The sequence below is a fragment of the Dermacentor silvarum genome, chromosome 3, assembly GCF_013339745.2.
Source record: "Dermacentor silvarum isolate Dsil-2018 chromosome 3, BIME_Dsil_1.4, whole genome shotgun sequence".
NCBI lineage: Eukaryota > Metazoa > Arthropoda > Arachnida > Ixodida > Ixodidae > Dermacentor > Dermacentor silvarum.
The window spans coordinates 112,192,073-112,264,161 of NC_051156.1; the positions used below are offsets into that span (position 1 = coordinate 112,192,073).

Here is a 72,089-nt window from a genome sequence, read left to right on the forward strand (position 1 = left end):
GCGGCCCCCAAGAAACTTCCGGTCCTTATCAGTCTACTGTGCCGGATCTTTCTTCCAATCTATATCACCGTCACTGCCTTTCTTGATAGCGATATTTAGCGGACTACGTCAGTGTGCCACACCGCAAGGCGTCCAGAGTGTATGTTTGTAAACAGCGAAATCGTCTAAGGTCAAGCCGATGTACCGCCGCTGACGGCTTTAAGATATGCAATCTTTTTTGAGTGTCACGGTGAGGTGGCAACTATAGTGATTATTTAAGAGCGTGCCCGTTGGTTTCACTGGCTACAAATTCTATGGTCAGCGTTAAAGATTGCAAAATTATTTCCTTGTGTGAAACTCACACCTCGTGGGAAGGACAAGAAGCCGTCGTCCGCTGTCCTGTAATTTTCATTGCGCGCACAGTCCTGCAACACCAAATTCACCTCTCGGTTGAAACAAAGTTTTGACTTGAAGAAGGCGGGCTTAGCCGGAGAGGGTATTGTCGCAAGTGTTTTCAGCAAACTATTCGCTCGCTTAGGTGAAACCCCCAAGTAAACATTGACGGAGTTTTCCTATTTGTTTGTTTGGTATTTTGCAGTGTCTACGCCAGCCAAGCCATATCGCTTAGAATCTTGCATTGCCGCAAGCATAAAATTAGCCGCACAGTCGCGTGGAGGTCATCGAAGTTTTGTAAGAACGTTAACCCATCTAAAGAAAACAACATAACGCTATCCCTAATTAATCAAAAGCCGCATGTGAGTGATTCTCCGAAAAATAATTTCAAAGAGCGAGACAGGGCGGGAACTATCGAAGGCAACATGTCAAGCGTGACCAGGCTGGATGCAACGGAGTGCGCGGTTTTCGGCGTGTTGACTGCTCTTGGTTATCTCGTGGGCCTTTACTTCTCATTTGCTCGTCGACGGAAAGAGGTAAGTGGAATATTAAATTTACTGAATGCCGATGCGTTTTTTTTAATGCTGGTGACGCATATACAGTCCTTCGTGTTACCAGACTACATGTTTTGTTTGAGATATCTGAACGGTGCACAGGCTGCAGCGGTATATTTCATTGCTTCCTGCAAAAGTGAGGCAAATTTTGGGCAGTGGAGTTTAAATGGGTTCGAACTCATTTTCTTTTTAGGTTTGCAAAGAAATTTCAAACCAAAGTACATTTGGCGTGCGGAGTGGTGAAAGATTCTTGCCTGTATGTTTTTATCATACCTTGCAGCTTTTAATTGAACTTAATATACATTGCAATTCTGGAAAAAATGATATTCTGAAGATCAGGATGCTCGCTGCGAGGTCGAAATGTAGGTGGCAGTACTATCGCCACTTTAGTGTATGTATGCGGTTGGCGGCGCGCATTGAAATGTGGACTTCGATGATTCGCGGCTGGTGACTTGAGCCGACGAAAGCATGCGGCTAAGAAAATGCTCTGACGGTGGTGAATTGATAATTTATTGCCCTCCAGTTCCACATTCTAGCTCTAAATGAGCAGAATGTTTTTTCTCCACGCGAGGGAAGCACAAGCTACCATTTAACAATGGACATACACGCAGACACGGAGTTTCTTTCGACACTTCCTTCGTGCTTTTTGATCGTGTTCCGCTTGCATTTTACCTACTCTTTGGTGCACTGATGTTGCATAACTAAAATAAAGACGCATTTACTGCTGATGTGGCACTGACGAAAAAGTCTAGCTGGAAATGTAACTAACTATTTAAGTGTGGTCAACTTCACCACTTACGCGCGTAACATTTTTTTTTTCGTAAAATCAAAGACATAATTTCTGTAAACAAGGCACGTGCCAATGCGGATGTCACACGCTATCATATTCGCTGTTACTTCAAACCCTATCAATTTTGCTGTAGCTGCCATAATATCATCGCATGTCAGAGAAAATGTGTTTTCTTATGGTTACGTACACGATAGCGATGCGAAGAAGTTAAAGTTATTTAAAAGAGCTTCTTGTTTGGCCACTTGGTTTCGATGTTGAGGCACCGCCTTTAACGCCACGAGTGAAAGGGAAAAAAGTTAAAAAAATGTACACAGAAGAAAAGAAAGATTCAGTCAAGGTTGAGCTAATTTAGCAAATGTCCGCCAGATGGTGACACCGCTAGATCTCGCGGCAAACAGGAACATAACAATAAGCATGTAATCGCACGCCGTTTTTATTCATTCATTCCTTCGTGTCATAAAAATGGGATGAGTATAGCGAAGCTAGTGTAATAATGAGCACAAAATGCAATAGTGATCTGCTAGAGAAATATAATTTGCCAGAATTGAAAGGAACTTGCCGTCGAAACGTGCAGAGAATTGGATGGAGTGACGTAAAATTTCAAAGCGGCAGGTGAGTAGTGTCAACGCGATGCGGTTGGGCTACGCTCTATATTTTGCCCAAATATGTCACTCAAATGTTGATAATATTGGACATATAAAAAGGAGTCGCTGTTCTTTATGATATGTTCTGTTCGCTGGGAGAACGCCTTATGTAGACAATGCGCTAAAGCGCCCAAGTAGTAGTTTTCATCTAGCATTCGATTCAGAGTGGGTGTATGCGACAAAACGTGAAACGATTACGCAGGTTCAGTTCTGCAAATGTCGACCTTTAATGCCGGCGGACACTTTGTAGTTGCAAATCCGTTCTTACCTTGACGCTCGAAAGGAATATTCTTTGAGCTAAATCAGTAAATTACCCTTCAGTACCAAATACAGGCTTAAGGAAGCCTAGTAAGGCAGAATAGGCGCAAACACTAAAGGCCACATTGAAATGACATCAAGGAATTTGACCATGTCTGCTCAGGCCTAATTTTAGTTTATCAGCTATGATTGACTACATTGTATTCCAAAACAAATTTACTGGGTTACAGTGGCCAACTTAGGAAGTAATGCTTTAAAACTTGTGACCTCACACCAATGTACTGGCGATTGTAATTAGGCGCGATTCCTTAACCAAATGGAAGTTTGACCGTTATTATCTCCTCTAATATTTCACCGATTACCGTGAAATTACCGAAAATAAACTTTTGAGTAAACAATTTACCAGTCTTGCTTGACCGTTTATATTATTATTATTTACCCTTATTTGACCATATTTCAGACCGTTTTTCTCGGCTGCAACTACGATAATTTCCTGAGGATTGTTACATTTAAAAGAAGATTTAGGAAATGTAAGAAGCGGACTTTTCATTTAGGTTCCCAACTTCTTGATAAGAAATCAGTTTTGCCAGAAGCGCGAAGCTGTGAATACGAGAGCAACATGTCAGAATATTACACGAAGTATATAAGGCTCGTAGCCTGTAGTGGAAGTATGATTTGCTGTAAACTTTACATGGCCATTTAAACACGTGTGGCATAACAAGTGTAGACACATGAACAGAGAAAACTTGATGACTGTGAGTAGAGTCGGTTAGAACTACACGGTCTTGTCGGCGTTTCCGCATTGTGTTAACCTCGCATTCCCGTACGGCGGCACGATGTGTGTGTCCACTTCGCGCTTTTGAATTGCAGGTTTTCATCGACGTGGTCGCTTAGCCACGCCCTCCTGTTCCTACAGCGCCACGTCTGCGTGCTTCTGGCGTTGGTCTGCAGCGTGCGCCACACACGCAACTTTGTTACTGTGTCTGAACTAACGTATGAGTACGCGGGCCCGCCTTGATTCGTTGCGATCAGGGTTCCGCTGTAGCTTTTCAGCCGGCGTTCTGAAAACACGAGACGCTTCAGGACATCGCCCCCGAATATCGACCTCACAGTGGAAGGGCACTCCATACCCCAGGTAGACAGGATAAGGGTGCTAGGTCTTCACCTTCAAAGCAACCGAGCAAATCAGCGTACCTTGCAAGCACTACAAACAACAGTAGATAACACGCTACGCCTTATAGGAAGAACGCAGTGTGAACGCGTTTTAATCGCGTTCACACTGTCTCGATTGTCTTGTTTACATCTTCGTTCCCACGCGCAGTACTTGTTCAATATGTGCTTGCATTCGGATCTCGGATTTCGTTGCTCTAACGACTAATGGAATATTCATATCCACAAAAATAATAATTCATAGCGACGCGCCACTATTAAACCACAGATACTGCTGTGCTTCTGCGTGTCTTGTACTGTGTACTTGCATTTCTCTGCGCTCGTATGCTTTTTCCGTAAAATCGGCTGTCATATGTGTCGACGACAGGTGGCATCCGGCGAGAGCGGCCTAGTGGCGGCGGAGCTGGAGGCATTCTTAGGAGGTCGCAGCCTTCCCCCTACAGCACTGGCCGTGTCCATTATGGCTTCAGCAGTGAACGGCATGAACGTGGTGGCTATCGTGGGACACTACTACGCTTACGGCTTACACCTTCTCTGGACAGTGGCTTGGGTCCCTATTAGCGCCACTCTCGCGGCGGTGACTGTGGTCCCGCTACTCTACAGCCTGCGGGTTTCGACCATATTTCAGGTAACGTCTCTGTACACCCTCTGGTAGAATATACGAGAAGCCGAAATTTCAAGGATAAGACACTGATATGGCAGCCAAATGCACTAGTGGCGGTAAATGGATTGCATATATCTCAAAAATGCACAAAAATGTTAGTTATTACTGCTGTTTTCAAGTGGTGTCATTTCGCACTCTTTTTTGTCGTTATTATGCGGATAGAGAACAATCAATAATTATTATTTGTATCTTCAATTTATTTTAAATGCGAATCATTTGCTACTTTGACAGTATCTACCTATCCATCTATATATCATCTATCTAGCCACGTACGTCTTTGTGCTCTCATGGTCGTTTCGTTAACTTGGTGGTACCAAAACTGCCATAATATGAAAAGAGTATATGAAGAAATGATATGTCATGGCATGAGTGTCATGACATGCGTGTCATGTCACGCCTATCATGATGGACTAAGTGACATGCGTGTCATGTCACGCATGTGATGATAGACTAAGTGAAGGAAACACTAAAGGATGATGGTAGAAGTCATAGTCATGACCATGACCATGACTGAGCAAAAGTGACCATCACTCAGCGATAAAAGATTAACGCTCAAAGACCACTGGAATGGGTTCGTACGTGCGCACTAAGCGAAAAAAAAAACACTAAAGGATGATGGCCGAAATCAGTCATGAGCATGACTCAATAAAAATGACAATGAATCAGCAAAAAAAGATTAGCACTCAAGCGCCACTAAAATGGGCACTGACGTGGGTACTGAGCGAAGTATACACTAAAGGATGATTGTAGAAGCCATAGTCGTGACCATGACTAAGGCTTCCGCCTTAGGGTTTCTTAGGTGTAGCTTGAGGGACTCCTGAGGACTCATGACATGAATGTCATGACATGCATGTCATGTAGGTCATGAAAGAGCCGCGTACCTCTTGGTGACCCTGACCCAGTTGACCCTGAGTATTCAGCAATCCTGAACTACCACAGAGGGAGTCGCTTGCGATATCCCCCACCCCATCGAATACTAAAGACGGAGGATGCCGCTGCCTGGCGTAGGCTCCAGACAGGCACTTACACGAACCTACACATATTACATCGCCTGCACCCCACAGCCTACAGGGACGAATGCCCGTGGTGTGGGGCCACACCAACCCTATACCACATTACGTGGGAGTGCACGCTACACAACATAGAACACCATGACACGAACACCACGAGGGAGCAATGGGAGGCACTGCTGTCCAGCTCGGCCCTCGACGACCAGCTCAAGCTGGTCCAGAGGCCAGAGAAGATGGCAAGACCCAGCTGAGCCCTGGACTAGGGGCCCCAACCATTAGCGATGCCCTATTGGGGCAAGACAAAACTATTTTTGAATTAAAGTTTATCTCTCTATCTATCGTCTTGGTGCTCTCATGGTGGTTTTGTTAACTTTGTAGGCTACCCGCACACTGCTTCGCATAACTTCGATTCCCACAGGGCGTGGCATCTGCCGGCTTTTTTTTTTTTTGACTGATGGTTTACGACCTCGCAGTCCAGCATTGGCTGAACAAAGTGTCTCATTGCTGTCTAACACAAAATAAGTAATATGCTGGTAATCCAAAATATCAAAAATGAGGATTTATTTGTCGCGTATATATCCTAATGTTTACAATGTGATTTATTTCCAGTATCTACGAATGCGCTTCGACAACAAGGTCGGCATCACTGCTTGTATCATCTACTTCGTACTCAGTGTAAGGAAGCTTCATATCATTTTTTCGGCTTCCGGAAGACACTTTATGCAGGAAGAACCTTCCGCATGCGCGGCATGATCGCACTCACAATTACGAATGTGTTTGGATATGCACAGTACTGGAAAACGTCAGAGAAATGCTCAATAGAATCACTCAAGAGCATGATTCCTTTCGCACTCTTGCTAAACTCGAGCTTTCTTCCGTAGGTGATTACATGCTCTCTAGGCTGCGCTGTAATTCGCAAACATGTCAAGTAGCACAACTCATACTTTTCTTGCCGTCTTCGCCAATGTTGTGTTCGGAATCATCGTTTCCTGGTGCCTGTCCTTGTAAGCCTGTGTGCTGTGTGGTACCGTCCTTGGCGCATCAGTGCTCTTTTCGTTATTACCACAGTCAGCCTCCTCCAGGACCAAATATGACAGGACTTCACAATTACAGCGCAAAATTTGTTGTGAAAATGGTCCCAGGGCCACTACGCCGAATAGAATGTGCTAGCCGCAGCAGTTAATGTGAATATCCACAGGCCACCGCTGATGACGATTAAAGCATCAGTGAAGGCAGCTTGCTGGTAATGAATAGTTACTATTCAATAAACAGTTGGGAGTAACGTCCCTTGGTCCCCGCGAACTAAGTGAATGTCCGTACAGCAATATATTTATATACGGGGTGTCCCAGCTATAATGCAGCACGATTTAAAAAAAAAGAGGAACGGCGTTACGCGAAGCAAACCTAGTGCGCATTGTTCCAGTACAGTGGAGTAGCCGCCATTAATTTTTTGTTACTGAAATTTAATTAGGTAATTGTAATTAATTATATAACTCGAGAAGTACTGTCCTAATTATCAAAGTGTCAATAAGAAAGTTGTAGAGCAACATGAAAAACTCCCAATACAGCTTTCTGTTGCTCAATACATGCTGCATAAATGTGTTTTTTTCTGAGCGTGAAAGAAGCCCGCGAATACACGTAGAATTGCCGCGCGGCTGGCCGCTCGAGGCACTTTGCGTGTATTCGTGATCGCCGCTGGCCGGCCATCACGTAGACGGATAGCACCCCCCACCCCCGCTGCAGCAGGGGTGGCGTGTGCCGGAGTGCGGCGCTTGTTGCGCTGCTCTTCGGCCCTCAGCAGCCGCAGAGCCACGGCGGCTGGGCCCGTGTCAATGGGGTCACAGTACTGCACATCATCCGCGTCGTCGCCGCACGCTTCTGCTGCCGACACTGCTGCTGATGCAGCTTCATCCACTGTCTTGGAAGCTTTGCTGCGGGTTACGCTATCAATCGCGGAGGGCACCGATGTGGAGATCAAATGGGAGACCTGCGACTGATCTGATGGCGGCTGAGGGCTCGACTGGCTGCCCTGGTTGCTCAACCGTTGGTTCTCGGCAGCGATCTTCAACGACGACGTGCCGCAGAAGATGCTAAGGGATGTAGTGCCCGCGCAGGCATAAGGAAGCTGGCCCAAAAGAAGCATTTAGAGCTGCACTCCATTCAAGGCAGCACCCCTAATTGATGCCTTCGTAGTTGTCCCAAGCCTTGGTGGCAGCGCAAAGTCGTCGTGCTGCATCCAGCCATCTTTTTTAGGTCTGGCCAAGCATGACGATCACCCTAGGCATTGATAGCGTGAATCCAAAAAATGACTTCATCTTGAAAGCCGCGAAACTGCGGTAATTGTATGAAAGTTGGCTGCTGGAAATCTCAGCGCCTCATCTCCGCCAGGCACCCGAACAACGGTCGGTGTCCATGACAGTGTGGTCGTTGTGGTAGTCGTGGCAGCCGGTTCTACCATCAAGGAGGCAACGACGGCATACCTTGGTGGCTAGGGGGGGGGGGGTGTCGAAGTAGTGCCTCGGATGATATTCTCGCCAAGGGAAGCATGGACGGTGTTCGCATGCAGGACGGGTCCAAGAGGGAGGGGTAAGGGGCAAGGAGTGTAAGGTGCAATAGCGCAACCGCTAACGGATGCCACGGCGTTTGTCAGGACATCGAACTGTTATGTCAGCTTGGCAATGGCTCGGACGAGATAACTGATAGAGTCCTGCCCTACAACCGCCTAGGAGGCTTGGACGCCGTCCCCGGATAGTTTGGAGGGTGCTTGGGACGGTGGTGGGGTGGCCGGCTTCTTAACCGAAGAAGCGTGACGGCGTTCCTGGGCAGGAGGTACCCGGCACGCCGAAGAACCGCGAGGACACACCTAAGCCTGCAACGCCTCAAGGCAGGTTCGTTGTCAACTGCGCCATTTCTAAAGGAGAGAACAGAGACAACACCCGTTCAGTGGGCCGACTGTGCTGTGCTCTGCCTCATCGTTCTTTCCCCCAGCGCCTGCCTTGCGCGCACCCGAGGCGCAGTACACTTCAATCTTCACAGTATATATATATTATCCGGCAAGAAAGGGCAGCTTTTAAAAAACATTTTTACTTGTTAATTTCTCGGTCATTGCATGGTCATCTTCAGAGTACCTCGGTTTACTCTATCGACTTACCCAAAGATTAAAACGTTACTGGACAACGTGCGTACTAGATCCACAGATCATGTGGTAAAATTTAAGTGTATATACAGGATGTATCAATTTAAGTCGCCATACATTAAAACATCCATGTGGGAGTTACGAGAATACAACTTACAGCCAAGTCAGGTGGGCAAATTTAGAGGCACTTCGACCGAGCGCATTTGCCCTCTAGCACCACGCCGCCAAAGTTGCGCTTTGGCGGCGTGGTGCTAGAGGGCAAAACAAAGTATCATTAGAGATCGATGACAATGCGGATTTGTAATGGTAGAGCTTGATATTATTCTGAGCAATTTTAAGTTTTACCAACGGTTACTTTTTTATTACAAAGGGAAATGCTTATTTAGAGCAAGTTTTGCAATAAAACATAGAAGTATCATAATCTCGTTAGCACATAGATTTGCTTTGAGTCGAATAGAAGCACGGATCGTACCCAAAACGCGGAACCAGATAGGCGGAATCCGCTGAATATGAGCATTTGAAGCGCATTTTGGCTTCACTGATGTCGTAAAAACGCTCATAACATCTGAAATTCCGAAAAGCATGGTCTATGTTTAGGGAGATAGTGTGCGCATTTATTATATTTATAGTTCAAACTTTTCTATCCAGGGTACATATGCACTTCCTCACAGCGAAGTGAGTTTGTAGAATACACACGCAGGCAAGTGCTATTCAGAGCAAGGGTCACTTGACCTACCCTTGTGACACTAAATGCGATGTGCACTCGCTCGAAAGTGTCACTAAATATGCCGGTCTAATACCCCTGACACACGGGCACTCTAAAGTCATTTAGGTAAGGGGATACCTACCGGAAAGGCGTTCAAGCGCAGTGACGCACGACAAAGGAGTATCTCAATCCCGGCAAAGTTCCCTTGCGGGAAAGAAGATCGGTCATCTACTTTTCGAGCGGAAAGGTGTACTCTCGCATGCAGTGTGCACAACTAATCAGTAGAAGAAACATGTTACATAACTACGGCGCCTCGTAAATATTTTTTTACCTTGGAAAATGTTTAAATTTTAGTGGTATTGCGATTTGTCGAACAGTGAAGATTTACTCTAGTTATACTCTCAAACGCACGCACCACGTCACTAGCGCCGCCATGTTGAATTCCGAAGATGCGCATTAAGATCAAAAATGCGAAAAAATGTTTTTAGGTTCTACAATCACTAAATGTAATCTACGTGTGCAGCTTTTTGTAAATGTTTTCTCTCTTGCTACTTTAACAAAACACGCTTTTACGCTTTTTTCCGCGTACATTTGAGGAACCACCTAAAGAAGTTAGGGCGATGCCGTGTGTCAGCGGCGCAACTCCTTCCTGCAAAAGGTCCTTCGGAGTAACAAAAGGGTTAGCTGCAAAGGGATTTACATTTTCATGTGTTTCAGGGGTATTAATCGGGTATAACTTAGTATTGTTCGCTCTCTTCTTTATCCAATGAAAGTATTTTTATTATGAGCTCAGACAAGTCACAATCCCTAATTATTCATCTTTTAAAGCATTGATTTAAATGTAAAATCTTCAAATCAAAAGTTGCAAAGCCTATTGAGGAATCTCCAAATTATTTCTTTTGCTGGTAATAGGTGCTGTGTCTTTAATTTTTCCTGGTGCAAAGAAGCGCGTGAGATTTGACTAAGGTATCTATGCGCATTGACATAAGTGCCCTCGAACTTGCTTCCAAAGAAAGATCGACACCACACGTAGACTGAAAGCATGAAGAGGCCGCCAGAAAAACTGATAGGCGATATCCGCACCCGTCATACCCGATGCATCTGCTCGTCCATAACGACACCTCTCAGCGGCAAAACATTGACAGAGCTTCAAGCACGTCTATGTCAGCTGGCGTGCCCCCCAGGTAAACGCGAATTGCATCACGAGCGCCAGTTTCTCCCCTGGTGCTTGGAAGGTCATGGTTCTGAGAAAAAAATGAAGCCTGCTGTTATGGCAACGGTTTTGCTGATACGCGAGGAGGAGACAGCGATCGCGCTTATCTGCAATGCGCTCGACGAGTGTGCGATTTTCTCGGCAGACGCAAGAGGAAACTAGCACGAGTTCCGTTTGGCTGCTGCAGTCTGCATTATTATAACGGCTGTCATTTTCAGCTTCCTTTTTTGTGATGACAATTTACTTTTCCGTGTGTGGTTCATGTATTGAATAAATGCCAGCAGCACATCTGTGTTTGCTAAAATTTTACGCTATTCCGTTATGATACGTGAGCTAGCATGCCATAGCGCGTGGCTACTGTGTTTTGGCAGGAGAATAACAGACGGTGAAATGTACGTTATTTTTCAATCTTATTAGCAACTTTTTTACAGCAAGAGATACAATACACACCAGAATATTGCAGACCTGAGTATCTCGCATCTACAGTACAAGTACAAACTGCACATTCTATAGGCGCATATAAATAAAGCTTCTTACAATTTCTGAATAGCAAAAGTCACTTTTTTATTTCGCATGAGGCAATCTTACCAACGCAAATCGTTTGTCGCAGCAGTTATCTGTGATTACTCATGCTAAAATATATCATTAAGCGAGACCGGTTGAAAGACTGAAGGCAGTACATTTCGCATACCCAAACACAGACGAGGTGGAGTTGTCCGTGCTGAAGCTGTGGTCTGGAAAAAACTGGAAGTAATACAAGTTTTATGCTTGCACACAACGCAATTGCAGGAACCAATTTCTGCACTCTTTCCACAAAACAGTGCTTTCAATTCATGCACGCCAACTCTTACTATATTTTGTTGTAGGATTTATGCTAAACATATCGCAAAAAAATTAACAATACAAATTCTTGTTTTAGCTGCTAATAATTGAAGTGACAGGATTGGTAATGCTGCTTTCTCAACAGCTGTCTGAAAACACTGGTGAGTTTCTTACAGCTAAATTATATTGATCACGGTATTTCTTATTCACTTGTCAATAAGGCACTGACGGATTAATTTGCTCAACCTTTTTGTATACTCCTTGTCTTCCTAGTTCTGCAGAATGCCTCTTACTGGAAGATGATCTTCCAAAAGTTGTAAGCCAGTGGTCAACGGTCTATGTGCATTTACTACTATAGAAGAACTTGCTTTCCCCACTTTACGGGATCACCGGAGCGCGTGGCTCGCTCAGCGCCGACGTAAGCACCTTCGTACGCTATGTGCGCCAGCGCGACTTGACCCGAAGGTAAATTCGGTCCTTCTGAACAAAATCTGCTCGTCTGCTTAATTCTCAGTTAACAACCACGAACATGGTATATCGCAGATGAACATTGGATAAAGAAGAAGAGAAAAGGCACTTTCTTTCTTTCTTTTTCGCGACACATTTCGCTGCGCAACGTAAAATGCACCAGGGGACGTAGCAAACACGCGAAGAAAACAACGCTTGCAGTGCTTTCTGCATTGGCGCAGCGCTCCTTCAATTGGTTTCCGCAGCTTGTGAAGCTCTAGATGACTTGCAATGTCTAACCAAGAACAGGCAAGTCTCTAACCTGACTCCGTCCATGCAGAGAGCATTCAAGGATCTTCCCCAAAGTTATCAGCTTATTCCATAAAGTAAACATCAATTGCCGAGATATACGGAAACGCAAGTTCCGTCAGCGGGTCAGCTAGCACTCAGTCGTCTCAGAAGCTGCTGTCGATAGGTAACTTCAATGTACTTACACACCAAAGATAAATATACCGCGTACGGAATACCCTTCCCTTCGTCTTACAGCCGTTATGGTAAAGTTAGCGGCTATTCGCTACATAACAACTGCATAAAATGCGCGCTTGCTTTTCAACTTCGGAAGCGGAAAAAAGTGACCCTGCTGTCTCTTCCCACCCTACCCTACGCCTTCTTAAACGCATCTCCAATCGACGAGGGGGACTCAAAAAGAAAGTCTCCTCCGCCTCGAGCAGTCCTTTCTCATATGCCACATCACTTACGTTGCTGCGTACCTCAACTGGTACCTGGCTGAGCAAAACAAGCTCGATACCCTCATACGAGGGGTCTACAAGCAAGCACTTGGCCTCCCGCATTACGCCAGTATTGAACTCTTCAACCAACTAGGAGTGCACAACAACCTTGCCGAACTCATTGATGCACAACAACGCTCTCAGCTTGAAAGGCTCACCCTTACTGAAACGGGACGCCTTATTCTATCTACGCTTGGCTTTACTTACCATCAGCAACAGGGCCCCAAAACAATCGATCCCGACTGACATCCGTAGCTGGATCCACACAGACCCTATTCTTAGAAATATGCACCCTAAATATAACAGGGCCCGGCGCCAAGCTCGGGCCGGAGCTATCATAAAAGCCTTTGCTCATGTACCTGGCGTTACATTTGTTGATGCAGCCCAATATTCCCATGGCACACGATTTGTGGCCGTCGCCACACGCGATGGACTCCTACACCACGCCTCCAGCGTCACTACCCCCAGTGCCGAAACGGCTGAAGAAATGGCCATCGCCCTGGCCACTCTAGATCCCACCTGTCACACCATCGTGTGTGACTCTCGCTCAGCCCTCACTAACTTCAGCAAAGGCCGTATTTCTCCTCAAGCTCTTCATTACCTCCGCCAGGCACCACACTCTAAAGAAAGCATGATCTCCCTGACATGGATCCCGGCCCACGCGGGCACTGTCCACCCACACCTCCCCAACCTCAACGAGGTCACCCACTCCATTGCGCGAGGCCTAGTCAGCCGCGCCGGAGACACTGGAGACGAGTTGGACACCAGGGACAATCTGACTACTTATAACGATCTCGTTAAGGCATTTCACCTTAGTCGCCGTACATTCCCCCCACCTCACCCCAAGTTCAGCCGTGCGCAGGCTACCACCCTGCGTCTGCTACAAACAAACACGTACCCGTCACCCATCCGCCTCCACCTTATATTCCCTGGAGTTCACAATACCCCCAACTGCCGGTGCTGTGGCACTTACCCGGCTACGCTTCATATGCTGTGGGAGTGCCCAGCACAGTACACACAAATTAACACCACGACCCTCTCGTCGAGGTTGCGTGAGGCTCTGCGGATCTCCGCCCTCGACGACCAAACCTGGGCGACCCAGCACGCCCGTGAGGCGGCGGCGAGGCAAGCCCTCGACGTCCCCTCATGGGAGGCCTAGGCCCGGCCATCTTAAAGTGCTGGTTCCACAATAAAAGTTTATTCCTCCTCCTGCTGTCTCTTCCCGTGCTTATCAACGACGTAGCCACGCGGAACATTTTGTGGCCTTTCTTCTGTTTTTAGTACATCGCTGCAGCCACTGACCGATACAGAAACAAAATGTTGCAGCGCACAGCAGAAGGCGAAGGCGAGTACGTGTGCAGAGGAGCGGAGAGCGGCAGGAGCAGACGAACGGAATGGAAGAGCGAAGGCGCCGCCCGTTGGTGCAACAAGTGAAGCCACTAAATAAAGATGTAGCACGCTAAAAAAGAAAATAGCCAAAAACAAATTTTATTTGTTCACATATTTGTAACAATTTACTTTATTGCTATGTGGGTTGAAAAGATACAGCCACACATGCAAAAGTTAAAGAATTTTCCTTCAGCTACCCGTGTTATGCCGACGCGTTATTGCCAATACTGAAACTAGCCCCACTGTCCACCTCCTGCGTTTTTATCGCATATCCCATCGGTTCAACCGAGAATATATCTTAGCAAAAGTTGAAGCCAAGAAAAATCTATTCGATTCAAGTGCATTGCTCAAGGCCTATTCAGGCCTTGAGCAACAGCATTCACCAAGGATCTTGCTCATGAGAGCAAATTGACCAGCCGCATCAAATGTCTAAGACATTAAATGATGTGACATAGCCTCACATGTGCCCCGCACGTAGTTACGAAACCACCCTTAGTCTTCAGACTCAGAAATAATTAGGAACTGGCACGTTGTGGTGATCGTTAGAATGCCTTGAGCTCTCTAACTATCCACCTCCATCATTGGAATGAGGACGCCTCTCCAAAGCTGCATTTACATATTAAAGATGTTTATTCTCTCTCTCTCTCTCTGGTGATAGTTAGAAAAAGCACCGGCTAAATTTATACCGTGCAAATTTTCATCAAATGCAGCTGGCCAGTGAGACACAATCTCTTGGAGCCGTTGTGAAATTGGCTGGTATATAGGCACGTATCTATATACAATGACACATCATGTACCCTCCGCATTGGTTATTCCTCTTATGCATCCACATTGCGTGCCACATGAGATCGCCATTGGCCGCCAGGATAGTGTAGATAACAAACGACACGACCGTCACAGTGATAGTAACTCACTAACAACAGTTAAATAAGGTGTGTAAAGCTGATTTTTACTGAAAGTTATTTTCTTTACATATATTTCATTCCGTGAGACCTCCCGTTTTTATAACCTTTAATCGTAACCCTGGGATGACATTCATAATGAATATATTGACCATGTAGGTTTTGTTTACAATAATATTTGAATCTCTAACTTTCCTTTCAACGGATCAGGTTGCAATCATTAGATTTAGGTTATCTGTAAATTTAGGTCCAATTGTCCTTGAATGTATTCGTTTCATATGTGCCTCCTGTTTTTGCATGTAACCTGCATCAGCAAACTCTTGGCGCCATCGGAATCTACAGCGCTGCCATTGCAATCTCGACAAGTATGTATGTACTAGTAAACTTTTCGTTTGAGATTAAAAAGCAATGGGATAAGAAGTATCCTATACTATACTCTTAGAAAAATTGCATCAGGTTTACTAGCTAAGACATTGCACCGAATACACAACATCCGCATACGCGTGCGTTTCACTACCATTTGCGCTACGACGATGTATATCAATCCGTTCATGAACTTGTATTTACTACATCTAGCCCTGGGAGTGTTAGCCAGCACCAATCAGAGCCCTGGTGGGCGGATGCGAAACATCCTTTCTTTTTGTCCGATGGCGTTAAGTAGCACGTGAACTTAGGAGAGAAGGCAAGTGGCTTTAACAATTGTCACTATAAGAAAGGCGTCCACTGGACAAACACTATATGCTGTAAAAAACGTGATACGCCTAGTTTCCTTTTTTTTTCTGAAATTTTAGATGCATATATATGTACAGCACGTACGAACTATCATACACCAAGATTTAAAAATATTCAAATACCACATAGCTAGACAGAAGCAAGGTAATGTTGTTTGCCGTCACATGGAAATACCCAGATTATTTGTTGCATTCCACCGAATTCGATAATTAGTCTTACAGTGAAAACGCGCGAATGCGGGAGATCAAAATTCGAGACGATGAGCAACACGAGACCAAGGTGAGAGCAGGAGCCAACGTGTCGAGAACAAGGAGGTTTAAAAAAATGGTCGAGAAGTGAACTTGTCTTTTTCAAGGCGACATATGCTTTGCTTGGTACAGTATATATAGGTGCGGTTCTTCTAAAGGGGAGAGATGCTAAGGTGTGTGGGCGAGATAACGAGTGAGGATGTGTTAGCGGCGAGGGTGTAGAACTGAAAAGAAAGATAATGCGCTACTGATAGTCGGTCACGGTGTAAGATATATACTCTTTAGGTGGGGACACTTCTCGGCTTGCTTGCTAGACACGATCGACCAGATAAAGTAGCAAGGGCGCGTGTCTATTGGGGCGGTGACGGCAGCGGATACCTATCGGCGGAACGACGCAACTTCAGTAAGAACACAGGCGAGAGCGTGCGCCGACAAGGAACGCGCGCATGCCCTCTCCCCGGTGACCTACTTTCGTGCGTCACTCAAGCATTTCAGATTTCCCGAGAACCGCCGGTTGCTATAACAACAGGAGATTAAACCAATAAAACGCTTTCTGTGTTGAAGTTGCGTCGTACTGCCGATAGGTATCCGCTGCCGTCACCGGGTCGATCGGCGCGCGCCTTTGCTACTTTATCTGGTCGATCGAGTCTGGCGAGTGTCCTCACCTAAAGAGTATATATTTTATATATTTTACACCGTGTAGTCGGTGGAGCAATTTGAGACAGCGCGTTGTGTTAGCCGGTTGACGTGTCAAGGCCGTTTCACATGGCGCGATTTTCACACAGTGACACAGCGAATTATGTCGCTCAGCGACCGCCGCGACGTCGCGGGATAGCTCTCCGCGACGGGATTCCAACATGTTTGTATTTCCGTCGCTGAGTCGCAGCGATCGGCCCGATGTGGGCGGAGCAACGTAACGTAACAGCAAGCGCCGTCAAAATAGGCGCTTTCCTGTTTTGCCGCGTGTTGGGAGCTCAGCGGAGCAATGTCGCGCACCAGTTTCAATGATGGTTTAACAGAGCGTACCCACCAGCCCCAGTGGCTCAGGAGCTTCATGAACAATTTTTGTTTTCTCGAGCTCACACAATTCGTTTAAAATGAGAAGCTGCACGCTATCCAGGTCAGGAGAAGACGCCGCCTTCAACATACGGCACCTAACCACTTGATCGTCACCGTCGTGAACCTCTTTATCGCTACAAATTGGGCCAGGTGCTTGGACACTGAATGGTCGCTTCTTCTGCAGAAGCATATACTCCTCCAGTAGAAGAGTTGTGGCTTCAATATATTTCCGCAACAACGGGGTACTAAACGAAACCACCCCACCGACGCCGCACTAGCCGCACGCTCATACTTGCGGTGTTGTGCACCGTTTCACTCGCCGCGGTTGCAGACTAAGCGACCGTTAAGTCTCAACGCGTTTAAACAATAAAAAATAGTGTACTCATTCTATTTTCAAAAAATAATACGAAAATTTTATTACATGGCTAGTTTCCACGTTGTTTTTATTTAGCGAAGCTGGCTTCGATGCTTCGTGAGCAGGGGGTGACCTTCGGTGTCGCTGCGACGGAAATTGCGCTGTCGCAGACGCATGTGAAAGCCCTTAGCGAAAATCGATATGCGACGTGCGCGGCAGAACGATTTTTTTCCGCCCCAATCGCTCCATGTGAAACAGCCTTCAGTGTAGGTTGCTCTTTTCGTGGAAGGGGGCTGGAGGGGGGCCGACCTCCAGCGGAACAGATACACCCCCCCCCCTCTCCGTCGTCCAGCCCTCTTTCATGACACGAGGACCCTAAAACGACACGATTTAGCGTGGAAGATTGGGCGTGTTGGTGATTCACTGGAAAAAAAACACAGCGCAAAACAGACAGGGACACGAGAGAGCGACACGCACACAGCGCTGACTTGCAACAGTTTATTCATGAGCACATGAAGGAATAAATATATATGGCACTACCATGCGCCCCACATGTGAATACTAAGCAAAACACCGGAGAATCATTTCCAATGATAATAATGATACCCACGTGCTGACAATGCACACTGGCTGTTTTTCATTCAAATGTTGTTTAGATATGCGATTTCCCGAGATGAAAGTGCAATCGAAGGTGAACAGACGCACGAGCTTATCAAATTTCCTTATGAAATCTGCCTCAATGATTTCACGTGTCAGCTATGAATTATGTCTAGTCAGCACTTCGCTTTTGTCAAAGTAGGGCTTACACCCGTGGCCACGGCAACGAATGCCCAGATATCCTTGTACCGTGTTGTACACATTGTTATGGTGCTCCCTGAGACGATCATTTATGCACCTGCCGGTCTGTCCCACGTACTTTTTTTTTCCACAGGAGAAAGTAATCATATACACCACGCCAGTGGTGCACGACACTAAACCATTCCTGTGTTTCACAGTACAACGACCACGCCTGGTTTGCGAACCAAACTTGCAAAGTTTCGATAGTTTTTCCGGAGCGGAAAAAACCACCGCCACACCAGTGCGTCGCCCTACCGTCTTCAGTTTGTAGGACACATCATGTATATACGGAAGTACTGCAAGTTTTTTTCTTTTCCACTGGCGGATGTGTTGCTCGATTGTTTTCATCCCGCTTGATTTGCTTAAAAAGCTTTTCCGCGACAGCGGATATTAAAGCCTTCATGTACCCGGCAAATAACAAGCGGTCAACCTGCGCATCAAAACTTAGTTGCATTGAATGCGGAGATGACCGTCTGAGGGCATTGACGAGGCACACATTAACGATTACTCTTTTGACTAATTTCAAATCTGCTGACTTGAAAGAGAGAAGCGGTTTCCCGCCCCTTGGTTCGAAGGACCAGCACAAGTGTCTACTGGACAAGCACAGCCAATTGACGTCCAAAAACGTCAGTTATTTTCAGGTAGCTCATGTGTCAGCTCTAACGGGTGCAGGTTTTGCCTGCGTACATCTATCACTTTACCTGCAGCCTGCTCAAAAACCTCCTCTAGACATTCGATAACAACTAAAAAAGCATCTACATATCTGCAGACTTTAGCAATTGAGGAGATATCAAGACAATTAAGTCTGCATAGAGCGGTCTTTCTTTGCGAGGTAAATATCAGTGAGGACAGGCGCAAGGCACGAACCTATGCAAATTCCACTTTTTTTTAATGTACTGGCTCTCTTCCCAAGATACAAAGGTTTATTTAAGGTAAAATGTCAGTAATTACAAAAGACCACTGACCGCAATTCCTGTCTCGTTCTGGAATGCTATCGATCCAAAGTTGTCGATGGTTTCGACAAGTCGACTTGTCCAAACGTTGGCTCCTGCTCTCACCTTGCTCTCGTATTGCTCTTAATTAGTCTTATTTATCAACTTCTCCAATATTATTGAAAAGCGTCAATGCGGAAATTGTAGAGCAACATGAATAACTCCCGATACAGCTTTCTGGTGCTCAATACGGGCTACATAAGAGTGTTTTATAGAGCGTGAATGAAGCCCGCGAATACACGCAAAATACCTGGAGCGGCCAGTCGCGCAGCAATTTTTGCAATTTCTACTACAATAATTCTTCACTTGGCTGGATTCGTTCGGCTGCGCTGACCGACCGACTTGTCGTCCAATACTGCGGCCAGCACTTTCCCCCCAAAGCCTTCTTGGGCCGCGAAGAAACGATGTTCTTCGTGTGGGTGTGATTGCGACAGCGGCAGGACTGCCCGTGTTGCTACATCGCATTCCGTGCAAAAAGCTAGAAATGGCCATCGCGTCGAATTGCGAAGGTATGAAAATACTGCTACAAAGGCAGGCCGTCCACCTATATAAATTTCGCGCCTTTGACAGCAAAAATGACGTTACTTCTATTTATAACAGACAGGACAGTGCTTTAGTTTTGGTTACGCTGGAACTGTTCCCTCGAGTGTATGTGTGTGTATTTCACAACTTGACCAAGAAAACTTGATACAGCACACAAAGTTAGTGTGTGACCGTCGTTTCTTTGTTCTCGTCTGTTTGACAAGTAAGTGATTCACTTATTAGACATAAACAGTTGGGGCATAAAATAATTGTTCGAATGGGTAAGTTTATAGATACAAATAGGGAACATGAAAAATGCTTAGGACTGGTAGAGACAAACTACCGCAATAGAAATTAGGTGCCATTCGCATAAACACTTCCATTCTGTTCCTCGCGGGGACAATCGTTGAGAGATCTGATATGTATATGCATTCGTATATAGGGTATGAAGCCATTTATTCATTAAGAATAGTGTTATGCATTGAAAATGCTAAATAATTTAAATACGATATGCTAATCAACACCACCAGTTACTGTAAGTTGACATGTAAAATTTCCTTTGGGAGATTGCACACCGCGTTTTCTTTAAATTTCGTTTATCCTAAATTACAACTTCTGCATTGTGGTGCTCTTCCCTCACTAGGACCGTTGGCCATTTAGTTTTGATTCGTTGATTTCGATATAAAAAATAAAAACCAATAAAATTTTCTTGTTTGTACACTTTGGCTATCAATGCACACCGAACACTTCCATTCACCAGAACACGCCTTCGAGCTCTGCATTATATTAAAAAATCTGAAATATTTACTGAAATGCGCTCAACATAACTATACCAATATGCGCTTCATGCACTATTGCTTTTTTTGCATTTCCAGTGCTTTCTCTCCCCCTGATCTACACGGATATTGCCATCGGCTTAGCAGGAACAACGTACACCGCCTTGGTAAGAGCACATGGATATTTACCAAACACACAATGGTGTCACATATTATCTTCACGGCTATTCGATTTAATATTCACGACCTTGATTAAAGAAGTACGTTCTATAAATATATATGCAACAAGACAAGGTGGTTACCTGGGCTAGTTAGTAATTTATGCTGACAGTAAATAGCACGAAAAGAACACGGGGATGAAAAGCAATCAGACGGGACAAGCATAAACATCCAGCTCATGATATTTGTTGACAGGAATGCGAATATACACACATGTGCGACAAGATTTACTGGTTGCGTTTCATCCCCATGTGTGTGTTTTTTGTGCTGTTTACTGTCTCTGTGCAACAACATCCTAGCTACAATTTTTATGCAATAGGATTATTAGCCTACTTTAATCAATTTGCGTCTGTCTAGCCTCTTTACGCCGGTGTTCAATTAAGAAAAAAAAACACATTTTTGAAGAACCAGCCCCGGTTTCTATTCAAGATTTCATTTAGCATGCTCTGGCAGGTGGTTATTTGTGGCACTATGACGCACTACATGTTATGCGTCTCGCTCTCCTTACCACCGTGCCTTACCTGTACGCGGGAGCGGACCGCCGCATCGAGTTTTGCTTCTTCAAGGATCAGTTCGTTACCCCGTACCGCGACTGCGGCCGCCTTTGCGCGCTTCAACCAGAGGACCAGTCTCTGAAAAGGCCAGCTTTCACGAGGAAGAATGCGACAATGCTTCCCTTACCACTGTGCTACTGGCGCTGAGCCGAGCTCTCTGCAGGGAAGAGGAAATCATGGCTCTGTCCTGTATGCAACCTCTGTATTACTCGTACGGTACAACTGGGGGTACCAGCGCACGCTGGTACCACATCACCGTGCGTTTCTTACCGGTGTCTTAGACTATGCTATAATCGGCATCGGCCCAAGGAAACGGTTAGCTAGTCGCAAGAAATTCGCGGTTATCGAATCGAAACCACCTCACACGGGTTTCTTAAGCAAAGCAGCCCGATGCTTTACCACTTAGGCGCGAATGCTTTTTTTTTCTTATTGTCTTGTCTGCAAGTTCAGTCATTATCAACACACAGTTTCCGAAAGCTACTTGAAAAGACATACAGAACACATTCCAACTAGCACGATTGTAACCATGTACAAATTCTCGTAGTGTTGTCAAGAGTTCTAACCTCGACAACCATTGCCGAGGGAACTTGTGCTCTTCTTCACCTCCAGATGCATTTGTATGGCACGTGCCTCCAAAGCCTTGCACACAACGTTCCTGATGAGGTAGCAGTGCCACTGGCACTTAGAAATTTTAGAAAATCATGATTGCAAAACATGTTTTACGTCTCACTGGACACTTTAAAGCCATAGCCACAATTTTAATACATTCATGTTTTACGCACTGTACAGCGACTTACTTTTAGGCCCATATACAGCCGTGTTCAATCCTTTCCACTTCACGGTTCTATTAAATATTCATAATCACTTGCATACCGCTCTTTGGTCAGACATGGCCCTTGCGCCACTAAACATCACATATCATCGTTCACATCCAGATAACCGTTTATACTTTTTCGGACGTACATTCGCACAGTACATTCGCAATGGTGCATCTCGGTGACAGCAATAGACCAGCGATTCTTGAGCGCCATTGGCCGTGAAGGCTAACGAGCATTGCTAGATCAAGAGGAAACCTATCTTTATTTTCGATTGCTAGATACCTGCTGCCATGGGTATCTAGCGAGACATCTTTTTTACCCATTTTTGTAAACTGTCCATAAAATATATGCCCCTTCCTAACAATGCAAGAAAACTTGATTTATTGGCTCAAGTTGTTTACAGATTAAAGAACGTGGTCCTCGTGGCACAGAAGAACCATTTTTCGCTGTCTTCAGTGAAATTGTTTTTGTGTGAACGTAAACAGAAATTTTACCCCCGGTGAAATTTGCATACTCTTTAGCCTATTTAATACATTCTGGCCTTGGCTACCACTGTAAAGGGATCAGTAAAATTATCAAGGCACCCGCAATTCTGTATCGCACACATCCCTATACAGATTTTTTTCTTTTTGATTTTCGTTTTTGGTAAACGTACGCTTAGTAAAACATTTTCTTGGGCGAGTTGATTCATAATTGATAAGGAAGTTGGAAGCGCGAAAGAAACAAGGACGAGATGACTACATAGGACTGGCGATTACTTCCAACTGAGCCAGAACAGAAAACATGAAAGCAAAAACAACCGAGGATCCTAGACTAAAAAGTATATAAAACTTGGAGTATAAAAATAACAGTGCTTAAAAAACGAGTCGCTGAGTTACTCAACAGGGACACACAACAGGTATGAACACAATGCTATTGTGATGATGTGGAATTTTACCGTGACATGACAAAGTGCCGGAAATAGCAGCTTGGAGTGATGATTGTGTCGCGGCAGCAACAAGAGGAAAATTAGTGATGATGATAATGGAAAAAGAAGACCATGCACCATTGTCAAGGAAGCGGAGCGTGCAGAGCGAGAGAAAGAGCGAGTGGAAGTCTCGAACAGCGGCTCGTAGAACGGCGGTTCAAGGCTCGGGTACTGGGGACCGGTGTCCTGCTACCTGCGGACCTGGGTGAGATGCCGCTCGTGGCTGCGCTCTCCTGTACACCAGCCGCCTGCTGTTATAGCGGCCAGGTGCAGTGCTTCGTGCCGGGGACCGGGATGCCTGAGCTACCTGCCTGCCTACGAGCCCCACCGGTGACCGAGTGTCCTGCTACATTGAGGACCTGGTCTTAGATCCCGCTCGTGACTCTGCTCTCCTGTGCACCACCGGCCTGCTGTCATAGCGGCCTGGTGCAGTGCTTCCTGCTGGGAACCGCGGCGCTTGAGCTACCTGTCTGTCGACCTAGCCGACGTTCTAGCATCCGAGGCGTTACAGATCAGGCGTTACTGGCCAGTTACAGCAGTTCCCTGGTGCCATGCTGGCCTGCTGTTTCCCCTGCTTCCACGTCGCGACCGAGTACGGCATGATGGTGACGGCGTAAGACGTGGTCGTCACAAGCAACACGCCAGCTGTCCTCAAGTGTCAGTCGACGCAGTGACGCGCTATGCAACGACAACTGTCATGGGCACCGCAACGACGACGCACACCGGCTGTTCCTGATGAATGAGTGCTAGACTAATCCTTATATAGAAGGACAAACGTCTTCAGAACTCTAGTCCGCGTGCATGTAAACCATCTGTATCATGTTAGCGTGTCTGTGTATAGTCTGTGTTGCCTGTAAAAGTCTCCCGTCTGCCGCGTCGTTATTAAAATAATCCTGGGCCCAAAGCAAACGAAGTTTTTTCCATCACAGCATTGATATTACTTAGGTGCTGCGTCAATAAAATGTGACACTACACACGTCCTTCCAGGAAAGCGACTTTTTTGTCATTAAGTGCTAAAGAAGGCATGATAAAGCACTTGTCACTTGAATCGAGAATGTGAAGTACCTCAACAATTTACCTCTCTAATTGGTATCGTGACCGCTTTGGTAACAGGGTGTAGGTGACTTCCGGCATGTACCGGTACGTGTTGCAATAATGATAATTATAAAAATAATAATTTTATTGCCATCTTGAGTTGATACATTCAAGTATCAGGCCTTTCAAAGTCAAAGAAAGGCTTGCGCGACAAGACTCCGCAACATCGGCAAACAGAAAAATTGTAAGAGACATCCCAACGTGGGAGCGGCCCGCTGCGCGCTGAGTCGCGTACCTCAGGACGTTCATTAAAGTTTTCCATCCATCCATCCATTCAACAGGATTGAAATCACTCGTCACTACCTAGTGAACGAGATGAAAACCGAAAACCACATGACATTCTCAGAGAAATTAGTTAACAGTCGATAAACAAAAATGCAACATTACACGAGTCAACGGTGATCTAACATATTCGATAGGTTGCACTTTGAAGTATAGGTGAGTATATCGTCCGGGAGCTCATTGAAAATTTGGAGAATATAAACGCACCTTCTAGCTTTGACATATCTTGTAGCGCCTGGGCGCAAAATAAAACAAGGAACTTTTCGGAGTAATCGAGGCGCTGTGCAGGCATGTCTGAAATTGTAGTTTCAAAAGTGGTACGAGAGAACTGTTTGCACAAACAGTGAATTAAAGGAAGGCAAGCAAAGATACGAGAACAGATCTGCACTCTTTGCCACAAGAGAAGTGCAAGCGATAATGTTCAGAATAGTCTTTAACCCCTTAATTGGCAAGATAAGAAAGACTTGACCTAGAATGGTTTTATTGCTTTAGTTCTTTACTTTGGTCATATACATACCAATTGAAATATTAAACGGTTTCTATCAAAACTAAATGAGGTACAGTAGGTCAAATTTGTTGTGGACCAGGTGGTGAACGGTAAATGTGTGTTCTTGAGACGTATCTTTATGGAGTTAAGAAATAATAGCTTGCTTAAAAAGAAAAAAATCACATAGGCAAGAATATGACCCCCACGTGTGCTGAAAAGCCTTCACGTTGTGTGACCAATGCATCTGCTGCTGCTCACGCTCGACATAATGGCACAAAGTAATATTTGAATTTTTCTAGTTTTTGCAGATGCTTTTGTTAGGTCAACAATAGTCTTTAGCTTCCTGTTAAAGGGTTAAATGGCATCTATTCAGCACTGCCAATGAACAGAAGAAAATAAAAACATGGTTGTAACGTACCCCAAAACACTGTACGCGCGCGATATCATTACCATTAATTTAACAGACATCGGCAGAAAAGATTTTATATTAAACAATAAACATGCACCTCTCTTGAGTCTAGTACAGATGTATGCTAAATGAATGTGCTAGGAAAAGTCATTATTAGTAAATAATCCCAGGTATTTTACCGAATCCACATACTATATTGGAAAGCAATTACAGAAATGTTTCTTGTGCGAGTGCAACAGAAGCGGCACCGTATTAACATCTGCCTAAAGCGGATTTCTGAAACACACAACATTCGTTTTCGTTATTTTCACCCGTTATTTTCAAACCATGCCATTGCATCGCACATATTCTCCTCCCTCATAGAAACGCTTTTAAGCGGCCCTTCATAGGTGGTAAGAGCTGCTGCTCAATTGTTCATCGCTTAGTGCAACCTATGACTTCTCCGTTGTTATGGTGGTGATTGTGGTGGGTTGCAGCAACAGAACAGTTAAGCCTGGCGATCGAGGGCGGCAAATACTCCACCTGACCGTCGCTTGCAATGCTACTGCGGTATGTCACCCCAAGCCCATACAAATAGTATAATTAGGAATTCACGAAGAAGACGTAGTTTCTTTCAGTACTAAACCTGACCTGACTGCAAACATAAGGCGTTGCAGGCACGCATGAGGAAAGCCCTTCGTTTGCATGTTCTCAAACTGACCTTCCATTTATTGCGGTATTTAGGGCCGGACCACATAAAGTGTTCAATGTCTCCTGTCTCTTCGCGCGCCACGCTGTTTGGAGAATCGGTACACCCCGCTTTAAATAATCATGCTGTTGCATTGGCAGATCATATCTTGGGAACTAAGTGTTCGTACGTTACGAAACATGATTGTATTGCCGATGATTGTATTCTATACCGCCCTATATCAGACTCGTCCGATATTTCTATCCCCCAGAACAATTTTCATCATATAGAAGAGTGGTGTAAAATTTGGTTGATGTCTCTCAACGTTAATAAAACAAGTGATTTCATTTCACCGTCGTCGCAACTTTTCAACTGCTGAATACACCATTAGCAACTGTCCTATAAATCTCGGGCACTCGTTCAAGTACCTCGATGTTCATATCTCCCACGACCTAACTGGCACCAGTCATGTTAATCAAATTACTAATTCTGCAAACCATGTCTTGGGGTTCATCCGTCGGATCTCAACCTTGCACCTTCCTCTGTTAAGCTCTTGGCATACAACACACTCGTCCGTCCAAAACTGGGGTATGCAAGTGCAATATATGACCCTTTCCAATTAAACCTAGTTAAATCACTCGAAGCAGTTCCGAGCCAAGCTAGTAGATTCATCTTGAGTGATTATTGCTACAACACTAGCACCACAACGCTGAAATCACAACTTGATCGACCCGCCCTCGCTCATCACCGCGAAAATTCTCGACTAAATCTTTATCACAATTCCTTTACTGTTCGCCGCCTAAAAACGAGCTCATCGTTCCCGTCCATCGCATGTCACGCAACACCCATCCAAACGCTGACATCCCTCCACGTGCCCACACCACATTTCATCAATAATTCTTTGTTCGTATTGCGCGTGACTGGAATTGCCTTCCCGGCATTATCGTCATCGAAGAAATCAAATTCGCCGTGGAAGAAATCAAACGCATCGACGTTAACCCGTAGGATTATCGTGTATACTGCTGCGCATGATCATTTCTTTATTTACCATGCCTTGTATTCACTATGACAGTTCATGGCGTTTGTGCTGCATAAGATATGTCAATGACTATTTATTTCGGGTCATCCTGCAGTGAAGTTGGAAGATTACGGTGATGTATACCTAGACGTGTAATATTCTGTTCAAGTTATAGTATAGTAAGCTGAAGGTCATAAGTGCGAAACCTCCTCATTTTCAGGCATGGAGTGGCGCCTAACACCGGCACAAAAATCTCCGAGAGCTAGTGGGGCTATAATAGTCAAGGTGCACTTAAATTAGGACGGCCTATTAAGCTCCAACAAAGTCATTCCCTCGCCAGAACATGAATTGGCCTCCCTGGTGCAGTATTCGGCCGCTACCTCCCAAATGACTCCTCCAATTCACCCATGGCCCTCAGTCCCCAGCGGCTGTGGAGCACCTGAACAAGGCGGCGGTCAGACCTGCCACGCGGCAGAGGGTGCTGAACCTGGCAACGGTCAGCATCCTCTGAAAAACTGAACCTGGCAACGTTCAACACGCGCGGCCTATCGAGTGAGGATAGCTTAGCAGCGCTTCTTCAAGAATTATCAGGTATTGCCTGGTAGAGCACTGCACGGGCTCGGGCTTACCCAAAAGACCGGGCCCGGCCCGGCCCGCGGGCCGGGCCGGGTAGGACCGGGCCGGGTAGGACCGGGCCGGGTAGGACCGGGCCGGGTAGGGCCGGGCCGGGTAGGGCAGTTTTTTCACGGGCTCGGGCACGGCATGTGCTTTGTGACCCGGGCCCGGGCCGGGCTCAGGTTATTTGTGGCGGGCCCGGGCCGGGCTCGGTCTTTCTGGTGGAGTGCATGTAACGTGCAGCGAGTTATACTCGCGCGTCTCGACATTGAATAACATGTCTTTTTCGCTCTCGGGCCGGGTTCGCGCCGGTTTCGAGCCGGGCTTGGGCCGGACTCGGGCCTAAGGTAAAGGAGTGGCGGGCTGGGCCGGGCGGGTAACGTAGATTATTTCCGGGCCCGGGCTGGGCCCGGGTCTCGCCATAAAACATTTGGTTGGGCTCGGGCGGGCAGTCCAACGTAAAAACGGGCCCGGGCCGGGCCGGGGCTGAAAAAATTGGCTTGTACAGTACTCTATTGCCAGGGATACTATTGGCCTTAGTGAGGTGAGAAGAACTGGTGAGGCTTATACAGTGCTGACTAACGGCCACGTCCTCTGCTACAGAGGTATTCCAGATAAGAGAGAATTCGGACTACGATTTCTAATCCATAAGGACCTAGCGGGCAACATTGATGAATTTTACAGCAATAGTGAGAGGGTAGCAGTCGTCGTAATCAAGATGAATAGGAGGTATAGAATGAAGGTAGTACAAACCAACGCCCCAACCTCCAGTCACGATGGAGAAATACAACAGTTTTATGAAGATGTTGCTGCATTAGCAATGAGAAAGGTGCAAACTCAGTATACTGTAGTCATGGGCTACTTCAATGCGAAAGTGAGGAAAAAGCTGGCTTGCGAGCAAGCAATTTGCAACTACGGCATCAATTCCAGGAACACTAGAGGATAGATGTTTGTAGAATTCGCGGAAAAGAATAGGCTCCGAATAATGAATACCCTTTTCAGGAAGCGCAGCAACAGGAAGTGAACCTGGAAAAGCTCTAATGGCAAAACAAGGAATGAAATCGATTTCATACTCTCTGCCCATCCCAGAATAGCGCAGGATGTAGAAGTGTTAAGTAGGGTAAAGTTCAGTGACCATAGATTAGTGAGGTCTAGGATTTATCTCAATTTCCATAGATAAAGAATAAAATTAGTCAAGAAGAAACAGGCCAAGCTAGACGCAGTAAGGATAAAAGAAGACCAATTCAGGTTGGTGCTCCCAAAGAAATATACAGCTTTAGAACAGGAAGGTACAGACAACATAGAGCTATTGAGAGAAACCGTAACTAGGTTCATCCCAGAAGCAGCAACTGAAGTGCGAGGTAAGGCAGCGAGGCAACCAGTGTGTAAGCTTTCCCAAGAAACAAGAAACTGCAATACATGAAAGTGTCAAACTCGAGAGGTCAGACAGAATTCGCTGAACTGTTGAAACTGATCAACAAGAGGAAAGTAAGGGATATCCGATATTATAACTTTTAAAAGATTGAGGAAGCAGTAAAATATGGACGGATCATGAAATCAGAGAAGAAAACTAGGCATAGGACAAGGCAAAATGTATGTAGTAAAAGATAAGCAGGGTAATATGATCAGCAATTTCGATGACATAGTAAAAACAGTGGAAGAATTTTATACTGACCTGTATAGTTCCCAGAGCAGCCAAGCTACTTTCATTCGAAGTAGTGATGAACAGGATACAGAGGCCCCTTCTATAACTAGTGATGAAGTTAGAAGGGCCTTGAAAGACATGACCAGGGGAAAAGAGGCTAGAAAAGATGGCATAACAGTTGATTTAATCAAAGATGGAGGAGATATCATGCTTGAAAAGCTTGCGGCCAATTATACGCAATGCCTCACAACTTCAAGTGTACCAGAGAGCTGGAAGAACGCCAATATTATACTTATCCATAAGAAGGGAGACGTTAAAGAATTGAAGAATTACAGTACTCAAAGCAAGCTAATGCTTGCTTTCAGTATTGTATAAAATATTCACCAAGATAATTTCCAATAGAATCAGGGCAACACTTGATTTCAGCCAACCAAGAGAACAGGCTGGCTTCAGGAAGCGATATTCTACGATGGAGAATACCCATGTCATCAATCAGGTAATCGAACAATCTGCGGAGTACAATCCACCTCTCTATATGGCTTTCATAGATTATGAAAAGGCATTTGATTCAGTAGAGATACCAGCAGTCATAGATGCATTGCGTAATCAAGTAGTACAGGAGGCATACGTGAATATCTGAGCAAATATCTACAAGGATTCTACAGCTACCTTGGTTCTCCACAAGAAAAGTAGAAAGTTACCTATCAAGAAAGGGGTCAGGCATGGAGACACAATCTCTCCAATGCTATTCACTGCATGCTTAGAAGTATTGAAGCGCTTAGACTGGGAAGGCTTAGGAGTGAGAATTATGGCGAATATCTCAGCAACCTTCGGTTTGCAAGTGGCATTGCCCTATTTAGCAACAATGGGGACGAATTACAGCATATGATTGAGGACCTTAACCGAGAAAGTGTAAGAATGGGGTTGAAGATTAATATGGAGAAGGCAAAGATAATGTTCAATAGCCTGGCAAGGGAAAAAATATTCAGGATCGCCAGTCAGCCTCTAGAGTCTGTAAAGCAGTACGTTTATGTAGGTCAATTACTCACAGTAGACCCTGATCATAAGAAATTTATAGAAGAATAAAATTGGGCCGGAGTACTTGTGCACTCCAGCCCAATTACGAAATCCTGACTGAATTACGAAATCCGAAATCCTGGAATTACGAAATCCTGACTGGGAGCTTAACACTGTCGTTGAAAAGAAAAGTGTACAATCATTGCATTCTACCGGTTCGAACACATGGGGCTGAAACTTGGAGGTTAACTAACAACCTCGAGAGCAAGTTAAGGAGCGCACAAAGAGCGATGGAATGAAAAATGTTAGGCTTAAACTTAAGGCACAGGAAGAGAGTGGTGTGGATCAGAGAGCAAACGGGGATAGCCGATATTCTAGTTGACATTAAAATGGAAAAAATGGATATGAGGTCATGGGATGCGTAGGATGGATAACCGGTGGACCATTAGAGTTACAGAATGGATACCAAGAGAAGGGAAGCACAGTCGAGGACGGCAGAAAACTAGGTGGGGTGATGAAGTTAGAAAATTTGCAGGCGCAAGGTTGGAATCAGCTAGCGAAGGACAGGGGTAATTGGAGATCGCAGGGAGAGGCCTTCGTCCTGTAGTGGACAAAAATATAGGCTCATGATGATGATGATAATGATGATGTATTCACTAACTGACTTGTATTCATTTGACCTGCATTCACCAATTTTTACTGTAATTATGGTGTATCCTCTGTGCCAGCCCCTCATATAATGTCCCTGACACCTTGATGCGTAATAAATAAAAATAAAAAATCCCTTCTATCTAGGACGCACCTCAGGCGAGCGTTCAGTGTCGTTACAAATGTCTCGACAAAATAAACGATGGAATATTATTAAAAAAATAGAGATAACTAGTCCTTAGCGAAGATAGTCAACGTATATGCAGGGTGATCTTACTTAAGTTTTATAGAATTTTAAAAATGGCCTTTCGCAAATAACATAATTCTAGTCATCGAGCGGGATTATTCAGAATGGCGGGCATTACTTGCACGAGAAATCGAAACACATATTCAACCTGTTACGAAAATTCAATAGTTGTCTTTGAGATTAATTTCTACTTGGGGGTGAGTTTGCAAGACCTATCCACTTGGAATGAATTTCCAGAGTGACGCCAGTTTGGAGATATGCGCCCTGAAACTTGCCGTAAAAATTCCCTGTTGTTCCACTTACTTTTTTAATAAAAAGGCTCTTTTCTGCATTTAAGCACAAAAGTAACTCGAACACCCATGTATTTATTTCCACATTATGTAAATAATATGTCGAAACTGATGTCGTCCTGGAAATTCATTTCAAGTGGCACATCTTGCAAGCTATATGAATACAACTTGTAATTTTCAAAATGCGCCCTAATGTAATAAATTAAGAAGTTCATTAGTGAATTTCTGTTGATTAGTCGAATATGTGTTTGGATTTCTCGTGCTACCAATGTCCGCCTCTTCGAATAATACAGCACTAGGGAAGAATTGCCCTATTTTCCACAGGCGATTTCTAAAACAAAATTGCAAGTTTACAGACTTAACGTCGTGAAGACTGATGAAACAGCGGAGCTCGTGGCTTATAATAGGTATTGCTCAGCTTTAACTTTAGCTTTTCCTTAGCGTTACCTTTGTTTTGTAATGGAGGAGAAGAGCACAAGTACAAGGTGCCAGCCAGATCGACTGTTCAATGCCTCCAGTGGGCCAGCCGGTTCGCCAGTGCTTAGCCCGAGTGTGAGCCGTTCAGGCAACCAGCTGTTCCTGCTCTGCGTCACCTGCCTGCTCGATTACGAACAGACGCTACCCTCTGAATTTCTCAGTACACCCCTTTACAGTTTTAACATCGATTTTAGCGTTGCCGAGACGCAGCTTCTCTCTGTAAGCTCTGGATCTCCAGCCCTCCTCCGTCGCTTTGCTTCAGCAGCCCTTGCTCGGAATTCCCGATGTGCACGTAGTCTTTGAAGCCGCTCCCGAGTAGCACCACGACGCCGTTGCCACCAACGTCACTAGAACCAACTCAGCTTCACAGCTCAGCTTATTGGCCAGCGCAAGCATGTGGCCCAAGCGGCGGTCTCGCGAACTAATGACTCTGCGGTCGAGTCCGGCTACCGGTTGGCCGCATCGGCTGCTGCTGCAGCGGTGCAGCAGCTTGGTATTGTAGACGCGTTTGCTCGTCTGCGTCGATTTATTTGCTCCACGGAAAAGCTATACTGCCTTCGTAATTAGAGTTCATGGTTTTCAATATGAGTGACACCTCCGCAAACGCAGTACGAAGCCTAAGGGCGACGTGTATGCTTCGATTTCAACGGCTATGCAATACTGTGAACCTACTCCGACATAAATTGTCCGACGTGATGTGCCCGCCACATATGGCAGTTCGTAATCGATTATGCCGGAAGCGGATAAAAGCAGGATTATAATGTGGACACACGACAAGAGAGCACCAGGCAGCGTTGGCAGCGTGTCTCAACTAGAGCAGCTCATGCAATTTCGAACTCGAGGTTTGAAATGAAGCGGGTAAGAGCACTAATCGAGGCATCCTTGCGTTGCTCCGAAGCCATGTCGCAGCCTGCTGGGAACGAAAGTACTTGGTCAACGGCAGAGAGGCAGGAATCGCTTTCGGTTGACACGGGCGAACGCGAAAGCGCGTCGGCAACAGTGTGGAGGCAGCCAGACCTGTTGACAACATGCACATCAAAATCTTGCAACCGCAAAGCCCAGCGGGCTAATCGACCTGAGGGGTCCTTCAACGTGGACAGCCAACAAAGTGCGTCAGATAGCCTGTTGGGCTATTTGGTCTAACATAGTTACTTTCTGATATAGCGCAAATAAGTACACATATATACAGACGAAGAAGACACGAAAAAGAAGCACTCGTCCGCGTCTATCGTGTCTTCTGCGTGTGTATGTGTATTTATTTGCGCTATATCAGAAAGTAACAAAGTGCATGGTAGTATGTAATTACGTCGGAGGGGCGGCCTAGAGGGAGGCTCGAAATTTGCCAAGTGTCCAGATCATGACCAAACATTCCGTCTCCGGAACGGAATAATTCGTATCTGCTTTGGTGAGGGTGTGGCTTGCGTATGCAACGACGTACTCGTCGAATCCAGATTTTGCACTGCGCGAGAACAGAGCCGAGTCCAACACCGCTGGCGTCGGTGTGTACTTTGGTCAGAGCTGTCGAGGTCGAAGTGATGCAGTATAGGCGGCGATGTTAGTAGGCGACGCAACTCTTGGAAGGCATCGTCACAAGCGGGTGACCAGGCATAATTTTTCAAGTCGCTCCGTAGAAGCTGATTGAAGGGAGCGTTGATGGACGCAAAATTCCGAATGAAGCGGCGAAAGTAAGAACACAAGCCAAGGAAACTGCGAAGTTCTTTTACGGAGGAAGGTTTGGGAAAATCAGCAACTGCACGGAGCTTGGCGGCATCAGGAAGAAGAGTTTGTTTAGATACTACATGGCCAAGGATTGTGAGCTGACTTACGCCAAAGTGGCATTTCTTCGAGTTGAGCTGAAGGCTGGTGGTAGTTAGGCACTGCAACACTTCATCCAGCCTACAGAGATGGGTGGGAAAATCGGGCGAAAAAATAACCACATCATCTAAGTAGCACAGACACGTTTTCCACTTGAGACCACGCATAAAGTTGTCCATCATCCGCTCAAATGTTGCGGGGGCACTGCAAAGCCCGAAATGCAGGACACGAATTTCATATAGGCCATCTGGTGCCATATCTCGTTGACATGGTGTCGATGAAGGATTGCAGGAAATTGAAGTAAACTTAAAACTGGCATGTTTTCAACCAAATGCTTTCTGCCCGTTAAAATTGTGGGCTGATAAAGAAAGCGCGCAAAATTTAAAAAATATCAGATAGAGCGCCAGCTCAGCCACTAACCGCTATGGAGCTTGTTTTAGGGTGGTGCTCTTTGATGCGAGTGGTCTGTTAGCCAAGTGTTATTTTAAATTTTCGCGGGTTTTCTTTATCAACCAGAAAAAAATAAGCGGGCAATAAGTATACGGCTGAAAGCACGCCAGTTTTAAGTTTCTTTGAAGTTTACACAAATTCTTCATTGACAACACGTAATTCATACTAATTAAAAATTACCTGATTGAAATTACCTCTAAATTGAATGACATGAACAAAAATGCACTGGCTGCCTGCGCTACTCGACTGTGAGCAATATCCAGTTGGGTATTTTCGCGCTGAAAGGCCCGTCGTTTTACTTTTTTAAGGAAAACGGGATGCATGAAAGCTCGAAACGCGCTGTATATGTCATTTGCGTGGACCTCGTCATCTATTGCGTCTGCTTCATTTCCCATACTTTGCTTTTTTTAACTACACTTGCTCTCGTGTTGTGTACGAGTTAAATGTTCACTAATGTTTCTATGGTAGACAAATTAGCAAGAACTATTATCACTGACGCAATAGAAATAGTACGAAGTTCAACTTGCGTCATGTTTTTCTTAGTCGTAGTACTGCGACGAAATGTATATATGTATGTTCTACAGGCACAAAAGCAAGTACTGCATCCACCTCATAAGAGTGATCACATGTGAATTTATTGCGCGATGATGCAATTTGGCTCCATGTGATGAAAATGTTTTTTTTTTGTCAGCTTGTAATTTACTCCCGAGAAAAAAAACATCCCGTCAATATCCTACAGCGGCTTAAAAAATACATCAGTCCGGAAATAGGCATGCAAGAATATAGTTTTCGATACATAGCATGAAATATTCTTCTTTGTAGTTCAAGCAAAAACTTGTTCTCTAAAATTTACGATAGGATAGAATATATACGCTAAAAGCATTTAAAGTTGAACTTTTTATGCGTAGTGGGGTTTATCGTCACCAATAATCACAACGGACTATGAGGGATGCTGTGGATTAGTTTCAACCACCTGGTAATTATACTGTGTCCTGCAGAAGCCCGATACACGAGATCTTTTTGTATGCATTCTGATCCCGTTGGAATGCGGCTGCAGTGGTTGGCAGTCAAACACGCACCCTTGTGGTCAACAATCAATGGTTCATGATTTTCAACTCCCATTCCTTATATAAAAATTGTAGGTTCACATAGTATCATTTTGCGCGTAAAATCACAGCTAATGTAAAGTAGCCACGTAGAAGTAATTATAATGCTTGGTGATCCGCCTTCCACTTAAAAAGGAATGCACTGTATTTGTACCTTTCCCCAATTGCGTTTTCACAAGGGATACAGACACAGGGCAATCTAATTATACCAGTGTATTCGGACCTATTGCCAGGGAAGCTTTACTGCTGAACAATTCTACCGATGTTTTGACCGGTATGAATGCTTTCTTTCCGTGCCTAGTCGGCTCGCCATTTTTCGCAAGGAACTATGGAGACAGAAAGTGCGAGAAAGAGAGAGAAACGGCCGCACTTTATGTGGGAAATCAGTGCGGTCAATGTTTACCGAGCACACGTTGCCTACCAAGTGTCTTGTGAATACGCGTCCAGTTTCTCAGCGATAACAAAAATCAATCCTATTCTACCAGACACATGTTATATTATGCATCCTGTAGCGTTCTCTTTGTATTTTATGCAACGGGGCTTGGCTTTTTCTTTAGCGAGAACAAACCTTCTACTCATGCAAACATGTATGAAGTACACATAAACTTCTTTGGTGTTGTTTCTACTGCAATTATTATCAAGCATTAAAACAAGTTCACTGACAAGCAATTGCCTCAAGTAAACTGAAAACTATCTTGATGTAAAGATAAATGTTTAATTTCAGTATAATTTTCAGCAAAGTGTCCAATACAGCTAGCAGCATCACAAGTTGTAATGTCCTTCGATCTGTTGTTCTTCGTGTTCTGCGATTTGTTGAAATGTACCTTGTTGCTTTTTATAGGGTGGACTTCGAAGTGTCGTGTGGGCAGACTGCATACAGGCTGTTGTCATGATAGCCTCACCAATCATAATCGTCGCTAAGGTCTTTTATGACGCTAACCGTGTAAGCCAGCCGCTGAGACCGCTTAGTGATTTCAACATCACTCCGTACATTTTACGGTAAGAAACAGTTATGTCTAAATATATTTACTCGTTTCCAGGCTTTACAGGTATTCTCTTTTGCTGAAAGTTGACGTTCTTTCTTTTATGGTCTAGCAATGCTTGTGCCAATTACTATTGACCAACACATTGCAAACCTATTCACAACACATAAGCCAGCGTATCGCCTATTTTCCCCTAAAACGGCTACCTTGTTTTCACAAATTTCAGACGGAGAATAGTGTAGCCTCTAAGAGCAATGGGGACAAAGCCTGCTACGGCACAATATAAAAGAGCAGAAGAAAAAACAAACATTACACGCGGAATCTCCTGTACGAGTTATCTAATTGATGCATAAGCATTTTCTAGTATTCACTTGTTCTTTCGTCGTCTTATGTTGCTGTGTTTGATATAATTTTGAGAAACACCGCGAAAGAATCGTGAAACGGACAAGAGCCGTTGCAATACCAGAGTGATAACAGAGACCAGCATAAGACAACACAGAAAAGGTGAGTAGTAGCGATGTTCCGTGATGTTATATGACGGTGCGTTTGGATGATGTCACTGCTTCGTGGAAGGTGAGCACTAGCCGATGGGTGCGGTAGTACCTGACGTAAGAGAACAGCGCCACGTTTGGTAGACCTCGTACGTAAAAGTGGTCGATGACGCTGCCTCCTCTCGATGCGAACCATTATCAGCCATGATCAACCGTACTTGAGAAAGCGATTGCGATGGGAACAAAGTACATTGAGTGCTGATGGATTCGTGTGCGCTGTGGTCTCACCGCTTAGTTTTGAAGCCAGAAGCAGCACGAAGGTCAATTCGATCACTGCTGCGAGCCCTGTCTTTAAAGCGAATGTCTTACGTGGCGGACGTACGGAGGGACGGACGGTCGGGTGTCCTCGTAGGGTAGGCAAGAAATGTTTACGCATTAAAATTTCAACGGAACAGTTTTATGGAATTCGTACCAATACTAATGAGCATATCTTGTTAAAAGAGAGGCTACCCGTCCAGCGATTATTGTGGAAGCATTAAGTTTGATCGGGGCTTTAGGATCGAAGACCAGGAGCAGAAACATAAGTGGAAGCGGCTGTGGAAACTATTTAAAGGAGGATGGAAGCTTGGTTGCAGGAAAAATGTATAACGCGCAATAAAGCGAACTTTCTGCAAGGGATAACGTAGCTTAGAGTATGAAATGCATACAGATTTAAATGCATCAGAAACATTTAAAGAGTTAGCTTGGTGGGGTGCGTCAACGGCACCCTTCAAAACGGATACTTATAGTATCATCATCATAATCATTGGATACGCAGCTTCCTTCAAATTTTAAATTCCGGGGTTGTACGTGCCGAACCAACAATCTGATTACGAGGCACGCCGTAGTCGGGGACTCCGGAATAATTTTGACCAACTGGTGTTCCTTAACCAGCACCTACTGCAGGGTGTTTCTGTATTTCGCCCCAATCGAAATGCAGTCGCCGTGGCCGGAATTTGATCCCGCTACCTGATGCTTAGCAGAGCAACGTCATAGCCACGACGCCCCCACGGCGGGTCCTCCTTGAAATACACGAACCAAAGTTCCCAGACGGATTAGCGCGCCCGCTCGCAATTATAATTCAGATGTCACGCCTATCAGTGCATCAGACTTGCTAGATTGATTGAAAATAGCGCTGACAATATCAAAAGATGAAAAAAAAGAATACAATTGCTGAAGAAACCAGGAATTGCCCGTCAGGAATTGCCCATAGTGTATAAAGGGCCTCAAGCTTTTCAAGTATGATATCTTCTCCATCCTTGAATAAATAAACTGTTATTTCACCTTCTCCAGCAGCTTTTCCTTTCGTCAGGTCTTTCAAGGTCCTTCTAACTTAATCGCTTGTTACAGAAGGGGCCTCTGTATCCTCTTCATCACTACTTCGAATGAAATTAGCTTGGCTGCTCTGGGTACTGTAGAGCTCAGTATAGAATTTTTCCGCTGCTTTTACGATGTCATCAAAATTGTTGACAATATTACCCAGCTTATCTTTCAGTGCATACATTTTGACTTGACCTATGCCTAGTTCTCAGTGATTTCATGCTACGTCCATATTTTACGGCTTCTTTATTCTTTTCTACGTTATAATTTCGGATATCCCTTATTTTCTTCTGGTTGATCAGTTTCGACAGTTCAGCGAACTCTATCTGATCTCTGGAGTGTGAGAATTTATTGTTTTGCCGTTTCTTTATTTCGTCCTTTGTTACTTGGGAGAGTTTACCTACTAGTTGCCTTGGTGCCTTACCTCCCACTTCATTTGCTGCTTCTGAGATTAACCTAGTTGCGTTTTCATTCATTAGCTCTATGTTGTCTTTATCTTCCTGTCCTAAAGCTGTATATTTGTTTGCGAGCACCAGCCTGAATAGGTCTGTTTTTAACCTTACTACGTCTAGGTTGGCCTGTTTATTCATGACTAGCTTTATTCTTTCTGTCTTCAAAATGAGATAAATCCTATACCTCTCTAGCCTATGGTCACTGCACTTTGCCCTACCTAACAATTCTACATCCTGCACTATGCTGGGATCGACAGAGAGCATGAAATCAATTTCGTTCCTTGTTTCTCCATTAGGGCTATTCCAGGTCCACTTCCTGTTGCTGCGCTTCCTGAAGAAGGTATTCATTATTCGGAGCCTATTCCTTGCCGCAAATTCCACCACCATCTTTCCACTAGTGTTCCTACAATCGATGCCGTAGTTGCCGATTGCTTGCTCGACAGGCAGCTTCCCCCCCCCCCCCTTTTGCATTGATGTCGCCCATTAGTAGAGCATACAGAGTTTGCACCTTCCTCACTGCCAATTCAACATCTTCATAAAACTGTTCTTTTTCTCCATCATCGTGACTGGAGGTTTGGGGCGTAGGCTTCTACTGCCATCATTCTATACCTCCTATTGAGCTTTAATACGACGACTGCTACCCTCTCATTAATGCTGTAGAATTTATTTTTATTTATTTTATTTGTACATACTGCAGCCCTATCGGGCTATGGCAGGAGTGGGTGTGAAAATCAGAGGAATGATAAATAATAAACAATAAAGGCAATACGAACAATACAAACCAAAGCTATTCAATGGCTGCTAAGAATAATTGTAAAGGAAGAGAACAAGTAGGACCAGGCAAACAATTCCAGTATTCAATTACACGGGGAAATAAACTGTATTTAAAAGTGTCCGTACGGGCAAAATAAGGCGCGATGTTTAGGTGATAGTAACTTCTAGTGCGAGATGGTTTTGCAGGAGTTAGATAATTATCTGAAGATATACGGCAAGAGGAGTTAATAATGCAATGCAAAAAATTCAGTGATTCCGTGCATCGGCGATCTGAGAGTGGTTATAAGCCTAGGGATAAAAGCGCTGTGGAGGGTGAAAAATCCCTGTCGTACCTACGGCCTATGAAGCGGATCGCTTTCTTTTGGATGGCCTCAATCTGATTATTGTGGCATTGTTTGTGTGGATTCCAGACAGGAGAAGCATGCTCTAGTATAGGCCGGATTAGCAATTTCCCGCTATGTCCTTATGGGCTAGAAATCCTACTCCGAATTCTTTCCTATCTGGAAGACCTCTGTAGCAGAGGACGTGGCCGTTAGTCAGCACTGTATAAGCCTCACCAGTTCTTCTCACCTCACTAAGGCCAATAATATCTCAGGCAATACCTGATAATTCTTCAAATAGCCGTGCTAAGCTAGCCTCACTCGATAGGGTGCGCGCGTTGAACGTTGTCATGTTCAGTTTCCATTGGCGGCCTGTCCGAACCCAGAGATTATTAGCACCCTCTGCCGCGTCGCAGGTCTGACCGCCGCCTTGGTCAGGTGCTCCGCAGCCGCTGGGGATCGAGGGTAAATTGCAGCAATCATTAGGGAGGTAGCGGCCGAATACTACACCAGGGAGGCCAATTCCTGTTATGGTGAGGAAGCGACATTGTTTAAGCTTAGTGGGCCTTCCTGATTTGGTTGCACCTTGACTAGTATATCCCCACTATTTGTCGGCGATATCGTTTTTTTTTTTTTTTTTGCCGGTGTCAGGCGGCACTCCATGCCTGAAAATGTAGTGGACTGGAAGAGGATTCGGACTTACGACTTTCAGATTGCTATACTATAAAAAAAATCTAGCAGAACATTACCTTAATTAAATGGTCATTGAAATATGGGTAAAGCAATATTACGTGAATACATGCGCGGGGATTGGGCTTCACCGAACGAAAATGCTAGACAATGAAGTTTGTGTTTTGGAAAAGAGGCTGAAAAAGACGTCATTTGCACAAACTGTTTAGAAGACTCTTTGAAGTGACGCGAAAGTGTTCCTGCCATACTTAGCCTACTTAACAATGCGACAGTTTTCAGCGGATATCGTGGCCACGCGCTCCTGTTCCGGTTCTAGTATATTATTTTTTACGTTACTGTGAGGAATTTGCAGCCTAGCCATACATCCAATGGACAGTGAGAACAATGGTACGAGTTCAAGTACACGCTTCTTATAACCGTCCTTGGATGAATTCATATGCCGTGCGTCAGATATTCCGAATGTATAATGTTTTCAGGGCACCTCAGCCTCTGAGAAACTTATTGGAGAATAAGAGGAATACATTTATTACGAATGCATTTGTAAAGCTTCTGCGCGTTCTGCTCATCAGGACTGACTTCGACGTCACCACTGATGAGAATATGTGGGCTGCACTGGTGGCATGCATACCCTTCGTGTTTGTACGCGTGGGATATGACCAAATGGCTGTCCAAAGGTTCATGGCTGCTAGGACTGTCCGTGACGCTAAAAGGTGTGTGCGTTTAGTTTTTATTGCTTGGAACTATCACCGAAACGTAGGTGCAATGCGTGCACTTACGAGGTGGGCACCTTTTGTTGCAGGGTAGCCATCGGTGGAGCGTTGATGATGTTACTGTTCTTTGTGCTCGTTGCGTTTACCGGAATAGCCGTAATTTACTGGTACAGAGACTGCGACCCTGTGCTTTCTGGTGCCATCTCTAACTACGATCAGGTTAGTGAAATCTTTAGTTAAAGCTAAACAACAGAAACACAACAAAAAAAGGAAGTTGTATAAGGGCATGAATGATACAGCTTGTTCTTCTTGAGCCATACAAATTTTTTAAAGCTACAATTGGTGTGACGAACTTGGCCCCTATAGCATGCTATCAATATAGAAAACGATTTAGCAATAGCATAGCAATGCATAGTATAGCATGCATAGCTCAGAGATATCGAAACCGCGTGCCATGGGAGCGCGAAAAAGGCGGCCCCGCTACCATATCGGACCGAAACGCCCTGTGATGATAAACGCGAGGAAGTTAGAACGTCTGGGCCAGTCCCGGCAGCTAATGCGGCACGCTTCAAGGTCGATTCACATAGGTCGCGAAGCTTCGGGCGAAAAGCAGTTCAGAACGAATTGTCACCGACATCAACAAGGGTGGTTATGGGAGCAGCGATTGAAGCGCGACTATGTTTGGAGGGAACAAACAGTGGGAAAGAAAAAAGCGTTTCATAATTAAAGACAGACACAGTTAGATGATGATGATGATTATTGTTTATTGGCGCAAGGGCCAGGTGTGACCAAAGAGCGCCAAGACGATGGTAATGGTTTGTTAGCGGTATATGAATAGTAAATTAGATCCATTCAACGAAAATAAAGTTCCCAATCAATTTATATACGCATGGCGAGAAAAGAAGAGACAATTCTCTTTTACTTGATCATTATCAATAAATACCTTTTTTCAGCGCCAACCGTAAGAGCGCCCATTGATAGCGGCGGGAGTTCACGCCGCTATCACTTGTAATGCGATGCAGCTCTTGAAGTGTGCAGAAAGGCGCGCTCGTAAAGTTCACCTGTTACAATACGCCCCCCTCACATGTTGTGTTGTTTTGCTTGCCGACGTTTGTCTAAATTTGGTAACGCGGGTAGTTTGAGTGTTTCTTAACCTGGTAAGTTAAAACCAGTTAAGTTGCGACCACCAGATAATTGTTTAATTTAGTTGTTTTCGTGCGACCGCGCTGGCCGACGGGCTTGGCATCTAACAAAAGGACGAGCATTCTACGCCCAAAGCGTTCGTCGGCCTCCAAAGAAAGTATGTTCTGAGCAGGGATGCGATTTCGACACCCGTACGCCTGACCTTTCCTGCATCGCTTTCCGCGCTGAAAGCTCGGAATCCCCATTAAGTCGTATAGCGGGGCATTTGAATATACAGCTGTAATGGCAGGATTCTGAAAACAAATTTCGCGCCTTTGAGAACGAAATGACGTCACGTCTGTTTTTAACGGATATGACGGTAGATTATTTTTCTTCCGCTGGAAGTGTTCCCTCGTCACACAGATGGCGCTAAGCCCCATGAACCACCGACGAACCGCCATGTTTTGAACGTATGGGCTTCTATGGAAGCTTCGCTACCAGGTATATCTACCTTGCACGCTTTGCCTGGCAAGCATGTGCCGCTGACAGTCGGGTCAGGATTTGCGCCGGCATGCTATCATTCAAACTTCGCCCATACTTCTTTACAGGACGTTGCCGTTCGACACGTAGCAGGACGCGTTAAGTCTCGATATTGCCTGAGTTTGGCCATTGATTTTACTACGTGTGATTTTCTCGATTTCTAAATAAATGCCTAGGCAATAATTACGTTACCGTGCACGTTCTTTATATAAGCAACTGCCCTCAAGTTACTTCTGAAAGAGTTAAATAGCAAAATTTTGTTAATTATTATTTTCGAAGTAACTTAAGCAGCGGCAAAGTATGTCCGCATCGTCTTAGACGTTGCATGTGAAGACGACAGGTGTCTCAAGGTCACCGGCATATTAAAGATAACCGGTGATTGCGATACTCCCTAATGCGAAATTTGAGCACAGCTCTACACGTGTTTTCATTTCGCGATGTATTGGCGGTGCAGACAATCTGTGCGGCACGTTGCAAACGGAGCGAAGTGTGGCCCTACTGAGTAGCTAATCTGGAGATCGCGAGAGCCAGCGCGTCGGTGAAGTATGGGCGCGATTCACAGCAGAAGCCGCAGATATACCTCCCACACGAGGCGCGCTACTCTCGTACCATCTCGTCGCCATCTTGGCACGCTACGCTTTTCTTCTCACCCTTTCCACATACTCTCCTCCTCCGCTTTCCGCCTCATGGTTCCGCTGCTGCCTCCTCTCCGCTTTCCGCCTCGCGTTTTTTATCCCCCGCTGCGCTCCGCGTTCGATTTCATCTTTCCCTGCGCTCCTTCGCTCGGTTACAAGGACGCTCGCCGTAGGAACGGGCGCCTAAGAGCTGTGGTCAGAAAACACCCTGTGTATATGGCCTAAGCGACGCAGTCAATAGGAGCGGTGAAGGCACTGCTAAAGCCATGCAGGTACGGAAAATCGATAACGCGCAAGAATTTGATGCGGGTTGTTTGCAGTGGATCTCAACAACCTGGAAGCCGACACGACAATATCAGGTCCTGGACGTGCCAGGCAAACCGTATTTAGAGATTATAACCCAAGGCGCTGCGAAAAAGCTATTGCGGTCCCACGTATTTTATTCCAAATTTTTTTCACTGCTTTCACGTAATGTTAACTGGTGGCTTTCACTGTTCTTTTTAAGATATATTTTGGAAAGAGAAATGGCTTTTTCAGAGCCTTAGAACATCTTCAAATTCACTTTGGCCTAACAACTTTTCATTTCCTTAAATTTAGTCTAAACATCTACGTTGCGAATTATAGCAAATGACACGAGGCGTGCAGAAAGCTATTTTATTTTATTGTTTTAATGCGTTATCTGCTGTTTGATTTACTATCTTTCAGATCCTTCCGTATTACATAAAAGAGAGCCTATCCGACGTGAAAACGCTGCGGGGTTTCTTCTTGGCGGGACTACTTAGCGCAACAACGAGGTGTGATTATAAACACATTTGGTTTCCCTACATTATTTTGTACCAAGAAGCGCCAAATGACCGATGTTTCAACTACTTTGTCTGTAGAAAGCGCAGACATTCAATCACGAACGGCGGAATTGTGCTATTTTTATAAGGTGTACTTTCGTTCATGGAGGTTTTATTTATTTATTTATTTATTGCAATACCCTCAGGGCCTAGGTGGCATTACAGAGGGGGTGGGTACATTCTTATTAGACAAGCGCTAAGGTTCATAGAACTGGAACCCAGCGTCTCGACTTCCTCTCATGAAACTTGACACCAGCTTGCAACAGGTATTAGAAGGCTTTACTCAGTAATTACAGGTATATAAAGCAAAGTCAAATATCTGGTGAGTAGAGAACATCAGTGACTCTCAAAGTCGGAACGCTATGTGCTGGGAACCACTTCCAGATATGTTCATTGTAGAAAAATTCTTTTTTAATGTCGTGGTGTATTCCTGACTACTTGACTTCTCTGTGCTTGCTTACTAACTAATTACAGGCATATAATCCGAAATAAATATTTTGCTCAATAATGCGCACCAAACAATAACTCGGAAAACTACAGGCATCAGCCCAATGTCATGGGAAACGCTTCGTGATTTGCTCATCGTAAGAAAATTTATATCCAAGAGGGCCGTTGCATTCGTCAATGTTCGACTTCTTTATGCTTGCAGCACCGTGTCATCGGTCGTGAATTCACATGCAGCTACAATCTATATGGATGTTGTCGCACCCTACTTCGACTTGAGTAAGCGAAGAGCCGTACTTCTTATGCGTCTTTTAGGTGAGCAATACCACCTTCAATATTCTTCAGAAATTGCTGTATGTAAGCATGTTTTATTGAAGCAATATTTTAGGCAGGTTAGCGATTAGCCCCAACAGAGCGAATTTCGGATGCGTGCAGTCTATGATTTCGGCTGTTGTCGTTTAGTCTTTTGCTTCCACTTCGCATTTCGAAGCAGTGGATAGGATACCGCACAGAGGACACCACTCCTTGTCAAAAAGTACGCTGTTTCTTATACCACAATTCTTTTTTTTTCTTACCTCAAATATATATATATTATGCAGGGGAATTATTATACATAGGTATATTTAGATGCGCATTATTAGCCCTTCCAATAACGACCAGCGCGTGCCAGGTTATATTGTCGTTCTCCTGATTGTCCCTAATCAAGAGAGGCTTGTTCTTGGTTTAGTGGCATAACTGTTCAGTTACATTACCCCCGGCGGCACCGTACGGGAGCTTTAAAGGGAGTCGTAGAGAGCACAGCCTTGATATGTGAACGACATCACGGAACGGGAGGAGAGACGAGGAGGTGGAAGTGACAGGGGCAATCTGGCAGGTAACAGGTGTCGCCTGGTGCAGAACACCGTATGACATCACGTCCGTAGTCGCTAGTGGAGGTGGCAGATGGTGGGAGTATAGTGTCGAGAGGTAAAACCAGCTCTCGTCCGTACAATAGGTAGAAAGATGAAGGCCGTGGGGGGATGGCAGGGAGGAAGGGGGGGGGGGGGGTGCGGCGTTGTTCTCTGAGAGCAACTGCGTATTTCGCGACCGCGCGCATTGGGCACCGACGATCTCGGCTCAATCCCACGCGCGCAGGGAGGGAAGCGGGAAGGCAGCGTGGGTGGGAGGGGGGTGGCGTTCTACTCCGGCTCCAACTGCGTATTTTGCACGGCCGCGCGCCGTCGAGCACGTCTGATCTTGAAAGCGATCAGGCGCATACATTTGTGCGTGCGCTGTTCTCGTCGCTCTGCAGTTTGCGTTGAAGCGATAGACCGCACGAAACTCACTTCGCTCGTTGCTGCTGCCACGCTTCCTGACGCCAACGTTTTGACTGCGAGTGTCCGCGGTCATCGACTTTGATGTCTTCATGTTTTCTTCTGCGCTTACACCTTGCCTGTTAATTTATTAAGCGAATATTTTCAAGTTTATACGGCCGATAAAACTACTACCCTTACTTCGTTTAGCAGTCTACTAATTTGCTATCGCAATCGATGCTTCGCCTTTCATCCGAAGCTGCGGCGTCTTTTGACTAACACGACATGTGATGCCCTGGGACTGCTAGATGGCTTGACGATGTTTTTGGCTAGCATCTTTTCACTTCGCTTTGAATAACTTGGCGCTCCGCGGCGGACAGGCAATGCAACGTTACTAGACCAGACTCGGTTTTCAAACTTGTGTGACTGCGTGGACCCGCCTACGATTCTCGCATCTCGTGGCGCTGCTGTTCCTCTTTGCTTAAAGCACTTGAAAGAAACATTTGCTGCATATCTACTTGTTTTGCTGCAAATGACGTCGAACGACGATAGTCTCCTGGCACCCCTGATGAGTAACACCCTCTCTACTCCACCCTCCCAGCCCTCACGCTCTTCTTCTCCCCTCTTACTTCTCCCATGATGAATTCAATGGAGGTTTTGCTGAATTCAATTGGAATTTCTTGTGTTCGCCCTGTTCTCGCGCCATCTGTTGGGACCTTTTATTACTGTTGGCTTAAAGCCGGTTACAGAGCCGCGGCTTCAGTCGGCTTGTTTTTAACGCGTAGTGTCTCTTCGACACCTTTTGTAACGCGTTGATATTTTCATTTGCATCGTTTCATTTTTCCTTTTCTCTCTCTCTCTCTCTCTCTCTCTCTCTCTATCTGTGGTTCTCTTTCTCTCTCTCTCTCGCTCTCATTTTCTCTTTCTCTCGCCCACAGCAAGTTCTGTTGCAATCGTTGGTACAACGCAATCATATGGTTCGCATAAATGCGTGTTCTACAAGCGTGGGTGTATAGCCTAGTGGTTTTGACGCTCGCCTTCGCACCGTGGGCACCCGGGCTCGAATCCCGCCTGGCCAAGAAAGTTTATTTTATTTATTTATCGTTCTCGCTTTCTGTCGGTCTCTCTTTCTTTCTCTGCACCTCCTCTCCTCATGCTTGGTTTTTACGGGGCGGTTGAATCGAGTAACTTGCAAAGTTGTTTCGAGTTTAGGTAGCCCAAGAAACTATCGTCTTTAATAAACTTAAGTAGCGTAATTCATGTCAGTGTGTAGCCACGTCCTCTCTCGTGCGTATTGTAGACTGTAAATAAAATTAGTTGAGGTGCGAAGCCCATGGAGCATGACCCTTGGCCGGAAAGATGGGCTTCTGCAATAATCCCGCTAGGGCATGCCAGGGAGTGGCGGCTCGTCGCGGTGCAGTGGGAGAGGTTTGAGAGAAGGGAAAATGCGAGAAAGTAACGTCGAGTACGACCATGGCATGTATGTAGAAGCAAGCGGCGTGAACTTTGTCGTGTCTCAAAGTGTAAAAAATTGGAGGACGCTTAAGTTTCGCCTTTAAGAGGGGAACACTATGGCGTTATCGGGCCCCGTTCGCATCGCATTTTTCTTTATGAGTAGGCTTCACTGCAATACAGAACGCTGGAAAGCCAGGTTACAAAGACCAAGCTTACTCTAATTTATTTATTTATTTCAAGAGTACTGCCGGCGTCTGATAAGAGGCCTTATGCAGGAGTGGTTACATACATGAGAAACAATACATTGAGTACAAGGCGCGAAACATGAGCAAAATGAAATAGCACAGAAATTGAAAATTTGAATAGCGTGTCATTTGCGAACACGTAGCATTTAGAGCGCACAATGTGAAACCATTCCAGAAGAAGAGAATTCAAACTGCTCTTAACGCTAAGTTGACGAACATTTAAGAGACAGAAAAACAGAACACTAGAAGATTATATTTATACAACGCGTGGCAAATGATTTCAGAACATACAACCTACTAGTCGGCCCCTTTAGATCCCCTAAAGTCGGCTTCACTTTTGAACACGAATCCATTGCTGGGAAAACATTTTTACAGGGGCATTATAAACTGTCTTATATCAAAATGTGAAGGCTCTAGGACCTCTTTTATAATTTTAATAATTGTTTAAAGTTGCCCCGAGGTGCGCACGTGTCCAAAATTGCGTGAGCTTTGATTGCATGAGCCGAGCCGCGGACCAGCAGAATTGGAGGACGCTTAAGAAGCTTCGCCTTTGAGAGAGGAACGCGATAGCATTCAAAGACCCCTGACTGCTTATCAGGCTTTTTTCTCGTATATTTAAATTACCATCTGACGCTATCATGTCTGTAGGTTGTAGTTAAGTCGTACTTTAAGATTTTTCTGGCGGATTTTATTTTAAGAAATTCAATTTTTGTTCACTAACAAAAACTTTTGTTCATTAACAAACACTAACAGAGGCCCTCCGCGCAACGCGGAAGGCCTGTGGGGTGGAGGTGGTTCGGCATGAATTTCTCCGCCATGGATGCCCCGGACGCCGATGCTTACGCCAATGCTGACGCCGGATTTTCTGCGGCACGGGGCCCTTAACGCTACCGCGTTAAAATATGCGGTATTGAATCAGTCAATATACCGAAGTTCTCCCAGTGTATATGAATGCATGACATAAAGCCTCTGAAAAAGAAACGCATTTCTTTTTGAGGTACTTGAAATTGACAGGTTTGTGCCGATGGTGCGGTTACCATTTGTTCACTATTTTAGGGGTACACGGTGTCGTGGAAGTGCTTTATAGAAGATTTAGGTCCCCAAAAAGCTTCTACTGGCAAAAACCATTTCGAAAGCCAGCGGGGCCGGACGCGAATGCGTTTGCATGCAGGCGTGCTCAGCAGTAACGCGCTTTATGACCCTCCTGTAGGCAACGCCACTGCGCTGGCAATGGACATCCGGGTAAGCTCGGCGGCACTGAGAAATCGCAGGTGTTGAAACGTGACGCACTATGTTTTTAGAAGGTTGAGAAAGCGTCATGTTGATTGTCCACTCCTATTTGTTTACTTGATGGTGTTCTAGAAGGTGGACGAATGCAGCCGACGCACCGAGGGAACGGCGGCGAAGCCTGGGACGTTGGGCGCCAAAGATGCAGCTCGCGCGCCAGTCGATCCCGGCCGTGCTCGTGGCGCTCGCGTCAGTGGTTTCCTTGTGGACACCATAGAGGCGCTGCTGCAACTGCTAGGAGAGAAGGCAGAGGCGAAGAGCACAGTTGGCGCTTATTTAGTTTTAAGCGAAGCTTTGTAGGCTCACAAGTGTCGGTGATGTCACGCTAAAAAGTTGGGCGATCCAGGTGATAGGGCAGAAAGGGTTCAAGCTCAATGGCACATAGGCCTGTCATGTGGGCCGATCCTGGTGACAGTGCTGAAAGGGTCCAAGCTCAATGGCGCATATCCCTGTGGGCTCGGAAACCTGAAACACGCCCTTGAACTACCCTTGTTACACGTGGGACCTTCTAGCGTGAGGGGAGCAACGGACCCCGAGCTGCGGGAGCGCGATGTTGAGGCCGAATGTCAGCAAAGAGCAGCCGTCCCTGAGTTTAGGGCAAACAAAGCAGAATGTCTGCGACAGCATCGTCTTTCTACAAGCTTCGCTAACCACCATTTTCTCGACAAATGCAGTTCTCAGAAATTTTTTCCAGGGTATTTTTCTTTGCTCGGCATGCACGGGTGTAGACGGGGCAGCGAAGCACTGTTCGCGGCCCTTCACATGGTTTGGTGTTGTGTATAGGTGCGTGTTTGATGCAGTCTCGGTGCTTTTTGTGACACGCTTGTGCGTCTCGGATCCTGTTTGCATTTTCAGAAGCAACGGCCTGTATTATCAAATTTTATTTGGTGATGCGAATACATTTTTATGCGCGGTTCCTGCAGCGAGAACATGCCTTGGATGTGCAAGGCTATACAAAAATTTAAACTGCCATCGATGACAGTTTAAACTCATGTTCTTAACTTGTGAAGTCGGAGGACCCGAGCGCCTTCGCGAACGCAAAGCTGCACCCCCGTAGAGCTACCTGCGGCGCTCCCGCCACCTGGTGGCAAGCCAAGGCACGGAAACGCGCGCGATATACGGCGCCTGAGGAGATTTCAACTAAACCTAGTATACTAACGTTGAGCTTATACTGGTGCCAATGAATAGGAAGCGCCTCGCCGGTATTTATGTCACGAGTCATACCTATTGCTTGCCCCAGGGACGGCCCCTTATGTCGAAAATCTCAAGGTTCGAAAGCAGAACACGGTGGAGTTCTTGATTCTACTGAAGGGTTAAGGGATAATCGACTTAATGGCGCTGTCAGGGCAAGGACTGCTGATGAGCCGGGTAATCAGGAGAAACGGCCACCGTAAAAGCTTCCACTTCGTGTTCATCGAAGACGCATAGCAGGGCGTGTGAGATGCCTCGTGGCAGCACTTGCGGTGTCAAGCTGAAATTCAGATTAGGAAGGCAGGTGCAGTTCGCCACCGTAGACAGAATGCTATGTGGTACTGTGATACCGTGGGTGAGGAAGATGTCAGTGATGGGCGCCAAACAACAGTCAGTGTCAGGTATAAGCTGCGACGACACGAATTCGACGTAAGTCAACGTCTTCGGTGGCAAGCTGGCGTACTCGGTGCAGCAGAGGCGGCTCGGAGGTGGATCCGCGGGCTCCAGAAGGGGAAGATCAAGACGGAGGGCGCCTGGCCGAATATTCGATGTGGGCTGAATGCGCTGCAAGGAAGTTGACGCCCGGGATCACGTCATGCAGGCCATGAAGGAATTTGGCAAGGATGGTGATTGGAGCAACTGTGTGGCGATCAGCGATGCAAACACCAGCGGTTCATATTCGAAGGACGGCAGCTATTCCGCTATCGGCAATGTAGACGACTTCAGTGATCGCAGGTATCATAATTTTCTTGAGCTTTAGACGAAAATGAGCCCTCAGGATAGGAAGGTGTGCCCCAGTGTCGATGATTGCAGTGACTTTTACACCGTCGATCTGTACATCCAGAAAGTTCTGTTTGGTAGGGATCGTCAGTAGTGGTTTTTCGGTCCATTGATGCATTTCAGCGTCATCTCTTCGAGCTGCATTGCTTAGTTTCCCGCCCGGCAGCGTCGTAGAAAGGTCGGGGAGGATGGTCGGCAGACCTGGGGGCAGCGAGATTGGTGGCGTTGAGGCGAAGTCGAGCGGGAGTAGAGGGGCTCAGCCACATGTTCTTGAGGGGCAACTTGGTCGGAGCGGGGCACATACGAGCGATAGCAGGCAGGTTCATTAAAATAACCGGGAAATTTGTCTGTGATGTGCAAGTATAGCTACTATGGCAGTGGCGAGAGATTTGGCGGATGCGGTGACAATGAAAACATGTAAACTTTTTGTTGGGAGTTCCCTATGCGGACGGATTCTGGAACCGAGGAGGAAAGTCTGATCTGGCTAGAGGTAGATTTGCGAAATGTGACTGCACATCGGAGCGAGGAGCCGGGGAAACAGAGGAGATATCCAAGTTGGCGATCTCCTGTCGGTCGATGGTTAGGATAAGGGGTATAAGAGCCGAAGGCAGGCTTCTTAGGTTTTTGAGTAGTTGGAGCGGCCGTGTCGAGTAGGCGCCCACCTATGCGCTCAACATTACCAGAGGTGCTGGCTGGGCGAAAGATATTGTCACGATACTATGCTTCAAGAGGAGCGCCGATGAAGGAGACGCTGATGATCTGGCGCGCGCTCTCGACAATGTGGTCGAACGCTTGATCGCCTTGTAAGTATACTGTAAATACGTTTTCCTGTTGTGTTTGCCTCCACGTAACATCTTGGTGGAGTTGCTGGGTTTATGCCGCAAGACGAAGCTCTGCAACCGCCAACAAGTCTCCACTCTGGGCATGTCTACCGGCGGTGAAACTGTGTCAGCGATGGCCGCTATGCCAACCGTCATCCTGGCTCCCCCCCGTGACCCTGGGTCCTTTTTCGTCACTGCTGTTGACGTCTGGATTCGACTCGATGAATGCGTAAGCGCACATTACAGGTGGGACCCGACCTTGATGTTGGTGAATGTCATATTTTATCTAAGGGGAACTCCGAAGGCCTGGTTCGATAGCAAGGAAGAGGAGCTCACAAGCTTGAGCGTGTGTAAGACAAAACTTCGCGAGTTGTTTGGCCAACCTGCAGGCCACCACCTATGCCACCATGAAAGAACCTGCCTCGCGTGTGCAGACGTCCACCAAGTCGCACTTGAGGTACATTCAGGATGTGCTGGCCCTTTGACGGAAGGTTGACGCCAAAATACCATAAGCCGATAAGGTCGCGCACAGACTGAAAGGGATCGCCAACGATGCGTTTAACTTGATCGTGTTTAAAAACTCTTAGACAGTCAAAAAGATTATTACTGATTTCCGACGCTTCGAAGATGCTAAAAGCCGACGTATCGCCCACCAATTCACCCGCCTTCCGAACACCCGAACACGGCAGCGATACCAACGTGTGAGCACGTTGGTATGCCTACTCAGCCTTCCACGTAGGAGACTATCAACCGAATTGTTCGGCGCGAAATCAAAGCCGTATCGCCAGCATATTTAATGCAAGGAGAGCGCAGAGATGTCCAACGTACAATATTACTTATACAATCCGTTGTTCGTCAAGAACTGGGAAACGTGGGCCTTCAAAACACCTGCTCTGTGAACCGCCGTGACACTCTTACCCTTCGGCCACCTTCAACCCTCTCCAACGCCATTATCTTACTCCGAATTATCGCGGTCCGAATGCGTGGAGGATAGCTGATGACAAGGCAGTCTTCTTACCATGTGCACGTGTTAGATAGATTTCACGATATTGCCGAGGTCTTTGGTCCTCGTCTTCTCGACCAGGCTTCTCCATCTTCCGCTATCCACCCCGAGTCAGCAGCAGGTACCAACCCAACCTGACCAATAAACATCTGCCGAGGGCACTACAAACACCGCCTAGTACAGCCGCTCGCCCTCACCACGACGCCTACCTTCTCGTTCACCTCCACCACGCCGTTCCTTGTCCCCGTCCTATTCCTGGCGTTTGCTTTTGGGAAACTGACTGCTGCAGCTCCTGGAGGTGATGCTGCTGTTACGACCTGCCCTCCAATTCCTCTGTTGACAATTCCTACCAATCAGAACCTGATCGACATTGAAGTGGATTGCCTACCTGTTACAGCTTTGATTGACACCAGCGCCCATATTTCTGTAATGAGCTCTCACCTCCGCCGGCAGATGAAGAAAGTTGTGACCCCTGCCCTATCACATGTTGTACGTGTGGCCGACTGTGGTACTTCTCCTGTAGCTGGCCTCTGTACCGCACGTGTCAGTGTTGCCGGCCGTCACACTTGTTTTGTTCACCGTCCTCGCTTGCTGCTCCAATGACGTCATCCTTGGTCATTACTTTTTGAGCACCCATTTCGACCTCATCGATTGTTCCGCTGGTACTGTACGGCTTGACCTGCCAGGTGTAATTGATCAACTCGGACCAATGAAGAGTCGTCTCTGTTCTGCTGATGACGTCCATTTGCCGCCCCAAGCCGTGACTTGTGTTTCAGTGACGGCCTCTCCACCTGTCTATGTGCTCGCTCCCATCGCTGTCATTCTGTTGACGCACAGTGTTGGTTTTCCACACACAGTTATAGCCCTGCCGGACAATCTTACTTCTCTTCCAGTGGTGAATTTTGGACTGTGCTCACAAGTGCTCCCACAGGGCATTTCACTGCTATGCTTGCGCTCTCCTACGACTACGTTATCTCGGCATTGTCTCCACCTGATGCTGGTCGCTCGCACACCACCGATATCCCGTATTCTTCACCAGATCTGTCTCCTACCGGCCTGAACAAAACGATTGCTCCTGACCTTTCGCCCCATGACGCTGACGAGCTCCTATGTCTCTTCTTCTTTTATCGGGATGTCTTTGACCTTTGTGACCATCCTCTGGGTCAAACTTGCGCTGTCAAGAAGCGCGTAAACAATGGTGATGCCTATCCGATCCACCGACGGCCATACGGGCTATCTCCAGCTGAGCGCCGCATCATTCAAAAGAAGGTCGACAAGATGCATGCCAAAGATATAATTGAGCCGTCCTGCAGCCCTTAGGCTTCTCCTGTGGTTCTTGTTAAAAAAGAAGACGACAGTGGGAGATTATGCGTGCACTACTGGCATCTTGACAAGACCATCAAACAAAGACGTGTACCAGCTGCAAGGCATAGACGACGCCCTGTATTGCCTTCATGGTGCAAGTATTCTTCTTCAATCGACATTCGGTCGATTGAAGAAGAATATTGACCTTCGGCAGATCGCCGTTGATGACATGGACCGTGACAAGACCGCTTTTGTTACGCCTGACGGCCTTTATCAGTTTAAAGTCATGGGCTTCGGCTTATGCAACGCCCCCGCCACCTTCGGACGCATGACGAACCCTCTTAGACGGTTTTAAATGGTCAATTTGCCTTCGTTGTGGTGATGACGTCCTTGTATTTTCACCGACATTTGAAACGCATCGCGACCGACTTTCTTCTATCCTTTCTGTGTTTCGCAATGCCGGTCTGCAGCTTTATTCATCTAACAGCCACTTCGGACGTCAGCAACTTATCATGCATGCTCGGTCATCTCGTCGACTCAACCGGTGTTCGCCGAGACCATGACAAAGTTTGATCTCTGCAGCAGTTCTTCATTCAGTAGCTTTCTGGGACTGTCCTCCTACTTCCATCGTTCTGTGGAGAATTTCGCGGACATCGCACGCCCTCGCAAACTTATTCAAAAAAGGCTTCTCGTTCTTTTTGGATGCTGCGCAGGCTGCCACCTTCTCTATCCTCATCACGTCGCTCACTACACCACCTGTCCTGGCTCATTTCGACAGCTCCGCTCTCACAGCACTCCGCACCGATGGCAGCGGCTACGGAATCGGCGCTGTTTTAGTCCAGCATCAGAATTTGCATGCCCCTGTTATCGCCTATGTCAGCCGTGTCCATTCCCTAGCCGAATAGAACTACTCTATAACGGAGCGGGAGTGTCTTGGTCTCGTTTGGGCGATGGGATAATTCCGCCCCTACTTACATCGCCAGCATTTGACCGTCACTACCGATCACCACGCAATTTTCTGGTATTCGTCCCTTAAGCATCCCACTGGGCATCTTGGTCGCTGAGCACTGTGGCTCTAAGAATACACTTAATCTGCTTCTTATAAATCTGGCCAATTGCACCGGGACGCTGATTGCTTGTCCCGCAATCCCGTGGATCCACCTGAAGCCTCCGATGACGCGCCTGCATGCGTACTCGCGCTCTCCGCTTTAAGCCACATTCGTGATGAACAGAGCCGTGATCCCATTGTAAGTCAGCGTATTTAAAAGCTGGAATCCGCAGCCCCCGATCCGTCCCTTCGCCTCTTCGTGCTTAAAGATGGCACATTAAATCGCTACAACGTTCACCCGGACAGACGCAAACTGTTGCTCGTCGTTCCTATTGTAATGAAGAAGAGTAACCTGTGCCTCAGCAGCATCGCCACCGGCATGAGCTCGTGGTTGCTGTCCTTGGCCGAACGCTTGTGACTGCTACCCGTTCGCCTGCATCCGTTGCTAATAAACCTCTTAGCAAGTGGTGGAGTCTGCTGGGTTTAGACCACCCTGGAACTTCGGAGTCGCACTCTACCCCCCATCATGCCCGAGGACGCAAGCGGCACTCCTCCAACCCCTCCACCGGCGCCGCCCGCCCTGGTTTGTGCCGGCGCCTTGCGTCTGCGAGATCCCCCTATTTTCTCCGGCACAGATGAAAAAGACGTTGAAGATTGGATCTCCTCATACGAGCGAGTGAGTGCCAATAACCATTGGGACGATGCTACCAAGTTGAGATCCGTAGCATTCTATCTCTCGGACGTTGCGAAACTATGGTTTCTCAACCATGCAGGCGACCTCACTACGTGGTTGGTCTTCAAGAACATGTTTACCTAAGTTTTCGGTCGGCCAGCAGTACGAAAGCTCCGTGCAGAACACCATTTGCGCACACGATCCCAGGAGAGCGGAGAGAATTTCACGAGCTACATTGAGGACATTCTTGACCTTTGCAAACGGGTGAACGCGTCGATGTCGGAGGAGGAGAAGATCAAACATATAATGAAGGGTATTGAGGACGACGCATTCCGAATGTTATTATCGAAGAGTCCTCGCACTGTCGTTGAAGTGATCGAATTGTGTCAGAGTTACGACGAGTTGCGCAGGCAATGGCTTCACACCAGACGTCCCCCTGCGCCCACCGACTCTGTGTCCAGCCTTGGTGTCAGCGACGACCATGCTGCCCTGTTTCTGAAGATTCAGGAATTCGTTCACGCAGAGGTTGCTCGCCAGCTATCTTTGATGTCTTGCGTCCAGGAACCACCACCCGCTTGGCACCTACGATCCGCGACTTCATCCAGGAGCAAGTTTCGCAAGCCATTCCTCCAGCACGTGATCCGACGCCAGTCACTGCACCTCTCACGTACGCAGAAGCAGTTGCCCGACCTCGCCCACAAACGCTCTCGCCGCCCGCTATGCATCGACCACCGACCTTTTCGCCGCATCCTATGCCGTTACCAGATCGACAGCATTTTCCGACTCCTCAGTCATGAGTCGGAGCTCACCCCCAACAATGGCGCACCTTCGATGACCGTCCAATATGTTTTGCTTGTGGTGGTGCTGGTCATGTGGCGCGCCATTGCCGTCGTCGCATGCTTCCTTTCCCGAACATCTGGCGAGCGCCACCATTCCCCGCTCAATTTTCATCGTCGCCTTCCAGCCTTCCTACCTCCTCATTTTGTCCTGATCGCTCACCCGCGCCTACCCGCCGCTCACCATCTCCACGTCGTCGCTCGCTTTCTCCGATGCGTCGCCGTGCCGGACCCACCGAGCAGGAAAACTGAAGGCCGCAGTTCCCGAGGCACGAACTGCGTCTACGTCGAAATGCTCAAGTCCTCGTCCCTCTCCAGCCAACGTAATTGAAGTGTATGTCGAAGGAGTCGCCGTCCTGGCACTTGTCGATACAGGAGCCGCAGTATCTGTAATTTCCGCCAAACTCTGTCGCATACTAAAAAAAGTTCTGACGCCTTTATCCGACCTCTCCCTTCGAACCGCGACCGCTGAAAACATTACGCCTCTCGCTGCATGTACTGCTCGAGTCTTCATTCAAGGAGTTCTGTATACCGTCGAATTCGTCGTCCTGCCCTCGTGTTCCCATGACATTATATTAGGCTGGGACTTCCTTGCAAATAATAATGCCGTTATTGACTGTTGCCACGCCGAACTTGAACTTTCTGCGCTTCACAATTTTGCGACAATCGACGACCACCCTTCTAGTGATAAACTGTTTGTGTCCGAAGACAATGCCGTTCCTCCGTGCTCATCCCTGCTTGTCCCTGTGTCGTGCGCCGCTATTTCTGAGGGCACTGTTCTCTTTACGCCCTCTAAAGTGTTCCTTCGCCGCAAATGCTTTCCGCTGCCCTTTGCTCTCCTTACTCTTCGCAGTGGCGCCACGAAGATGCTCGTCGACAATTCCACGGCGCGCCTATTACCTTTATTTCATGGCGAATGCCTAGGCCTTGTTCAGCCGGTCGACACCTTTTGCATCTTTGACGCTCCTGCGGCTTCTACTCCTACAGACCTTAGCGCACTTTCTTCTGACCCTGCGGTTGATCAGTCCCTGCGCGACGCTTTCAACCGCTCCATCGACGATGAAACGTCATCTTCACAAAGAAGCCAGCTGCTCGCTCTGATTCAGAAGTTCCGCGCCTCTTTTGACAGCCCTGCTTCCGGTTTGGGTCGCACATCAACCGTTTTTCACCAGATAGATACCGGCAGTCATGCACCTCTACGGCAACGCCCTTATCGGGTATCCGCCTCGGAGCGCCGTGTAATTGATGACCAGGTTGATGACATGCTCAAGCGCGGGGTTGTACAGCCTTCGAACAGTCCCTGGGCGTCACCGGTCGTTCTTGTTAAGAAAAAGGATGGCTCTATTCGGTTTAGCGTCGACTACCGACGTCTGAACAAGATAACGCGCAAGGACGTTTACCCATTACCGCGCATCGACGACGCCCTCGACTGTTTGCAGGGAGCGGAGTTCTTTTCTTCGCTGGATTTACGTTCCGGATACCGGCAAGTCCCTATGGCACCATCTGATCAGCATAAAACAGCATTTGTGACACCTGACGGATTATATGAATTTATCGTGATGCCTTTCGGCCTGTGTAACGCTCCAGCCACTTTTGAGAGGATGATGGACAATATTTTACGCGGCCTCAAAGGGAACACTTATCTCTGCTACCTGGACGACGTCGTTGTCTTTTCCGCTGATTTCCATGCACATCTCAGCCGTCTCGAGCACGTTCTGAAATGTCTCACTGACGCGGGACTTCAACTCAACTTAAAAAAATGTCGTTTTGGTGCCCGAAAGCTCACCATTCTTGGCCATGTTGTTACGCGCGACGGCATTCTTCCGGACCCAGCCAAGCTCCGCGCCGTCGCTGACTTTCCAAAACCGAAGAAGTTAAAGGAGCTTCGAAGTTTCGTTGGTTTATGCTCGTATTTCTGACGTTTCATTCGAAATTTCGCATCCATAATTGCACCCCTGACAGACCTTCTCAGCGGCGACAACGAACTTTCAGCTAGGTAGCCCGTCTGCAATGACGCCTTCACGAAATTACGCCGCCTGCTAACCTCGCCACCTATCCTCCGCCACTTCGACCCTGCCGCCGCCACCGAGGTCCACACCGATGCCAGCGGCGTAGGACTCGGTGCCGTACTCGCGCAACGGAAGGCGGGGTTCGATGAATATGTCGTCGCCTACGTGAGCCGAACTCTGACAAAAGCCGAGGCTAATTACTCGGTTACAGAGAAAGAGTGTTTAGCGATTATTTGGGCCCTTGGGAAATTCCGCCCTTAATTGTATGGTCACACTTTCGACGTCATCACTGACCACCACGCCCTTTGTTCGCTGTCCACCCTCAAGGACCCATCTGGCCGACTTGCTCGCTGGGCCCTTAAGCTACAGGAGTACGACATCCGCGTTCTTTACCGTTTTGGCCGCAAACACACGGATGCTGACGCCCTTTCTCGCTCACCGGTCGCAGCTGACAACGCTTGCCTATCCGCCCTTGAGCCCGCGCTTGCATCACATGCACTGCACAACATGCCGTCGGAGCAGCGCAAGGATCCCTGGATCAGTGCTCTCATCACCATCCTTTCTGATCCATCCACCTCTTCACCATCTCGTGCTCTTCGCCGCCAGGCTACCCACTTCTGCATTCGCGATGGCCTTCTTTATCGTCGTAATTACCTTTCTGACGGACGCAAGTGGCTTCTTGTGATACCCGGACATCTCCGTGACCTTATCTGCGACGCTTTCCACGCCGACCCACAGTGCGCGCATGCCGGCCTCTTCAAGACCTACGCTCGACTACGCCTCCGATTTTATTGGCGCGGCATGTATAACCACGTGCGAAAGTTCGTTCGCTCCTGTACTCAGTGCCAACGCCGAAAATTATCTCCCGGACAAGTCTACCCGTCACAACCCCTTCCCTGCCCTAGTCGCCCCTTTGATCGTGTTGGTGTTGACATATACGGACCGCTACCATCCACTCCAGCAGGGAACCACTGGATTATTGTTGCCGTGGATCACTTGACCCGTTATGCTGAAACCGCCGCTCTGCCGACTGCCACCGCCCGCGACGTTGCATCGTTTCTGTTACACCATTTCGTTCTGCGCCACGGTGCCCCTCGCGAACTTCAGAGCGATAGAGGCCGAGCCTTTCTTGCCGATGCTTTGAAGGCACTACTCGACGAATGCCGAATCATTCACCGCACAAGTACAGCGTACTATCCGCAAACTAACGGCATGACAGAACGCTTCAACCGTACTCTTGGTGACATGCTATCAATGTACGTCGCCTCTGATCATTCAAATTGGAACCAAGTTCTCCCTTTCGTCACGTATGCGTACAATACTGCGGCCCAAGCAACTACTGGATTTTCCCCGTACTTTCTCCTATATGGCCGAGAACCATCTAATACGTTCGATACAATTCTTTCATATAAACCTGATGCGTCCGAAAGTACTCCGCTGTCTGAAGCTGCTCGACATGCTAAGGAATGCCGCCAGCTTGCCCGCTCTTTTTCCACCGAGGACCAGTGGCAGCAGCAATCCCGTTAACCAGCCGACCGTTCTGCACCTACATTTTCCCCTGGCTCTCTGGTCTGGCTTCGAGTACCCGCTACCACACCCGGCCACTCAGCAAAACTTGTCACGAAATACCTCGGACCCTACCGCGTTCTGGAGCAAACGTCATCCGTCAATTACCTCGTGGACCACTTGCCACTTGCTAAATTACCACTTGCTAAGAGGTTTATTAGCAACGGATGCAGGCGAACGGGTAGCAGTCAAAAGCGTTCGGCCAAGGACAGCAACCACGAGCGCATGCCGGTGGCGATGCTGCTGAGGCACAGGTTACTCTTCTTCATTACACTATATACGAATCTGCGCTTGAGCGTTGTCGACCAGCTACATGACGCCCCGACCACTGGTCACCTTGAGGTTTCCCGGATCTACGACCGCGTTCGGTGTCGCTTCTTTTGGCCCGGTCTTTACTGCTCCGTTCGTTGCTATGTCGCTGCTTGTGAACTCTGTCAACGCCAAAAGATACCACCTACACCTCCCGCTGCCTTCCTTCAGCTCCTCGACGTCCCATCTGACCCCTTCTGCCGAGTTGGCCTTAACCTCCTCGGTTCTTTCCCTGCCTATACTTCAGTGTTGCCAGGTTTGGCTATATATAGCCAAATTGGCCTACGGGAATAATTTTTTGGCGTCGACTTGGACGAGTTGGCTATGGGGCTATCTTTCGGCTACTGAAAATCTGCGACTTGGCTGTGTTTTGGCGATAAGTGACGCCCTAATCCACGCTCCAGAGGTAATGATCGGGCAGAAGCAAATCTCGAAGGCCATGTTTGAGCTGGCTGTGCGTATGTGCGTGCGCGAAATGATCCCCCCCCCCTTTCCTTCCCTCTATGCACTGTTGTCTGAGCCGGTGGCTTTGATCTTTGATGCACTTAAACTTACACCCTGCTTGGCCGTTAGGCACCCGATCCCCGGGCATTGGGATGAACTTTTGAGTAGTGTGTTTTTCACAGTACGCTGTACTAACATGGCTATGCTCAGGAAGGGAGAGCAATAACATAGAGTCGGGTCCATCGGACGATCGTGGCACCGACATGAAAGAAGCGAAGCACGGGTGGATGACACGCTCCAGTGTGTTCATGCCATGTCTTCCGGATGAAGTATCGCGCCGGGCACAGCTTTCGACCTACCCCACGTTTCTGGCGCGAAGCTTTACTGCCGTTTTGCTTTTCCTGCTAGATGAATTTTTCTTCATGCTTAGATTCGAGATTCATTTCGATAGTTTGAACGTAAGATCGGATCCTCCTCAGGGAGGAGAATCCAAACAAGGGCAAGTGGGCCATGTATGCGAGAACGTATAAAAAACAATGGGAGCAAGACCCCGAGCCAATGGTGGGTTCTGGTGCTTTTACTTCTAGATGGTTTGCCCGTAACGTCATGGATGCAGATACTCATTCTGTCAATATCAAAAATGTTTGCCATGATGACATCACTGCACCACGTCACATAAACTTCACCCACCGTGTTAGTTTAGCTTGTGAGGTGTCGTACTGCTGGATCGATGACGCGGGCTTCCCGGCCACGGCGGCCGCATTTCGATCAAGGCGAAATGCAGGAACACCCGTTTACTTAGGTGTACGTGAAAGAAACTGAGGTGGGCAAAAATAATCCGGAGTTCCCCACTGCGTCATGCCTCCCAATCATATCGTGGTTTTGGCACGTAAAACCCCAGCAGTTATTAGAGCTTTAGAATAGGGGCCTCAAAAGTATTGGGGCACCAAAGAAATAGCGTCGAAGCCATTGCGCATGCGCAAGATGGAAACTGTGTTTGGATTTTACGTCGGGCACGCTACTTCATCGATTTAGTGGGAGCCCCAAAAGCTACCCCAAAAGCTTTCGTCAACAAACATGGCGGCGCCCATCGGAGCGGCGGCTCTAACCTAGCAAAAAACTGGGCGCGATTCGTGGTAACGCGTGAAGCTCGTAAGCTAGAAGAAGTGATTGCAGTTATCGCTTTCTATTAACTAACATGTGTAATGGAGATTGATTCGTTATACAGCGCTGATTCCAAATTCAATTGTCGATTTCATGGCTCGTAGGCCTATCACGGATTGACTTGGCTGGGTGAAGGTGCGTGAAGTTGTTTACTCAAAACTAAGCGCAACAAGCTGCATGCTACTAATAGAATAAGTTCTAAATTTTAATTAAAGGCGAAAACACGAAAGGCTAAATTACATTTCTTATCATAAAATGGTGTATTTTATTTTAATATTTATAACAGTTTTTCTTTGACGCCGTAGTGACGCTGCAAACGCAACACGCTATCCGCAAACGCAGAACGCCTATTCCAAAACTCTTCATTCCTGCATGTCACATTGCTAACACCTGCAAAGCTCTTTCGGGCACCAAACTTTAGGGGCCCCTATTCTAAAACTTTATTAGCGATCAACATGGTTTGTTTTTTGACAGTAACCGGTTTTCACAGCATTACCACTGTTATCAATTTGTTGTTTACCATTGCTCCGCTTACGCCGATTCAAACAGTGAGTGGCATCTGTTGCCTGTCCCTTTTCTTAACGCATGTTCTCGGCCTGCTAGAGACCTAAGATGGCGGCCAGGTTGATCTAAGTTGATACTAGATAGGTAGTGCGTCCAAGCTAATCCGCGCCAAGCTAATTGAAAAAAAAACACATAAAAAACGAGAAAACAAGATTGGACGTTGAGACAAATAACGCGGGATATCACAGCGCGAAAGACTTGTTTTAGCTCATCAAAAAAGAAGCCGTGAGCACGTCGCCGTCGCAGATCGCTGGATAGCTGAACTTCTACGCTGTAGGCAGAGATAACGTGAGAGATCGATGACGCTGAACATTATTTTGTGTTCACGACAGCTAAAGAGCAGAGTTCATAGTTAATATTACTGTAAATAACTAAAATGCTAACTTAGTACTCTTTCATAAAACAAAAGCACCGATTCGCCTTCTGCAGCGATTCCCTGGAACTTAAGACCTTCCGAGCCCAACCAAAAAGTGTTCTGTGTAAGCATGATGTTGCTGTTGTTGATGTAAAGGGCCGACGGTCATGGCGGCACGGACATTTTGTTACGACGGGTTGTGGAAAAAAAGGATTGCCGAAGTCGAATGTTAAAATGTATACACAAATAAAATTGCAAATAAAAATGGCTATATTTGGCTACGAAATATTTTGGAATTTTTTTGTTTAGCTACATTTGGGCTACAACTTCTCTAGCTTTTGGCTACGCCACCTCGTCGGACCTGGCAACACTGCTATACTTCTGGAAAGAAATAGATCGCCATTGCTACGGATCACACCACCCGATACGCAATTACACGGGCTCTCCCTACCAGTTGTGCTACGAACGTCGCTGATTTCCTGCTACATGAGGTCGTGTTACGGCATGGAGCCCCTTGTCTACTCCTCACCGACCATGGCCGCTACTTTCGCTCCAGAGTTATTGATGACCTGTTTCGATCCTGCGCGACAAAACACAAATTTACGACAGCTTACGACCCGCAAACCAGCCGCTTGACTGTGCGCTTCAACCGGTCGCTAACTGACATGCTTTCCATGTATGTCTCCTCTGACCATCAATACTGGGACGTTGCGTTGCCCTTCGTTACATTAGCCTACAATTCCTCCCGTCATGATACTGCTGGTTTATCACCCTTTGGTCTTCTGTTTGGCCGCGACCCAACGTTACCTTTTGATACTATCATACCCGATGCCGTCCATTTGCCAAGTGAGTACGCTCACGATGGCATTTACCGAGCTGATCAGACACGCCAAACGCAACTGAGCCGTGAAATTTGCCCCCTTCGTCAAGGCAGATCAACCTGGGTCACGATTGCCACCGGTAGCCTTGACCTGGCCACCTACCGAAGGCGATGCCCAGGCACGACAAATTGCTCGCCATCGCCTTAATACGTCGCAAGGCCACCAGATGCACCGCTATGGCCCCAGTCGTTGCGACGTTATATATACTTCGGGTGCCCTTGTACTCTTATGGACTCCAACTCGGCGTGTTGGACTCTCCGAAAAATTGCTTTCGCGGTACTCCGGACCCTACCGTGTCTTCCCGTTTTCCCGCTTGAGTCTTGCTCTCCAACCGTTTCACCACCTACGGACGTTGTTCACGTATCCCGCCTTGAACGTTACCACTCGCCCGCGCCATAGCAAGCACCGTGACGGCGCTTCCGCAACCGGGGGTTATGTCACGGTACTATTATTCAAGACGAGCGCCGATGAAGGAGACGCTGATGATCTGGTGCGCGCTCTCGACCATACGGTTGAACGCTTGATCGCCTTGTAAATATACTGTAAATACGTTTTCCTGTTGTGTTTGCCTCCACGTAACAAGGTTATCACACGATGCTGCCGCTACGGTATTCGGCGGGCACTGTAACTGATGCGCGATGCGCCGGCTTTTCGGCTTGTTCAAGACGGCGGCATTCTTTAAAGATGGCTTCCACAGGCTCAACCATCGTAAACATAAGCAAGTTGGAGGCATCTCCGGGAATACCTTTAAAGACGTGCTTAACTTTGTCCGCCTCGCTCATGTTTTCTTGGGCTTTCTGGCAGAGATCTAAGACGTCTTGGTTACATATAGCTCCGCTGACGTCTGCACGCAAGTAGATAGTTCCTTGGCAGAGAGTTGTCGACCAAAGGGGTTCCGAAATAATTCGCACATCTTCTGCTCGAAGCTGTCTCAGTTTGTGAGCTCGTGTTCATGGGTTTGACGAAAGTCGTTGTGGCAGGCAGAGAGGCCGGTGTGGTAGAGGTGGATAGACTAGATTCCGTGATGAAAACCTCGAGTGGGCGTCCGCTGTGGATCTCCATGGTGAGGACAGGGACCGCAAACCTCCACCAAAAGTGTCACCTATGAAGAGGCTCAGGAATTACTATATGCAGCTATACTCGTATTTAAAAGCGCATACGCGTGTAGCCCTGCGAAGAGCGAACAGTCCATGCCAGGTTATATCGTCGTCCTTCTCATCGTCTTTTCAATGTCAGAACTGTTCCGTAGCAATGAATAAATATCCTTTCCATGCGATTTTTACTACCAGAGTTCGATCGCACTAGTACATTGGAAGTTCCTATTGAGTTTGAATTTGCGCAGATCTCTGGCGGTGGAAGATTGGTCTTGCCGGATATAGCAAACTCGACATGGCGTCGCATGTTTATAGCAGACGAGCCCGAAGACGCGATTCTCCTTAAGCCCCGAAAGCCCTCATTCTAGTGCTGCAGTACACGTTCAAGGAAATAAAAATATTCACTGCAATATCAAACACATTCTATTAGAGCTTAAAACGAAGTGCGCAGACACAGAGTCTAACGGCTCAAAAGTATGTCCAAAAAGTCAAAGTGTTCATTTAGAGCAGATTTACAGTGTGGAAACAAACTTAACTTATAGAGAAAGCCAACAAAGAATAATCTCTTGTATTGCTGTAATTTCAGCTGCACGAGGAGAGCAGAAATACTTTCTAATCATGTGAACAGGGGGCTGTTGATTTGACTGACGCTGCCTTGATCTCTGTGGAATACAATGTCTCTGCGCTTTTTAATATCCAGTCGACTCAAATTTCTGTTAGCGCGAAAGCCTTAAGGCGCTCAAAGCCCGCAAGGCCATGAAAAAAAAAAACGCGTCATCCGGAAAATTGTCATCATCAGCAATTGGACCAACCACCCTAGGCAAGCAAAAATGCAATGGATCATCCCTCTCATAATGCAGAGGCTATAAGCACTCGGCAAAGTGAAGGGAACAGTGCATACATTCATTTGAAACACGCATACACATTTCAGAAACGCGCTGTCGTGCCGAGTGGTACAAAAACTGAAAAACAAAACAAAACAAAAAATGTCGCTGGTTTGCCCGAAAGGCGAAGCATGACTTGCGATAGCAAATTAATAGAGAGCTATTGGAGTAGGCATAGTAGTTTTATCGGTTGCATAAACTTGACACATTCGCTGAATTAATAAGCGTGGTGTCAGCGCGCACAAGAAAACATGGATAGATCACACTCGATGACCGCAGACAACCACTGTCAAAACGCTGGCGTAGGGAAGCGCGGCCGCCGCAGGGAGAGAAGGTTCGTGAGGTCTATCGCTGCAACGGAATCTGAGCGGCGAAAGCACAGCGCATAAAAAGGTCAAAGCCGTGTGGAGATCACTTGCAAGACACGGTGCGCGCGACAACACCGACAGCCCGTACCGGTGCAAAGTACAAGAACGCATTTGTCGGCAGAGTAGAAGCCGCCTCCCCCCCCTCTCCCCCGCTGCCTTCCCGCTTTGCCCCTTTCGCGTGGCAGATTGCGTCGCCAGTTCCCCATGCGCCAGGCTGCAATATACGCATTTAGTGCCGCACCACAGCGTCGCCCCCCTCCCTCCCTCCCATAGCCCCACGGCCTTTCGCGCCACGGAAGTCACGTTTGCTCTCCGCCGTGTGTTCGCTCTCCGTGAAAGAGCGCGTCCCCCGCGCGCCTTCAATTGCACATACGGCGCGCGGCGAAGATTTTATCGCCCTTGGACTTTATACGGAACCTCACGGCGACGCCGACGGCAGAAATCAGCTTGAAGTGTCCATATAATTGCTATCGCAATAAAAGAACGTGACTCTCTAAATACCCCCGTAAGCAACGGCTCGTACACCCGTTGCAGCGAAAAAATGCAATGGCTCATACAACCGTACGGCTGAGGCTATGAGCGCTCAGCAAAGTGAAGCGAAGAGTCATACTTTTATTGAAATCACCCATACAACACACAGAAAAGTATACGTTTCGAGCCGATGCTGAAAGGATGCAACTTATTGTCGAATACAAACTTCGTTGCCGCGAGTCTGACCCCGCTATACGAGCGTGCGAAGGCACAGCTAAGCGTAAAAAAGATCTGAATAATCCGAACTGGGAGAGCAGCAACGCGAATGTGCGAGACGGCGCATTGCCGAGTGTGCAGCAGGCTTTCGAGTTGACGTGCTACAGGAGTGTAACGTGCTGCCGAATTTATACACCCCCCTGGAGTTGTGGTGGAAGCTGCCTCGACCTCTGTGGAATACAATGTCTCTACGTTTTTAAATATCCAGCCGACTCAAGTGTCCTTTTTTTTCTTTTTTTTTCTATTTTGTTTTTCAGCGTTTGGAAGCGGCGTTATAATGACGCTTTTTGCGATAGCTGTGCCAATGATGGGATCGGCCATACGGGTACGTCGAGTTGGTGGCACTACCCTTGGCACTTTCGTCTGTTCCTTTATCGTGGTTTATTCATAAACATTGATCTATACGCAGCTGTTCGTCGCATTTTACTCATCCGCTTCGGGGCCATTCGTCGGACTCGTACTCCTTGCCATCTCGTGTCCGTGGGTGAAAGCAAAAGTAAGTTTCTGCCCGCATCGACGTAAGTTGCCTGTCGCTGTACCTGTTCCGTGAAGTGCACTTCCATCATTCGCCTGGTTTCGTTGCCTCGTTTTCACGCCATATAGCAACACATCCTCAAGAGGCCATGAACTATTATGGCGACAACAATTATACAGATATTCGCGCCGTGTTGCCGCAATCGATGCCAGCGCCGGCGTACTGTACCTGATGGGACGGCACATGCGCGGCTCGTGCGCCCAGGGTCGCATGCCCCGTGATCTCGGAGACGCAGCACAATGACATATTACATGTTGTGGCCACGCGGAACGCTAGCTTCACCACAAGCACTTGCACTCCCCCCTGCTGGCTCAACCCCTGACGTCACTGTTGTGAACGCGAGTGGTCGCGGTCACCTAGTGAATTCCCATCATGTGTACCCATGGTGGCTTGACACCATGCTGCTCTAGTCAGAAAGCGAATATTTATTTCAGCCTATACTAGCCGCAGAACTACTAGTCTTAGTTAGGCATCACTCAAAACTGCTAGTGATTTCTTTTTTCGGCGCTTATTCATGCCCACTATCCTATAAATTTACCTAAATTTTGGTGATCAATGAAACCGTGCTGAGTTTTAACGGAACGATTGACCGCTAGCAACTGTCACGTGACAATGTCAAAGCTGTTACAATTTGATTTTGGTCACTTGGTGCAAATGAAACTTGACGTAGTCCTAATGAGCCAGTAGCGTAAATGATGAAATAGGGTTCTTCGGTTCTGTGTAATGAGCGCGCGTGCGTAAGGCGCGTGCGCTGCAGAGGAGTTATCAGTGAGCCCTCGTTATCATGGTGCTGTGACTTTTGTGTGCTGCGTTGTCTTATCTCATAGGCTATCGTACGTACTTTCTCCCCTTGCCACTTCCCCAGTGCAGAGTATACAGAGACCGAGATAGGAGTGCAATAAAAGCTCAGATCAGCAGCTCCTCTATTTTTATTTTTTCAATGCCAACCGGACGTGACCGATCCAGCGGTAAACCACCCTCTCCGATCGCCCTATCCTATTCTCCCCCGTCGGCTAGCGTTCGCGCCTGGTTTACGGTCGTGGGGAAGAGTACCCTCTTGGTGGTGTCTCATGGCGAAAGTCGGAGGAAGTAATCCTAACAGACGCGTGAAGCGTGTACCCTATCCCCACCGGAACGGCAGTGGCGCGCGCTCCATCGCGCGCGTGATGCAAGCAGTCGAACCCTCTGGTTAGCGCCACATCGCGGCCAAGGCGCACCAACGGCTCCCATTGCGGAGCGAGCGATTGCACTGTCATTGAAAACATAGAGGAAGCGCTGATCAGGTCGACCTCTCTCTCTTTCTTATCAATAAAATATATGTATATATCTACCCTTTCAGTAAGCAAATAACGGCTGTAGTTACTGCCTGTTCCCGGAGAGGGATGCTCGCAGCCGAATACAAGGAAGCCGAGTGGCCTCAAACTCAGAAGAATCTGAGGTCCGATTCTCGCACTAGCTTTTTGGCAAGCTTTCATCGTTTTGCAACTTACTTCACCGCTGTAACATTTTTCGGTCATGCTTTTGATTAGCTTATTCAAACGCTCTATACATGAAGGAGCACAGGTCAAGCTGATAAAACCGCTACTTCTTGAATACATGTAGTTTCAATTACAAGTCACATGTTCATAAATAAATACGTAAACATACATCAACCAACCCTCCCCTAGAGCAAATGTTATTATTGGCACAGCTTAATTTATGCTCGTTCATTTATTCATTCTCCTTGATTGCAGGCAGCAGCATGGGCCAGCCTGCTGGTGTGCGGCCTGCAGCTATGGCACGCCATTGGTAGGAGCATGTCAGGCATGGCGACGCCACCAATCTTTTACGGGACGCTGGATCGTTGCCCAGTGCCCACAAATTCAACTGACGGAACGGACACGTCTGCTTCGACAGACGCGTTGTCACATGACAGGTTTGTGTCCCGAGAACACTTGGATACACACACAAAAAGTTAGCTCGATGAAATAGGAGCATCATTGCAAAGAGCGTAAATAGAGTAGGCTCCTACTTATTTCGGGTGCTACCAGCAAGAAGCATACTTTACTCTCTTCTGCTGCCTGTTCAGCTTCAAACTGAAACGCGTGGGGCGGTAGGTGCGTTGGATTGCAATGGAAAAGGGGCCCATAGTGGGGTTCGGCGTTTCACGGGATAATTCCAGTCCTCTTGCAATAAAAAAATGTCGCAGTTTCACCGGAAAGGCGAAGCATGAATTGCGATAGCAAGTTAGTAGAGAGCTATACGGAGTAAGGATAGTAGTTTTTTCAGCTGTATAAACTTGGACATGCAGCAGCACCAGCAACGCGCAGAACTGTTGTCGATGCCGTCGGCGTTTTATCCGCGTTCGCACCGAACGCGCGTGGCGTTGGGGACTGTTGCCGGTGCCTCTGGGGGCGGCTCGGAGGTTTTCGGCGAGATCAGAAAGGGACACTCGTCGAGCAGCGTCGGAAATCTTACCTACCTTCTTGCCTCGCAACGTTTTTACATAAATACGCATTTGGTGCCGCAGCTAAACGTCGCCTCCCCTCCCTCCCTCCCGTCCCCCCAGGGCCTTTCGCACCACGGAATAAGTCGCGTTTCCATGGTGATTGTAACGGAGGAAAGAGACGTAGCCCTTCAGGGAGCACGGCGCAGAACGCGCGTTTGCTCTCCGACGTGCGTTCGCTCCCCGTGAAAGCGCGCATCCCTCGCGCCCTTTCACTCGCACATACAGCGTCCGGAGCGCGGCGACGATTTCATCGCCGTTGACGTCATACGGAACCTGACGGCAACCGTGACGGCAACGGCGACAGCGACGGCGACGACGACGCCGACGGCAGAAATCCGCTTTGGAGTGTTCATATAATTGCGAATTTGTGTGCCTGGACAATGTGCAATGACACGCGAGAAACATGACAGATTTCTAACAACGAATGAAATGAAGGTTATTGTTTTTGTAGCGTTACCTACACTGGCCTAGCCAAGCCCGTTTCGCGCAGCACATCAAGAGCCGTGCTGCGCATGCGCAAGGATCAGTGATGTCACACGGTTTGCGCACCGGAGCCACCGCAGCCGGCACCTCTCGCGCACTCCGCCGCCGCCGCCGCGACTCACCGCCGCCGGTCTGCGCATTCCAGAGGAGTGACGTCGTAGCCGTGGTACACGCGCTGGCGCCGGCGCGCTCGCTGTGCAGTCGCCGTCTGACACTGCGCTGGAGCCACTGCGCTTCTGACTGGCGTTTGCCAGTGTGGTATAGCCATGGAGAAGGAGAGCGCAAAAAGCTGCTCAACAGCACAGAAGAACGGAGAAGCTTGACTCATCGGATCCCGAAGTAGTTGCCTGGCAATTAGCGGTTGAGCGTAGGAGGAATGAACTGAAGAAGGCTAAACGTGCTGCGGAGACACTGGAGCAAAGGGACGAACGTCTAGCAAAGCGGCGTCGCCAGGAGGCTGAGCGACGTGCCCGACCACCCCTGCAGCAACAACAAAACGCCGTCGATGACGTCAAGGCTCGCCAATCGACTGAATATACTGTGAAACTCAGCGAAAGCGCCAGTGCGACTCGGACCTTCAGCTGAACCTTTGCTAACGCTACGTATATCCTGGCATAGCCGAGCTAAGCCACACACAATTTTTTTATTTTGCGTTTATGTGTTACATGGTTCTTTTTTATTTTGCATGAAGTTTGTGGAATGTGGTTTCTTCTTACTTTTACAATGTGGTCACGAACTTCAGAAAGCTGTGTAAACACCTTCAGACTATCAACGCATGATCAAGTAGGGGAGAGCGTGAAGTACTGCCTAAATGTTCAGCACTTCAACATATGAGGCTTGGACAAAGCATTTTGTGCCCGTGAATGTTTACCGCTTTTTCCAGTCTTGGCAAGTTCTTTACACAATCATCGCTGAGTGGTAATCGTCACTAACATTCTCATATGAGCTACATATGAGCATATGTAAACATGATCTCGCCATGAATACAACAGTTGGTAGTTCTCACTTTCGTGCTTTCGTTTGTCCGTACCTTTTTTTTTCCCTTGTAAAAAGCGGCACAAGAGAACTATTATCCCTTGTTATTCGTTTTGTTCTCAGCTACTTCAATACTGTAAGACCACTGCAAGAATATTTACTTCCCGGTAGACAACTTTCACGATTTTATTTAGTGCTACTATAAGGGTACTAGTTACACTCCTAAATTAAAAAAATATATATTTCGCACTTACCTATAAACAGATCAAGAACTCCACGGGTACGTATATGGCTACTTATTACTTTGTTGCTGTATTTCTTTGACACTGCTGAATGAGACTTAGTATCTTATATATATGCTCTTATTGTACAGGTCAAATGTATTCCCACTCTATCAGCTTTCGTTCTTCTGGATTTCCTTTGTGGGAGCTCTGTTAACAATGCTGCTCGGTATCATCTTCAGCATTGCCAAAGGTGCGTACAATGCCCGTTTTTGTTCGTAATCTTCGAACCGAATAGGTGTGGGGCCAAACTCAGATTAAGACAGTAGATAAACACTCATGAAGGGCGATTCTGATAATCTGAATACGATTCACCACAGCTCCCAGGTTTACCATCTCTTCCTCATCAAGTGAGCCTAAATTTTGGGATACATTCACGTAAAAAAGATTAAAACTTCAAAGACAAAGAATAGTATAACGTTTCCTTCTGGG

General features: G+C 47.0%; 1 protein-coding gene across 1 annotated transcript; it reads left to right on the plus strand.

Moving 5' to 3' along the window:
• Window positions 1-797: 797 nt before the first annotated feature.
• LOC125944327 (sodium/iodide cotransporter-like) lies at window positions 798-52,130 on the plus strand. Its single transcript, XM_049664700.1, has 6 exons — window positions 798-908; window positions 4,156-4,416; window positions 6,072-6,137; window positions 15,179-15,230; window positions 20,486-20,553; window positions 52,035-52,130. Exons 1-6 carry the CDS (start codon window positions 798-800, stop codon window positions 52,128-52,130), a joined length of 654 nt encoding a protein of 217 aa, XP_049520657.1.
• The last annotated feature ends 19,959 nt before the right edge of the window (window positions 52,131-72,089 follow it).

Bases quoted from the DNA above. Each gene is read 5' to 3' on its own strand.
- LOC125944327 (XM_049664700.1), top strand. From the start codon at position 798: ATGTCAAGCGTGACCAGGCTGGATGCAACGGAGTGCGCGGTTTTCGGC. The intron at 6,138-15,178 runs GTAAGGAAGCTT...AACCTGCATCAG, and splicing joins TCATCTACTTCGTACTCAGT to CAAACTCTTGGCGCCATCGG. The intron at 20,554-52,034 runs GTAAGAGCACAT...GCCAACCTGCAG, and splicing joins GAACAACGTACACCGCCTTG to GCCACCACCTATGCCACCAT.